The following is a 72,089-nucleotide window of genomic DNA, read 5'->3' on the forward strand; positions in this document are numbered from 1 at the left end:
TATTCGAGATGTTTCCTGTTTCTTAAGGTAGGATTGTATTGCTATAAACTTCCCTCTTAGAACTGCTTTTGCTGCATCCCATAGGCTTTGGGTCATCGTGTCTCCATTGTCATTTGTTCCCAGGTATTTTTTGATTTCCTCTTTGATTTCTTCAGTGGTCACTTCATTATTAAGTAGTGTATTGTTTAGCCTCCATGTGTTTGTATTTTTTACAGATCTTTTCCTGTAATTGATACCTAGTCTCATAGCATTGTGGTCGGAAAAGATACTTGATGCAATTTCAATTTTCTTAAATTTTCCAAGGCTTGACTTGTGACCCAAGATATGATCTATCCTGGAGAATGTTCCATGAGCACTTGAGAAAAATGTGTCTTCTGTTGTTTTTGGATGGAATGTCCTATAAATATCAATTACGACCATCTTGTTGAATGTATCATTTAAAGCTTGTGTTTCCTTATTTATTTTCATTTTGGATGATCTGTCCATGGGTGAAAGTGGGGTGTTAAAGTCCCCTACTATGAATGTGCTACTGTCAATTTCCCCTTTTATGGCTGTTAGTATTTGCCTTATGTATTGAGGTGCTCCTGTGTTGGGTGCATAAATATTTACAATTATTATATCTTCTTCTTGGATTGATCCCTTGATCATTATGTAGTGTCCTTCTTTGTCTCTTCCAGTAGTCTTTATTTTAAAGTCTATTTTGTCTGATGTGAGAATTGCTACTCCAGCTTTCTTTTGGTTTCCATTTGCATGGAATATCTTTTTCCATCTCCTTACTTTCAGTTTGTATGTGTCTCCAGGTCTGAAGTGGGTCTCTCGTAGAAAGCATATAGATGGGTCTTGTTTTTGTATCCATTCAGCCAATCTGTGTCTTTTGGTGGGAGCATTTAGTCCATTTACATTTAAGGTAATTATCAATATGTATGTTCCTATTCCCATTTTCTTAATTGCTTTGGGTTCGTTATTGTAGGTCTTTCCTTCTCTTGTGTTTCTTGCCTAGAGAAGTTCCTTTAGCATTTGTTGTAAAGCTGGTTTGGTGGTGTTGAACTCTCTCAGCTTTTGCTTGTCTGTAAAGGTTTTAATTTCTCCATCAAATCTGAATGAGATCCTTGCTGGGTAGAGTAATCTTGGTTGCAGGTTTTTCTCCTTCATCACTTAAAATATGTCCTGCCACTCCCTTCTGGCTTGTAGAGTTTCTGCTGAAAGATCAGCTGTTAACCTTATGGGGATTCCCTTGTGTGTTATTTGTTGTTTTTCCCTTGCTGCTTTTAATATGCTTTCTTTGTATTTAATTTTTGACAGTTTGATTAATATGTGTCTTGGCGTGTTTCTCCTTGGATTTATCCTGTATGGGACTCTCTGTGCTTCCTGGACTTGATTAACTATTTCCTTTCCCATATTCGGGAAGTTTTCAACTATAATCTCTTCAAATATTTTCTCAGTCCCTTTCTTTTTCTCTTCTTCTTCTGGAACCCCTATAATTCGAATGTTGGTGCGTTTAATGTTGTCCCAGAGGTCTCTGAGACTGTCCTCAGTTCTTTTCATTCTTTTTTCTTTATTCTGCTCTGCAGTAGTTATTTCCACTATTTTATCTTCCAGGTCACTTATCTGTTCTCCTGCCTCAGTTATTCTGCTATTGATCCCATCTAGAGTATTTTTAATTTCATTTATTGTGTTGTTCATCATTGCTTGTTTCATCTTTAGTTCTTCTAGGTCCTTGTTAAATGTTTCTTGCATTTTGTCCATTCTGTTTTCAAGATTTTGGATCATCTTTACTATCATTATTCTGAATTCTTTTTCAGGTAGACTGCCTATTTCCTCTTCATTTGTTAGGTCTGGTGGGTTTTTATCTTGCTCCTTCATCTGCAGTGTGTTTTTCTGTCTTCTCATTTTGCTTTTCTTACTGTGTTTGGGGTCTCCTTTTTGCAGGCTGCAGGTTCGTAGTTCCCGTTGTTTTTGGTGTCTGTCCCCAGTGGCTAAGGTTGGTTCAGTGGGTTGTGTAGGCTTCCTGGTGGAGGGGACTAGTACCTGTGTTCTGGTGGATGAGGCTGGATCTTGTCTCTCTGGTGGGCAGGTCCACATCTGGTGGTGTGTTTTGGGGTGTCTGTGGACTTACTATGATTTTAGGCAGCCTCTCTGCTAATGGGTGGGATTGTGTTCCTGTCTCGCTAGTTGTTTGCATAGGGTGTCCAGCACTGTAGCTTGCTGGTCGTTGAGTGAAGCTGGGTGCTGGTGTTGAGATGGAGATCTCTGGGAGATTTTCACCGTTTGATATTATGTGGAGCTGGGAGGTCTCTTGTGGACCAGTGTCCTGAAGAAGAAAGAAAAAAAGAAAGAGAGAGAGAGAGAGAGAGAGCGAGAGGGAGGGAGAGAGGGAGGGAGGAAGGAAAGAAAGAAAGAAAGAAGATAAAGTAAAATATAATAAAGTAAGATAAAATAAAATAATTAAAATAAAAAATAATTATTAAGAAAAAAATGTGTTTTTTTTAAAAGAAGAAAAAAAACGGATAGAACCCTAGGACAAATGGTGGAAGCAAAGCTATACAGACAAAATCTCACACAGAAGCATTCACATACACACTCACAAAAAGGAAAAGGGGAAAAAATAATAAATCTTGCTCTCAAAGTCCACCTCAGTTTGGGATGATTCGTTGTCTATTCATGTATTCCACAGATGCAGGGTACATCAAGTTGATTGTGGAGATTTAATCCGCTGCTTCTGAGGCTGCTGGGAGAGATTTCCCTTTCTCTTCTTGGTTCTCACAGCTCCCAGGGCTCAGCTTTGGATTTGGCCCCGCCTCTGCATGTAGGTCGCCGGAGGGCGTCTGTTCTTCGCTCAGACAGGACGGGGTTAAAGGAGCAGCTGCTTCGGGGACTCTGGCTCACTCAGGCCGGCGGGGGAGGGAGGGGCACAGAGTGCGGGCCGGGCTTGCGGCGGCAGAGGCCTGCGTGACGTTGCACCAGCTTGAGGCGCGCCGTGCGTTCTCCTGGGGAAGTTGTTCCTGGATCACGGGACCCTGGCAATGGCGGGCTGCACAGGCTCCCCGGAAGTGGGGTGTGGAGAGTGACCTGTGCTTGCACACGGGCTTCTTGGTGGCGGCAGCAGCAGCCTTAGCATCTCATGACCGTCTCTGGGGTCCGCGCTTTTAGCGCGGCTTGCGCCTGTCTCTGGAGCTCCTTTAAGCAGCGCTCTTAATCCCCTCTCCTCGCGCACCAGGAAACAAAGAGGGAAAGAAAAGTCTCTTGCCTCTTCGGCAGGTCCAGACTTTTCCCCGGACTCCCTCCCGGCTAGCCGTGGTGCACTAACCCCTTCAGGCTGTGTTCACGCCGCCAGCCCCAGTCCTCTCCCTGCGCTCTGACCGAAGCCCGAGCATCAGCTCCCAGCCCCGCCCGCCCCAGCGGGTGAGCAGACAAGCCTCTTGGGCTGGTGAGTGCCGGTCGGCTCTGATCCTCTGTGCGAGAATCGCTCCGCTTTGCCCTCCGCACACTGTTGCTGTGCTCTGCTCCGTGGCCCCAAAGCTCCCCCCCTGCCTCCCGCAGTCTCCGCCCGCGAAGGGGCTTCCTAGTGTGTGGAAACATTTCCTCCTTCACAGCTCCCTCCCACTGGTGTAGGTTCCGTCCCAATCCTTTTGTCTCTGTTTATTCTTTTTTCTTTCACCCTACCCAGGTACGTGGGGGAGTTTCTTGCCTTTTGGGAGGTCTGAGGTCTTCTGCCAGCGTTCAGTAGGTGTTCTTTAGGAGTTGTTCCACATGTAGATGTATTTCTGGTGTATCTGTGGGGAGGAAGGTGATCTCCGCGTCTTACTCTTCCGCCATCTTCCCCTCGTCCCCCAAGTCATGAGTTTTGTGTAAGAAGAGAGAAAACACCTTTTCTTATGAGAGTGCTTACTGGGTCCCAGCCTTTCACTAGTGAAGGCCATTCCCCGCCTCCCGAGGACCCCAGGTTTTCAAAGATTATCAATTTTAAGCTTTTATTTTAGTTGAAGTATAACTGATGTGGAATGCAACATCTGGATCTTAAGTATACTGTTCAGTGAGTTTTGACTACAACTTGAAAATATTAATTCACTTCCCACTTTTTTTACTCAAAGATATATAACATTGCCAGTCAGAATCTAGGATTATCACATTAAGGCAATCTTGCCAAAAGCAAGGACTCTTGACATTTTAGTTAACCTGTTTAGCCTGTGTGAGGCTCTTTGAAATACAGTGAAGAGCCCGGTGCGCCAAGGACCTCAAGTGTGTAAATAGGCTCAGTTGGTTATGGGAAGAGATGGCAGGAAGACCAGGACCGTCATTGGCCTTATGCCTAACACATTCTCAAAACCACTCGCCTAGCTGTCATCATTGATTTTCAGGAGCTGAGCTGGGAGAGGTGTGATCTTATTCTTCAGAATAAAAAAAAATAATAGTGATTCATAACAATTTTGAAATTAAGTGTGTGTGACAGGATATTTAATGTCATAAAGGAATTCTTGTTACATTTTAGGTGTGATCGTGATATGGTGATATTGTTTTAAAAATAGATCTGACCTTTTAGAGATATGTGCTGAAATAGTTACAAATGATAGGATATCTGGGATCTTTTGTTAAATAATTCTATGTGATGGTGGGGGTAAAACTTCAACAAGACTGGTCTGAAATGATCCTTGTTGAAGTTGCTACGTGGACACCCATTATTCTATTCTGTCCACTTTTATATGTGTTTAAAATTTTCATAATAAAAAATTTTAGAGGGAGGAAAAAATAAAATTAAGAATATCAGTCAGGGTTTAGCTGTATATTAACAGAGATCCTTCTATGTATGTTAAGCAAAAGGGATTGAATATGGGGAATTAAGGCCTGTAAAATTGTTAGGAAAGATGGCAGACCAGGCTTTAGGCTGGGTCTCTAGGAAGAATCGCCAGGAACACCACCACTCATCTGGCTTTAGGGGCAGCTCTTGTGCCTCCATCAGGAAGCCAGGAAGCCGGTTTCTCATTGTTGGAACATATGCTCCAGGAGCACGTCACTTAGGCTAAATCTGATGATCAGGAATTCATAGCCACAGTTGTTGGCTCCAGTGCTGTCTGTGGCACCTGCTAGAATTGTACCAGCAAAATGGGTGCCTGGACCCCACCACTTTGCTCTCTGATTGGTGGAATCTAAATCTTTTCTAGACCCCTAGCTGCAAAGGAATGTGGGAAATGTAGTTTGCACCTCTCTATCCTCTAGATACAGAACTGGACTAGAAAGACGTGGGAACAAATATTGAGTGGGCCAATCCATCACACAGTGTCTTAGCGATTGAAATTGTATTTTTGTTTATTTATCCCCAAAAGTAATTTTGGACAACGTTTGAGTTATAGTGTATTCTTTGGTTTGGTTTTCTCTCTACAATTTTTTAATCAGCTTTTGCTAAACCAATATAACCTCTTATTACTCAAGAACATGTACCTTGCTCCCTCTGCTGTAGCTAGATTCATCTGAGTGGGTGTTCTGTGCACATTTGGCCTCCATGTCTTTGCCTGTGCTGTTTCCAGTGCAAGGAATGCCTTCCCTGCCCCAGTCTAAATCCTACCTATTTTTAGACATAGTTCAAGTCCTAACTCTTTATAAAACCTTACCTCATTTCTGCAGGTTCCAATTTCCTTCCTCCCTCCCCCCACCTCCCTCCCTCCCTTCTTTCCTTCCTTACTTCCTTCTTTCCTTCCCTCCTTCCTTCCTGTATGTACATATGTATGTATGTATGTCTCTGAAATCTTTCTGGACTTATTCTTTGTTCTGTTGTACAGTTTGGTCTCTATCACGCAAATGTTTTATGATACACTGTCATTTTATATGGGAAGGTCTTGCTTGTTTCAGTAGGTTGTAAGCAACGTAAGAAAGACCAAACCAGTTTTCTCTGTGTATCCTCTCCTTTGATGCATATCACCATGAAGAGTAGAGAAGAAGTTTCTGTATTTTACATTGGTACTATTAGTAAAACGTACCAGTAAGCATGGCAAGATAATAATGCTTCTTAAGAATACCTCACAAGATTGCAGTGAAGGATCAGAAATATTCTATTTGTAACCTATTATAAATGTTGGGAGATAGTAATTGTGGTTGGGTTAGCATCAAGATCTTCACATGATGACCCCATTCGGTCTTTTAATTAACTGTATAGTCTGATAATTGCTTCAGTCTTTCAGTGAAACTATAATTCTTTTGTTTCTTAAACTCAACCTGCACTTCCTGTGTCTTTGTCATTGGCCGTGTTTTCCTTCATTGAAAAGTCTCAGCTCAGGGCCCATCTCCACCTGTCAGTCTCCTGTCTACCAGGCAGTGTGACTGTCTAGCAGTAGTAGGTTGGATGTCAATTTATGACACAGTCAAGCGGTTAAGGAGCATTTGCCGTAATGGTGTAGACCCGTGTTTATGGACATAACTCAGGATAGGAGACCACATCTTGTTAAGTGAAAAAATATGTTTTAAAAACTCTATGGTATGATTTCCATTTTTGTAAATGTATACATATTTTTAAAACATTTGTACTCATTCTTTTCATTTAACAGATATTTATCGAGTGCCTACTGTGTGCCAGGCACTATATCTATGTACGTAGAAAAATCCTTGAAGGTTATACTCCAATATATATACAGTGATCATCTCTGCTTGCTGAGATAACAGGTGACTTTTTTCTTTTTATTTGTTCTTTCTTTCATTTGCAAGCTTGTATTTTTGAATTTTTCTACAAAGGCCTGTATTATTTATTAACAAGGAACTAATATACTTTTAAAAAACACGTCTGTTTTTCAGAATACATACTATGTAATATTACATGAAAGACAGACTAAAAACAGTCTAAAATTCCAATGTTAAATAAAAAAGAGAGAGGAGAGAGAGAGCTAGAGAGGAAGAAAGAGAGGAGAGAGAACTAGAGAGGAAGAAAGAAAGGAAAAGAAAAAAAGAAGAAAAGAAGGGAGGAAGCATGTGAAACTCTAACAGTGACCCATTTTGGCTGGTGGGGTTTCTTGTACAATGTTCGCTCTAAAGATTCTACAGTGGGCATATATTAGCTTTAGAACCAGAAAATTTTTGTTTTCTTTTTCAAGAGCCAGTTCAAATGTGATTTTTCTGTGAAGCTGCCTCAGATCCTTTTCAGACTTTTAAAATCCTTTCATCACCTAGCACTCAATGTATACAATAAATTGAATGGATGGTACTTCCTAAGTGTGGCCTCAACCTTAGTGACAGATGTCACTAACTTTGTTAATTTTCCCCATTTTTCCAGTTTTTATTTTCAGGAGTAAGTTAGATTTCAGATAGGTTATTTCACAACAATAAAAATTTATCCTAAATTTAAAAAAAAAGAAAAAAGAAAAGGAGGTTACAATACAGAAAACACACAGAGAGACGAAAGACCATATGAGGACAGATCAAGAAGACAGCTATCTGTAAGCCAAGGAGAGAGGCCTCAGAAGAAATAAAACTTGCCATTAGCTTAATCTTGGACTTCTGGAACTGTGAAAAAATAAATTTCTCTTTAAGCCAAAGGCAAAAATGTATCCTATGTGATTAACTTAGAACTGGCATTTGCCTAATACTGACATAATTTTAGTGGCCAGAACTTACTCTGTTCTTTTTATTCTTTTCCTTTTTGGTCCATTGCACGTGTGTGTGTGTGTGTGTGTGTGTAGTATATATTTGTATTCACACACATATATTGATATGAAAGTTCACATTCAAACAGAAGACTCCAGATCTGTTGTTAGTCAACTTTTCCTCTCCTCAGAAATTTTTTGTCTAGTACCCTGTTTCCTACAAGTTTTTAGAGAGAAAAGGACTCCTTAACCCAGATTGGAAACGCCATCCACTGAGTGAACTTTTTTTTTCTTTTTTTTAAGATTTATTTTATTATTTATTTATTTATTTATTTATTTAATTAATTAATTTATTTCTTTGGCTGTGTCGGATCTTAGTTGCGGCACGCGGGATCTTTGTTGAGGCATGTGGGACTGTTCGTTGTGGTGCGCGGGCTCCTCTCTAGTTGTGGCGTGCAGGCTTTCTCTTCTCTAGTTGTGGGGCGCGGGTTCTAGAGCACGTGGGCTCTGTAGTTTGCGGCACGCAGGCTCTAGTTGAGGCACGCGAGCTCAGTAGTTGTAGCGCGCAGGCTTAGTTGCCCCGTGGCATGTGGGATCTTAGTTCCCTGACCAGGGATCGAACCCTGTCCCCTGCACTGTAAGGCGTATTCTTTACCACTGGACCACCAGGGAAGTCCCCACTGAGTGAACTTTCTAGCAGCCCTATGGTATCACTTCAGTGGCCTCTGAGGGAGTCATACAGGCAAGAGGGCGTGTGCCAAGACTCCTAGGGGTTACCCAGCCCAGTCCATTTGTGCAGCTTTCTTCACAGGGGGCCAGGGGGTGACAAGGGGGTTTAACCTTTCTGATGCACTTCAACTTTTGCAAAGTAAAGACAGGCTGTAAATGCTGCTGCTGTGTGAAGACACTAAAAGCAATTAGTCGTGGCCCAGGCTCCAGCACTACCACCCTAGCTGGAAGAACCAGCCCTGAGCTGCCAGGTTAGCCTTAGACCAGGAGTTCGGGGAGCTCCAATCTCCCATCCTGGCTTCCTGCTTTCCAGGAGAGGCCCTGCCCTGCAGGAAGGGTGAGGCTCCTGGAATCTGAGGTATTAGACAGTATTTATCTTGTGGAAGCTGTAAAGGATCCTGGAACCAGGGAAGATTCATTCTAGACAGGAGACGGTGTGAATGGAAAGGAGTAAGGTGGGCCCTAGCTGTGGGGAAGAGAAGAAGGAAATTCTTTTTTTTTTTTTTTTTTTTAACATCTTTATTGGAGTATAATTGCTTTACAATGGTGTGTTAGTTTCTGCTTTGTAACAAAGTGAATCAGCTATACATATACATATGTTCCCATATCTCTTCCCTCTTGCGTCTCCCTCCCACCCTCCCTATCCCACCCCTCTAGGTGGTCACAAAGCACCTAGCTGATCTCCCTGTGCTATGCAGCTGCTTCCCACTAGCTATCTGTTTTACATTTGGTAGTATATATATGTCCATGCCACTCAATCACTTTGTCCCAGCTTACCCTTACCCCTCCCCGTGTCCTCAAGTCCATTCTCTAGTAGGTCTGCGTCTTTATTCCCGTCTTGGCCCTAGGTTGAGAGGAAGGAAATTCTTAAAGAAGTATCATTCTAGGGTACTTTCTAGGGGTCCTGAAGATATTATCAGTTAGCAAAATGCTTCTTCGGATATACTAGGATGCTTAGATGGGCACATTGGAGCTTTGACTCTTAACTAGGTTACAGTTATCTTATGGAATTCCGGATCAGACAAAAATATCAAAACATCATCCAAGATGGAGCATCCATTCGAGGTTAAAAAAAAGATCTCGCTGACATTCTGCTTCATTCCGTGATCCCCATTGCCTCCCTGAGATTATCTTAGTGAGGCGCCTATACCATTACAGGCCTTACTTTTGAAGTTGCATTTACCTCTTAAAAGGGTTCCTGGACCCATTTCCAACGTGTGTGTGTTGTGTGTGTAGGCTTCCCCACACCCGCAATTGTCAACTCAATTCTGACACTGTCCACTGGTAGATAGAATGAGATTCTACAGGTCAAGGGCTCCATGCCACAAGGCTGCCCTTCACTTCAGACACCAGTCACAAGCCCAGGTTATATTGCCTTTGCTCCTGACTGACTGGCCATAGATTAGAGGTTCCCATGACCCCCTCCTTGGGTTCCATTAATTTGCCAGGACAGCTCACAGAACTCAGGAAAACCCATTTACTCACTAGGTGACCCATTTATTCCAAAAGATCTCAGAAGATACAAATCAACAGCCAGATGTAGAGATACACAGGGCGAGGTCCTCAACACAGGAGCTTCAGTCCTTGTGGAGCTGGGTGCCCAGTACGGGGTGGAGTTCTGGGTCCCTAGTATGGATATTCTTTGAACCTCCTCCTTTTTTTGCTTTTTATGGAGGCTTCATTACATAGGCATGATTGATGAACTCATTGGCCACTAGTGATTGATTCAAGATCTGGCCTGTCTCCTCTCCCCGGAAATCACGGGGTGGGGCTAAAAGTTCCAACCCTCTAATCACATGTTCGGCTCCACTGGCAACCAGCCCCCATCCGTAGGTGCTTTCCCAAAGTCACCTCATTAATATACCAAAAGACATTTATCCCCCTCAACACTTAGGAAATTCTAAGGGTTTGGGGACCTGTGAACCAGAAATAGGAACGAAGACCAAATATGTCTTCTTTATAATAAATCACAGTACCATACCTCTGTTGCCACCTGCTTTTTGATTTGTGATGTTGTGTGTCTGAAACTCTTTACCCCCTTATATATTATTGGTGACCACTTAGAAATTTAAATCACAGTCATCCATGTGGGAGGAAATGTGGACTCGGCAAGTCTTTCATTTCTGTGAGGAAATACAGTTTCAGGTGGATTAACCTAAATCCCCTGAGTATGAGTTTTTAATTCCCTAACTCCCTGACATGGAGTGATTTCACTGAAGAGACTGATTTAATCTCTTGCAGTTGATGGATAAACGGTTTGCTAAATTTCAAAACACAGATATGTCCTTTGCTCCTTGACCTCCAGGTTGGGTGGTTGATCCTGCATGATGCCATTTATTGAGGATTTGCATTTTTATTAAACTGGGATTGCTAAATCAGACGTGCTTTTGTGCCTGTTCAGTCTGTACCCAGCTATATGTGTGCCCTGTGGTCTGACACATTAAAATAACCTATTCGCTTTCCTTTTAAACACACTGCTTCATAAAAGGGCATCTCTCTTGCCTACAGATCACATGGCATTCCTATGAACGTGAGCATAAAGATTATGGGACATGACTCATTTTATAGTTAAAAATGGAGGAAGATTTATGAAAGACAGAAAATTTACAGCCTCTATAACTTGACGTACCAAGATTGCTTTAATGCTTTGAATAGCAAAATGTAAAAGTTATGTTATCAGCAAAGCATTTGTGTGTAATAGCTTATGCGTAATCAGTGGTGATATTCGTATGTTTAATTATTTTTCCTTGTGTTGTATTTTAGGGGTGTGAACCTTATATTTTTGCTGCTATCCATTTGTAAATACACTCAGAAAAGGAGGATTCGGACGACAGGTACTTTCTAAACATGATGCATTTCAAAAGTGGACTCGAATTAACTGAATTGCAAAACATGACAGTGCCCGAAGATGATAACATTAGCAATGATTCCAATGATTTCACCGAGGTAGAAAATGGTCAGATAAATAGGTGAGTATTTTTCCACGAACAGTTTCTCTCCAATGAAAGAAATGTCTCTAAAATATCATTCTGGTTTTCAGTTATTCTCTTGAATTATTCATTACTAAAGTTATGCTCCATTTGAAGATGTAATTTGAATTTCATATGTGACATCTGTTGGGCATCGTCTGCAACAGCAGATGAAGCAAATAGGAAAGTAATTTATTCATCCTTTCAAATCTTTCAATTGAGTCTAATAAAAATGTATAAATACATTGGACCACAACCAGCCCGAACTTTTCAAAAGCTCTGTGTTTATGAATCAGACCAACTGTTGGAATTTCACTGCGTGCCATATCTGAATGTGTACTACAGTCATCTGGCCTTGCACACATGTTAATCAAGGAATGGTCAAAGTCGCATTTGTCAATGTTCCCATGTTAAAATGACAAATACGTCACTACAAGCATCGTTTGTAATATGGATTTTAAGTAATAATAACACAGAGCCAAATGGCTCTATGAGAAATAGTAGATGAAACAGTTCATGAAACGGAGATATAGTACATGAAAGAGAAAGAAAAGAAGAGATACAGTGAGTGAGGGGAGGTAGGGGGCGGGTCGGAAGAATGCTGGCCTGGCAGCTCTCACCCTTAGCTGTGACCTCAGCAAGTCCTTCCAACCCTTGGGTCCTGTGTTTCTTAAGTTACAAGAGTAGGACCAAATATCTTTTTTTTTTTTTTAATGATTTGGGGCATTCTCTGACCTTCTGATTTTATCTTTTAATTATTTTAAAAAATGTATTTTATTGAAATATAGTTGACTTACATTGTGTTATTTTCTGGTGTATAGCAAAGTGATTCAGTTATCCATATATATATATATTCTTTTTCATATTCTTTTCCATTATGGTTTATCACAGGATATTGAATGTAGTTCCCTGTGCTATACAGTAGGACCTTGTTGTTTATCCATTCTATATATAATAGTTTGCATCTGCTAACCCCAAACTCTCAATCCATCCCTCCCACACCCCCTTCCCACTGGCAACCACAAGTCTGTTCTCTGTGTCTGTGAGTCTGTTTCTGTGTCGTAGATAAGTTCATTTGTGTCATATTTTAGATTCCACATGTAAGTGATATCGTATGGAATTTATCTTTCTCTTTCCGACTTACTTCACTTAGTGTGATAATCTCTCTAGGTCCATCCATGTTGCTGCAAATTCTGACCTTCTGATTTTACAGCCAGCTTATATGGATCCCTTAGCAGGAAGCTTTCCAGCTTGGGAGTTAGTTGTGAGGTTTGTTTGAAGCCTAAGGCCTCCTAAAAGGCTGGGAGGAGAGAGTGGAATATACGGGGACTACTTACTAGAACACCAGCCATGCTACGCTTGCGGGAGCGGGGTCAAAAGGAAATTGGGAGGAAGATGAAAACATTATGTCAGCTAACCAGGCATCTTCACAGAAATCATTTCTGATAATCTGCTCTGCATTCTGATACAATGTGTAATTGACTGGGCTGCCATCATTTACAGACACTCAGAAGTTTCAGCCCTGCCCCTCCTCCTTGTACTCTTCCTTATGTATTCTCAGAGGTTAAGTCTCCAACCCAAATACTTCCTCGTTGCCATCCAAGTATCATTCACCATGTGATACTTCTTATTGTTGAACTCAAGTTTGCTTCTTTCACCTTTTCCGTGTAATTTTTTTTTTTTTTCTTTTTTTGTGGTACGCGGGCCTCTCACTGTTGTGGCCTCTCCCATTGCGGAGCACAGGCTCCGGACGCGCAGCCTCAGCGGCCATGGCTCACGGGCCCAGCCGCTCCGCGGCATGTGGGATCTTCCCGGACCGGGGCACGAACCCGTGTCCCCTGCATCGGCAGGCGGACTCTCAACCACCTTTCTGTGTAATTATTAAGAATAACTACCATTTCTTGAGTGCCAGGTGTGATTACATATATTACCACTTATCCTTATAACATCATTCAATGTATTCTTTTGCAAATAAGGAAAATTTAAAAATTCAGTATACCATAAGAAAATGGAGGCTCAGAGAAATAAAATAACTTGCTCAAGGGCACACACAGGTCTGTCTGAAATCCCTGTCTTTCCTCTCTGTCCTGCCGCCTCTGATTAAACTGCTTGGGCGTGAATGAGAAAGATAGTCTCTACTGTCAATTAAACTCTGCTAAACTCTACCAGTGCTATTTTCTGCTCTGGGCCCCTGGGGTGTTCTGTAGTCACTGCTGACCTGCAGTTAACGGTGGTGGATGGGATTCCAGCTATTTCACAATTAGCACATTTTAGGTTTATAACAAAGCTTCATTCCCAAAGCAGTGTAAACCTTGAGGACCTTAAAATGAGAGTCTTTTATAATATTCAGCTTAAGATCTGAACTTGATATTTAAAAGTTTTACTAAGAAAAAGTATTGTTTGGGAGGTGATAACCTCTTGCGGTAGGGGGAGGCACCCCTTCTCGCCCCTTGGGGTGCCTGCCAGGGGAGCTCACTTCCCCAGAGACCATGACTAAGACATGGACTGTACAGCCTCCTGTTTTTTGGAATTTGGTTCCACTGTCACGTGTGGTGTGATGCGTTTATTGCTTTATTTTATCTCTCCTCTTTCATTGACATGGTTTATGAATTTTCCTTCATTTCTGGCTCTAGAACAATGAAAATTTAAAAACAACATATTACAGCATGAAGCCAAAAAGGTAAATAAAAATCAAAGAAGACACCCACACACACACACACACACACCCCCGTGATTTCTGCAAAGCTACACCTAATACTTCTGACTCTTCTGTTAGCTTTTTCACATTGGTGGGAGGAAGGTAAGCCCAATTATATGAATCTAGGAAAACCATCTCCCAAAACAGTGAACTTCTAGGTAACAGTGCCTTTTTTTAGGAAGCTAGAGAAAATGTTGAAAACAAATGTTGACTTCTCATTAGCTGGCATATAACTGATAGCTTTGCCTGGAAACTCCCTACTAGGATACCTTAAGAATCATTTTATTAAGTTTAGTTAAAAATAGAGTAGAGGGGCTTCCCTGGTGGCGCAGTGGTTGAGAGTCCGCCTGCCGATTCAGGAGACACGGGTTCGTGCCCCGGTCCGGGAAGATCCCACATGCCGCGGAGCGGCTGGGCCCGTGAGCCATGGCCGCTGAGCCTACGCGTCCGGAGCCTGTGCTCCGCAACGGGAGAGGCCACAGCAGTGAGAGGCCCGCGTACCACAAAAAAGAAAAAAAATAGAGTAGAGCCATTTGGGCATTAGGACACCTGCTCTTATTCCAGTTCAGTTGTCTTATTTCATGCCCTAATTTGTGGGTTGTAGTCACAGAAACCTATACCTGGAACAGCAAAGCCTTTTTTTTTTTTTTTTTAACATCTTTGTTGGAGTGTAATTGCTTTACAAAGCAAAGCCTTTTGAAATGTCCACTGGGCCAGTACTGCTGACATTTAATGTGCATGTGAAACACCTGGAAACCTTGTCAACATGCAGGTTCTGACTCAGTAGCTCTGGTACCGGGCCTGAGATTCTAATTTCTCACAAGCTTCCAGGTGATGCCCTTACAGCTGGTCCATGGACCACATTTTGAGTAATGAGCTCTAGACATTCTTCTAGACGTGGGCTTCTTGAGAGAAGGACCCATCTTAATCATTTCTATATCTCTTGTACCTTGTAATGATATGGTAATAGTGCCTGGAGCAGGGCAGGCATTACAAAGTATTTGTTAAATGAAAGAAAGAGACAGAGACAGACAGAGAGAGCAGTTAAGTGCATGGTTTGGATTTCAACTTATATTGAATCCTGGCTCCATCCATAGGTCTTGTGTGATCTTGTACTTTAAGCCTTAGTTCCATCCCTGTAACACAGGGATAAAAATAATACCTGACCTCCTGGGATTGTTGGGGAATATTAAATGCGATGCTGTTTGTAGGTTAAGGACTCAGGCTGTACCGTCAGCCCGCTTAGGTTCAAATCCTGGCTCGGCAATTTAGTTATAATGTAACTTTGGTCAAGTTACTTAATTTTTCCAAAATGGAGCTAAAAATAGTACTAATCACATGCAATTATTGTGAAAAGAGATGAGAAAACTCATGTAAAGCACTTGACACGGTGTCTGGCAAGAGTAAGTCTTTTAGTACGAGGCAAGTCTCTAACAGTAAACGTGCAACCCTCTTTCTTTGGCAAGCACTTCTTTCTTCTGCACCCAAGGACTAATAATACCGTTTTAGGTTTGGGATGATTGTTGGTTATAGTTATCTTAAAGTCGTTGAAATATTAATAGATTATCCTAGCTGTAGCCAGGCAAATATTCACATATTTTAATATTTATCTACTGTTGCCCTAATCTCCATGAATAGTTATTGTTGTTATGACCCAGGAAGCTTCTAACAAAATTTGAGAGTCTTTCATTAAGGTATTTCTTAATGAGGAACTCTTGTCACTACACCTTACATCAGCCTTTTTTTTTCCTTGGTCCCCGTATGTCTTCCGGAGTTCATGAACTACATTTGTATCATCGGGAGGACCCTTGAAAAGTTACCCCTTCTCTTCTGCTAATGTCTTTTCTATACCTTAGGGAAGAAGATACCATGACTTCTTCGCATATTCAGTTTTCATTTCAGAAAATTCTTCCCTGGCTTTAATTGCTCCTGCTACAACGAAAATCTGTTTTCTCCTATTTTGGGTAGAGTTTATCCACCAGATAAGGCTTTTCTCACCTCTCAGTCTTCTCTTTAAATGCCTATTTCTTTAATTCTTTCATGTTTTCCAGTCTCTCAGTTACATGCTTCTTTCCTCCTTTTCTCTTTTCCTTTTTTATAGACTGTTAGTTTCAGGGAAAGAGCTAGGAAAGGTCATTTAAGTTCAACCACTCATCTCTTTTGTGTTATAAATCTTCCAATGGAACACTATAACCTAGTAAGAACCTGATTGGTAGAGATTAAAATAGGAAGATTATCTTCCCATTGTACAACCCATCCTTAACTGGATTGTTGTTGATTGATTTTTGGCTTCAAATAACTGCTGTATATTGCTTGTCTCCCTTCACACTACCTCAGTGTAACGCCTCCATCCTTTTTAAGGCTTTGTCTGTTGAAGGTCAGCATGACAGCCACTGTAGATTTTTGTTTTGTTTTGTTCACAGAACAATTGGCTACCTAAGAGTTGATCAGATTCTGCTTTATGGGTACAGAACGACCCACTGAAAATGCTTTTTTAATCATACTTTCATCATTCCCAAGACCTCATGTCAAAGGCACCTTCTCCAATAGTGCATTTTTAAGTCAATAAAGAGGTCTTTGCCAGAGGGCAGTGCTTTTTAACGTGAAATTGCATTTTTAAGATGGTGAGACAACAGAAACTTGTGGTAAGCTGCTTGACCTAGTTATTATAAATGGACTTTTCCATTACAAAAAAAAAAGTTTGGTTTTATTTTGTTTTAAAAAAAAGTTTGCAGAAATACAAAGCAAAGATCGAAAGGCAGAAGAAAAAGTTGAAATACCGTAAAGAGAATACAGAGGCTTTATCTGAGTACTCTGTTCTTACTGAGCGAGATTTCCCTGCAGCCTAAGCTACTCCCTAGTTCCTCAATGGAAGAGGCGCATTTGGTTTACGGAGGGTTCCTCTGAGTTGCTAACACATGGGCAGGTACATAGAAGGAGGAGCTAAGGGAGTGAGAACATGACACCACCACTCTGGATGCCAGATGAGCTTAGTGCCACAGTCTGTGCTACAGAAAAATCGTAAATAGATCAGAGTCCGAAAACTGCGTTCAAACCAGAACATCAGCAGACTCATGGAGGCTGAGGGTTGTGAACGGGCAGGAAGGCGTTGGCAGAGAGGAGGATGGAGGGTCTCTTGAGGGGAGGGTGGATTCCTAGCGGTACTTGTTTCTCAGCCTCTATTCTCAGAATGCCCTGGTCTTATCTTGATCCTCACCGCCTCTTGGGAAGACCATTTGGAAGAGCAGGGGGAGCTAAGACTGAACAGTGAGGCAAAATCAAATTCAGCAGTACCTGGAATTTGCAGGGCGAGCAGTTTGGACTCGAAACTTTTTCAGTGGGAGCACCAGTGAAGATTTTGGGGAAAACCTATCAAGTCTTGCTGTAGAAAGTAGACAGAAAGAGGCAGAATCGGGAAGCACTCAAAGCACTACGTGTTTTAATGTGCTTTTTCATGGTTACTAATCACAACAGCTCTGCAGGTCACTTGCATTATTCTCATCCTGCAGACGCGCTGCCGCAGAGAGCTGGCAAGCATGCAGGGGCCTCTTCTTCCTCCCCTTCCGTTGCAGTGTTTGACCCTGTTGAATGCCCCTGCATCCAGGTGCCTTTGATCCGGTTCTTCTCTATCAGTCTTCTGCCGCAAGTCTGGGGAGCATTGGCAGGCCAGGAACTTAGATCTGCCATAATAGGAGGTTTACTGGTGTTTGGTTTAGTTTATTTGAAAACGTTCGGGGCTTTCCCCTTAATTTAAAAACGATGGAGATTCTCTTTGAAAAGCAAGTCTCTCTGCAAGAAAGGCAAACAGGGGACCTTCTGGATAATGATTCGGTAGACTTGAGTTGATTGTTAAAATTAGCCTGATTGTATACAGTCTTTTATTTAACAGCCACACTAAATATGAGTCAATTTCAGTTTGGGAAGTCCAGCACCCCCATTTCCTTGGGCCGCCTGGGTGAAAAGGAAGGCTGCTCTCCCGGTCCCTCTCCAGCCAGATCTGTAAACCTCAGTTCTTGGGAAAGATTTAAAATGTTAAGGGCAAAAGAAGAGCCAAGGTTAGAGAACTGCCAGATGGGTCTCCAAAGACACAGCTTTCATTATGTCATTCTCTTGCTAAGAGCCTGCAATGCTGTTTCTCAGGCCTCGGCCCTTTAGTTTCCTCGGGCTAATCCCACCCAGTAATGGTTTTTCCTTCTCTGGCTTCCTTATCTCATCTCCATTTTGCATGGCCTGATGTTCCTATTCTGGTGTTAGCTGGTCTGGTCTCTCCTCAGCTGGAATGTCAGGCCCTGGGTTTAAGGAGACCAAGGTTTTCTTCGCTTCCTTTTCATCTCTGACAGTCACTGGACAGGTCCTAGGCAAAGGCAGATGCGGAAGGAAATAAACCGCAGGCTGCGCTGCTCATACCAGGTGGTGGCCTCAGGGCAAGTTCATAGTATCTATGTTGCCTGGCTTTGGTTTCTCCTGGCGAAAGAATGCAGACCCGAAGAATATGGATTAAAGATGTAAACGGTAGACAAATAAAACCAACATTAATGATATATATCTTTCATTAAAACATGGTTTATGGTGAAATATAGCCTCATTAGAAAAAAGCATCATATGAGGGCTTCCCTGGTGGCGCAGTGGTTGAGAGTCCGCCTGCCGATGCAGGGGACACGGGTTCGTGCCCCGGTCCGGGAGGATCCCACATGCCGCGGAGCGGCTGGGCCCGTGAGCCATGGCCACTGAGCCTGCGCGTCCGGAGCCTGTGCTCCGCAACGGGAGAGGCCACAACAGTGAGAGGCCCGCGTACCGCAAAAAAAAAAAAAAGCATATGAAAATATAATGTATAGTTTAAAGATATATGCCTCTTTAAGATAGTCCAATTCAAGTGGCTTTATATTTATTAGTGGAAAACGCACTGATTATTTCTTACTTAGACCAGATAATAAAATTTCCAGAAGGAGAGCCGAAAAGCACCCCTAACATGTCTTAACTAATACATGTAGCAGTTTGCTTATGAATAGACTTTTCTTTGACAATAGCACTTAAAGTTCTGATATTAATCCCGAATGTATTTGCTGGTCCTTAGAGCATTCTGAATTCCTCCTTCTGTATATTTGTGTATACTGTACTCCATTCACCCTGTCTGAATCTTTCCCACGTGTTGCTCTTCCTCTGTGCCTGGAGCTGTACTGATGTTTTACATGTACTCTCATTTAATTCTCCCAGTAACACTATGAGATAATATAATAGCGTCGTTCCCGTTTCACAGATCAGGAAACTGGGGTAGCATACTCAGGCCCTCAGAGCAAGTGAGAATTTGAACTCACGTTCTGAATCCCATGCTTGCTTTAAGCCCTACTAGCTCTGCCTCTAACCATGGACCATATGCCCTGCTTCCTCCACCATAACTTCCTGTGGGCTACTGCTGCATCACTTATTACACACCCCCATATCTCCCACATTGCCTGGTCTAGTGACTTGCATATAAGCAGGTGCTGAAAGAATGTGTGATGGGAAAAGAGTTGTTTTCCTTTTTGCTGGGGGGAGGGAATTCCTATGTAATAACTTTGTGCTCCAGGAATGTGAGCTCAGAAGGAATCCTGCCTCCAATATTCTTTTAAATGCCAGCTTTATAGTATTCTTGACATCATCTAATTTTCCATTAGAGAACAATCTAGAGAACAATCTGTAGTACTCTTGACATCATCTAATTTTCCATTAGAGAACAATTTGCATTGCATATAATGTTTTAATTTATTAGTATTAAAATGATTCAAAATCTATAGCTCTTTTTGACTTATGGTTGTCTTTCATTTCCTCTCAAGATGAGCACCTGCTGTTTGCATTGTTTTGTGCTAAGTAGAGTGAGGGATATAAAAAGGAATGAGGCAAGGTGTCTGCCCTTGGAGCACGTTTAGTTTATTTGGTAAAACAAGAATGTGGACAACGAACACTGGCAAAAAAAAAACCAAACCAAAACAAAAATGAGGTAGGGAGAGTGGTTGAATAGGACTATAAACTCTTAAGTAACTGGTTGATAACTTTTTATGTGTGATGTTTTGGTAAGTAATAAATCATTTAGTCATGATGTTAAATTTTCAAGTCATTATCATGAAATTAAATCATAATACGTCTCTTTACAGCAAGTTTATTTCCGATCGTGAAAGTAGAAGGAGTCTCACGAACAGCCATTTGGAAAAAAAGAAATGTGATGACTATGTAAGTGTCATTATAATAAAGTTTGCTTATTTTTTAAAATTACATAAATTGTGACAGATGTTCAGTTCATCCAGCGTAGTACCAAAAACATAGCTATTTATTCACCGGGTTATTCCTCGGAGCCTATGTATTTTCTCCTGAAACCCATTTTTAAAAAGTAACTAGACCACTAAGAAAGGATTCCTCGAACTTCATTTCCCTGTTGGTTCCTGATAGTGCTTTCTTTAAAGGCTTTGGCGTGATGATCTGTCTTGAGGACTCTTTTGCTTAATGTGTCTCTGTTCAGATTCCAGGAACAACCTCCTTGGGCATGTCTGTTTTTAACCTAAGCAACGCCATTATGGGCAGTGGGATTTTGGGACTCGCCTTCGCCCTGGCAAATACCGGAATCCTACTTTTTCTGTGAGTGTTGACACTGCCGTACCTTTCATTTAAAAAACTGTATTTTCTGTATGTTTCTGTTCATACACAGAAGACATTGGAAATATTTCGAAATAGTTCTTATTTCTTTCTGTGTTTTACTAACTTGGCTAAGTTACAGTGCATCCTTCTATATTGTTTGTTTTGAATGATTTTCCAGGAAGCACCTCATGTTTATAAGAAAGTAAAAGGAGAAAATCTTTTCATTAATCAAAAATACCAAAATAAGCACTGGCAAAAAGGATAAAAGATTTGAAAATAGCACTTTTTGTATTTTTGGACTCTAGACTTGTCACTTTAAATCTCAGCTATCAATAAATGGTGAAAATATTGAGGTGTTCAATCCATCCAGTCACCACTTTGGTATTGGATAGCTGTAGAACACGTACTATATCCAAAGGTAACTGCAAATTCGTTTGTAAGAAATATTCAAGAAGCATAGACGTTTTCAGTGTTTTAGAGATGAGAAATTATTCTGTACTTTCCCCCTGAGATTCAGTGAAAAGAAAACGGGCAATTTTCTCCTGAAATAAGTTCATCTCAAACTGTTGAATGAGATTTTCTGCAAATGTACACAGGGCTTAATTTCAGTTGGAATGAGATGAAGACAGATCATACAATTTATACCAGGAAAATTCCCACCCAGCCTGATTTCTCAGACCTCAAAGGAGTAACAAGTGGTGCTTTCACCCCCTGACGACACTCACGCTCTTTGCTGGGCTTGCCCAGTAGTCCTCATTGCCAGATCCATCATTTCCTTGGAAGCAGTGACCAAGATGTCTTCTAATCCTGCAAGTTGTGTTTATTCCTTTAAAAAGACTTAGAAGACTGTGATGGAAGTGCATTGCTACCCATTCCACTACTCAAGCATCAGAAATGCCCATCCAGGCTGCACCATATTGGTCCACAGCACTAGGGATTAATATTCATACTTTTGTGTGTAAACCCACTAGAGGTATCCATCCTAGAATCAGAACAACTCTGTGTAGGACAGTGAATCTAATACATTACCTTCCTCTTGTCAACCTAACCAGTAAACCCAACTGTAGCCTCCTTGCTTTATTGCCCCGGCTGGATCTTTCTAGGTGGTCTTTCTGTTTACGTATGTCATGAGCCAAGTGGCAGGTTTTAGGGTAAAATGACAGGAGTTGGATAAAATATTTCTGTGGTGATACTTTTTTTGTATATGTGAAATTCTGACCCTGTGACGATACCATAGATGGAGTTTGAGTAGCTACACTTGTGAAATTCAGTGCATTGACATGAAACATCTGACTGCTAATCTCAACTCCTCTTCTGAATTGGCTGTATAGTCCAGCAAGTTACTTAGCTATTCTGAGCTTCAATTCCCTACCCTGTGAAACAAGGAAATTGCACTAGAAAAATCTCAGAACTCTGTTAACCTCCAAAACCCTATGGCCTGTGACAATGTTCAGTCATTCCAAAGCCGGAAATATGTTTGGTTTGGACATGTGTTTTACACTGATTGCTTTCTTTTTAATTATTGTAATATATCAAGTAGTTATATGTTAACATAGGATAAAGAGTCATTTCTTTGGTGATGATAACAAGAACAACTCTTGTGGCTCTTACTCTATGCCAGAAACTGCTCAGAGTGTTTTTGTTTTGTTTTGTTTTGTTTTTTTGCGGTACACGGGCCTCTCACTGTTGTGGCCTCTCCCATTGCGGAGCACAGGCTCCGGACGCGCAGGCTCAGCGGCCACGGCTCACGGCCCAGCCGCTCCGCAGCATGTGGGATCTTCCCGGACCGGGGCACGAACCCGCACCCCCTGCATCGGCAGGCGGACTCCCAACCACTGCGCCACCAGGGAAGCCCTCTTCATCTTTTTTATGTAGCCAGGGCTTTTGTTTTTGTCTTTTCTGGACACTTGCCAAATCTCTTTGTTCCCAGTGTTTCTCAATGCTGTGTCTTGCTGTGTGCCTTTTTTCCTCCATTGTGTCAGGCAGCTGGTACATCTTTTCTTTTAGAAATTCATGGTCTTCAGTTCTGGGACATTTTCTTACATTGTTGTGTTGATGAATTCCTTCCTTCTCTTTCTCTTTTCTCTCTTTCTGGAACTGTTACCAAGATTTTGGACCTTCTGGACTAGCCCTCTAACTCTTTATTCTTTCCTTTATTTTCATTTCTAAAGTTTTTCACTATACTCTCTGGAATATGCCACCAATTTTTTTCCAACTCTTTACTGAATGTTTTATTTCTCTTATTATTTTTTTATTTACAGGGGCTTTTAAACTTTCTTTGAATGTTCCCTTTTTATATTATTTTGTTTCTGTTTTACAATTCCATTGTTTTCTCTGACGATTCTAGTAATGGTTTTTCTCTGTTATGGAAAATTTCAGACATCAAGTAGAGAGTCTAAAATATCCCTGTATTCCCTTCATCTCATGACCATGCTTGTTTAGTCAGCCCCTCACCCAGATTGTCTTGAAGCAAATCCCAGCCATCACATCGTTTCATCTGTAAATATTTCAGTGTACTTCTCTAATATATAAGGACTGTAAAAACATAACCATGATATGCCATACCCAGAAAATTAACCACAGTTCCTTATATCATCAAATACCCAAACAATATTTAAATTGCTCTGCTTACCTTATTTTTCAAAAGCAATTGGATTGTTTAAATCAGTACTCAAATAAGGTCCATATACTACAATTGGTTGTTATGTGGTTTAAGTCTCTTTCACTCTATAGGTTCCCCCATATTCTGTTGTTCTTTTCTGCACAGTTTATTTGTTGAAGAAACTGGACCATTTGTCGTATTGTGTTTCCCATAATCTGAGTTCTGCTGATTGTATCCCTGTGATGCAAGTTGATTTTTCTGTTTGTTTTGGACTCTTTCATTTTAGAATTTTTCCTTAGATGTCAGGTTGCCCTTCTCTGTCTGCTGTATTCAAGAATTGCAGGGGGTGGACTGGAACAAGGCTAATTGGAGCCTGGTACACATGAGTGGGGTTTGTCGGAAATAGCTTCACTAGAGGTGCTGTCAGTAGCCCTTTCCTTGGGGAACCAGCCGTGTCAGTTTCTTCTTGGCTGTTCAGATCACCCAGGGAAGATCTTCCAGTCACCTGCCTGTAGGGTCTGGGCACTGCTGCCATCTTTATGGGAACCAAGTTGGGGGAAAGGGCTTGGGTGAATATCTCTGTGCACGTGTCCACCCAATCCTAGTTTTCATTACAGAACCCCTCCCTCACAAGTTGTGCTGAGTCCCTCACTCGGAGACTTACATTTTATACTTTTCAGAGAATATATTTTCTGTATATTTATTTATCTTTTGCCAAGATGGGAGAGGAGCAGTCACTCTGCTTTACAGAGTAGGTGCCTGGTCTGGGGAATCTAGCTATTTCTTGAAAGAAGTTCAACAGATCCTCTTTATTTTAGTTCATCCTGTCCATTGTTCCCTACTTCCAGTAATGCCACCAGGGCCTTTTGGGAATTCTGTGGTGTAAATTGGATTGGTCTTGGCTTTCTCCACTGCCAATTTAAGACTCAGCTCTGTCCACTTTCCAGCTTCTGAATTTTTGTTACTATCGTCTCTTCTCTCCTGTTCTTACTATCCTAGCAGTTTTATGCCTTAAGAAATCGCTTTACTGGATTATTGGGACCAGGGGAGCAGGAGTAAATTCTTGTTTTCAACCTACCATTCCTGGAATTTGGTTGATTTTTAGTTATACTGGTTCAGGGATAAGTGATCTCTTATCTCATGACTCCTCAGTTTCTGATTGAGACAAAGAATTGGGTAAAGGTGACTTTTAGAGTTGCCGGAAGATTTCCTCTGGGTAAAACTCTCATAGGTTGTTTGGTTCTTTGCAAGACGCATGAATAGCAAGCACAACACACCAAACCTTCAGGTTAAAGCTCATGAAGGTAGTTGTATAGAGACCCCAACTTACAAGTTTTTCACAGAATGCAGAGCTCTCCTACCTCAGAACAAGGGCTCACTCTGTGTTATAAAACCAGCTGTTCCCACAACTGCTCACGCCAAGAAGCAGTTGGCAGGAAGAAGACAATTCATCTGGTACAGGGCCCCGTTCCAGACTCATATTGGCCAAGGCAGAGAAAGAGCCCAAGGCTGTCCAGGCTTCTTTAGAAAAGCAGCTGGGAAGGCTCCTCTGTGTCTCACTGAGGCTGGGTGCTGGGCTCTTCATTGGAGTCATCTGGAAACTTGCTGGGGTGATTTCTTTTTGCTGGATGAGTTTGGGGCTCATTTTTGGGGCCTGACTATGATGGCTGTCATTCCTGTTTAACACACGTCTGATTCAGTTCGATTCAGTGAATTCAGCCCTATTATGAGAATGCTGTGAGGTTTTGTGTTATCCTAAATCCTGAGGCCTTATAATTGCATCGGAGGAACCGGAAGTATGCTAGTGGTGAATCTCAGTGGACAGTTGTTCTAAAGGTATATGTTCTCTGTTGGCAGTAAAATGGGGCTGTTCCCTGAGGCAGCAGTTTGGGGATGTGCTGAGGCACGGGTAAGGGTAAAATGCACCTATTGAATTGAGTTTTCCTGAGTGGGATCCAAGGGAAAGGCAAAGGGTGCTGAAGAAATCTCTTTCCCCTGCGTCCTCCTCTTCTATTGCTACTCTTTTCCCACAGCTTCCCCATAACTCCATCATAGCAAAAGTGGGAATTAAAAGTAAATATTGGGCTTCCCTGGTGGCGCAGTGGTTGAGAGTCCGCCTGCCGATGCAGGGGACACGGGTTCGTGCCCCGGTCCGGGAAGTTCCCACATGCCGCGGAGCGGCTGGGCCCGTGAGCCATGGCCGCTGAGCCTGCGCGTCCGGAGCCTGTGCTCCGCAACGGGAGAGGCCACGGCGGTGAGAGGCCCGCGTACCGCAAAAAAAAAAAAAAAAAAGTAAATATTAGCACAGAAGAATGATGGCTTTTGTTTTGTTTATTTCACATTACCATCTCCCCAAATAGGAAAGTTACATTTTCTAAAGATTCCTATTAAACGCATACATGTTATAGAGAATTGATCTCTGAAGAGCATGTGACCTCCTCACTGTGCTAGGTAAATGAGAGGTTTATTACACCGTATGGAATCTGATAAAGTAATAGATGCTTTATATTTTCCCATAACTTCTTAGCATGTATCATTATTATTTATTATTATTTTAATCATGTAACCTTTAAGGTTAAAACCATGAGAGTGTAATTCATGACATTGCTGGGAGCTCAAAGAGATGTCATAGTTTATCATAAACACTGAGTTTGTAAACAATCTGTTTGAAATGATCATTGTGAAACAGCGTTACAGTCTGAATGAAACAATCGTTTAAATTTTATTTTGGTTGATTATAATTCCTGCCTTTTTCTGGTGTCTTGCATTGTCTTTCTCACTGGGGTAGTGGTTGTGAGAATAAAAAAGATAATGTATCTAAAAGCACACTTTGAAAAGTGGCACGCAAGAAGACATTTATTAGTTAGTACAACCCTATAGGGCTGCTATAAGAAACTGAGTGAGCGTGTGTGTGTGTGTGTGTGTGTGTGTGTGTGTGTGAGAGAGAGAGAGAGAGAGAGAGAGAGAGAGAGAGAGAGGGAGAGAGAGAGGGAGAGAGAGAGGGAGAGAGAGGGAGAGAGAGAGAGAGAGACGGAGATGGAGAGAGTACCAGCAGTGCCTGGTACATAGTAACACTATGTACTAAGTGTTTGTTAAAGTATTAATTAGGTAGTTACCAAACAATAGTTAACATTTATTGAATGGTAACTATGTATACCATGTTATCTCATCTAATCCCCACCAGCAACACTATGAAGTAAATGTTAGCCCCATTTTACAGATGAAGTAACTGAGGCTTAATAACAACTTAGAAAATAGGGGAGCCAGGGTTCCATGTTCCATCCAGGATTTCTTGAGTCTAGAACCTGAGTGATCTAAGACACTATACTGCCTTTTAGTGATGCCTTCAGAAGCCAAACTTACATTATTAATGTACTTCTTGAGACAAATTTTATTCTTATCAATGGATACTTGCAAGTTAATCCTTTAGCTCTTTAAAATCACCTTGTAAAATCAGTCAGTGTTCCTGAACTATTTTACGACTGTTCCACCAAGAACCGTCACCTTTATTGTAATGAAAATAGTTCAGCAATACCAAGGGTACGAAATTGTGTATCAGGGGTGGCCGTGTTCCTGGTCACAGCAAGTACGATACATGCCTCTAGTATATTGTGAAACCAGTAAACTTTTTGAACTGCTTCATGTTTGTCATATCTGTGCCTGACTTTGCCTCATGTGCTGTTTAAGATTTCCCACTGCCCTTGAACTTAATTCCTTCCAGGGCTTTAACTAAACTTTTTGTAATTAAGAATTGAAAACCAAGAAATAGCAAAGTCAAATAACACCAAGTTCGTTATTAGGGAATTGGTTAAACAACCATAGTAGTTCCATAAAATGGAATGTTAGACTACTATTTAAAGGAGTAAGATAGACTTACATGTACTGGTATTGAAAAATTAAAAACAAACTGAATATTGGGTGGAAGTGAGGATGGGGGTAGGTTGCGTAATATGTGCGTATATTACACAGACTGTTTGGGAGGGTAAACAAGACAACTGTTGACAGTGGCTACCTCTGGAGGGTGACACGCGGTCTGGGGGTGGAGTGGGAGTGGAAAGTTTATACCCTTTAAAGTATCTTTCTACCATGTGCTTTAGGGGAAGAAACTAGTTGAGAAAACTGTTTTTTAGAGAACTTCAAATCACTGCGATAAGATTTTTCCTCTTTCTCTTTCCTGCAAAAAACTTGAGAAAAAAATATTTTCGGTGTCACTATTTAGACCACAAGAGCTAAAATGAGCAATCAGTACAGTGCCACCTGCTCCAAACTGCACTTTCACCACACTTGCCTGCAGACTGCCTTTGCATCAGCTACACCAGCCTCCCTCTCTTCTGTAGGGGCCGCCGGCACCGTGCCCATCACCTCGGCCCTTCTGCCACCCCCCTCCCATGCCGTCCCTGTGCTTCTGAATCCTGCCGGTCCCGTGAGACCCAGGTCCGATGCCATCTCCAAAAGTGTTTCTCTGATCCTCCCAGGTGGAAGGAAAGATCTCCCTTCCTTCTCTTTTTGGTGTAGCCTTTATCTTTCTAATAGCAGGTATTACTTCCATTATTTAGGCGTATATATTTTTGTTCCCTATTGAACACTGAGCCCTACAAGGGCACGATTAACGTCTTCCTTGTCTCTCTCCCCACGACAGGATCTAGAACAGTGGTTGCCTATAGCTGATTCTCAATAAAGTTTCCCTGAAATGAAAGAATATGTAAAAATTAGCATAGTCTTACAAGGCTTTAGGGCAAACAGTGGCTCTCATAATTTTGCAAACTTAGCAGAGGGAAAACATCAACTCTGAGGTTTAGTTCACCTTCAGATTTAAAGTAGGCTCTGGAGATGTAATGAAACTTAAAGAAGTTTAGGAAGGGACTCACCACCCATTTATTACTTTCCTGGGAATGCCTCCTTCATTTGAAAATTCAAAATGGTTAGAGACTGTTAAGGAATACTGTACGAGGTTAGCGCTGCATTGCTAAAAGGGCGTTTGTTGCTAAATTGCTGTTTGCAAAAAGGACAGTAATTGTCATTGTCAGTTTATAGCAATTACCTTCACTTTGTGGTGGATTGTTTGTTCCAGGTGTAGGTGAATTCTTCTCCCTCTCAGTATTTACCTTTGTGACCATTATCACTTACCATTATCCTGCCACCAAAAAGATGCAACATTGTATTGTCTACAATCACAGTGTTTACAAACAAATCAGTAAATAGCCATGCCGGTAAAGATAAAAATATAAAATGAGGACTCTATAAACGAAGATCAGACTACCAGGTGCCTTCTCTCTTTAAATTCTGTGTTTTACAATTCAGCCTGCATAAGGGGTAGGCAGAAACGGAATTAGAACAGACCCATCAACACATTGCCCTAAGTCCTGTTCAGATATTATAGTTATTTGATCGTTACTATCGTGTCACAAAAATGAGCTTCTTGTTCCTTCAAGAGGTTTGCAGTCTCAGATAACTGCCTCAGCATAGCTCTCTGGAGTTTCTAAATCATTTTCAGCAAATTCTACCAAATTGGAGTGAGATTGCAGTGTACCTTTGCAAATACTCTGTATGTTCTCGAACTGTCATTGCTCTGTTACTTTCCATATATTCCCAAAAGTTTGAATCACACCCACCAAGGTGATAATTTTGCTTTTAGCAGTAACAAAGATGGTTTGTGTGATATCTCTCAAGTCATTCCTGGTAAATGTTGTCTTCTCTGTGGGCCCCTAAGCAGGCAATTCTTTGCCTCCTAAGGAAAGACCAAATTGGATTTTGTGATATCAAAACAGGGCGATGAAGAGGAAGTCAATAGGAAACGCTGCTCTTCTGATGATCCGAGGAGGTCCCTGGGTGGAGGCACACTCACCTTACGTCTTACGTCAGTCACTTACTTGTTTTCAAAATTCTTTGAGTTATAGTCTCCGTTCCTTAGAAATGATTTGAAGAGAAAGTTGTTGTCCTTCAGCTGGCAGCAAAAATCATTGGCATCAGAGTCTCTTGTTTGGGAACAATAATACTGGAAGGGGAGCAATGCACATTCAGGCTTGCCAGCATTAGAAATACATGTAGAAAGGACAGCGGCAGTGCCATTGAACTCTATTGAAATTCACTGGATGAAGAACTTTTCAGAAATGGGCAAATAGGAAAGGGGGAAGGGGTGTTGTGCTGAAAATGAGTGCCTGTTTTGTAAACAGAGTTGGCAAGTGTAGGCGATGGGTCCCACCCACTGTTTTTAGAAGTTGAGCAGTTATGCTTAGTTGATGAGTCATCTGATATGTGTCTGATAAGGGGGGTTCCAAGAAATCGATTCTCTTGGCCCCAGAGACGTAGGAGTGTGGTGTGTGTGTGGTGTGTGTGTGTGTGTGTGTGCGAGTGTGCGAGAGCGTGTACACTGAGCTCACTCAGTCCTGCCTGTGCTGTGTTGCATCGGGTGCCCCGGCACTACCCAAGGACAGCAGCGTGGCCCCCGTTTTGGGGCCCCGTGTTTTTCTTAGTCTGCAAGAGGCAACTTAACTAAACGGTCTAAGGTTTTAACAGTACTGTTCACGGCCATGATGTGTAGAATGCCTTTAACATTTACTCTTCCGGGTTACAGTAGGACAGATGTGTACCTGCACAGTTGATCCAAATTAGTCCAGAAGTTTGGATTTCCCAGAGTAGCTTGAACTTTTCTTACTCACAGAGTGGTAGTTGGTTTAGTAGATTAGAAAACTGCCCTGATGTGGGCCAGTTAGTTTTGCTTTGTTCCGTGGCCACACGCTTCACCTTTCATCAGGCACATGGTATTAATGATCTACATCTGTATCAGGGTCGGCAGACTACAGCCCAAAAACCAAAGCCACCTGCAGCCTCTGTTGGTATGGCTTTTACTTTTTTAAAGGGTTAAAAAAAGAAGATAGGGGCTTCCCTGGTGGCGCAGTGGTTGGGAGTCCGCCTGCCGATGCAGGGGACGCGGGTTCGTGCCCCGGTCCGGGAAGATCCCACATGCCGCGGAGGGGCTGGGCACGTGGGCCATGGCCACTGAGCCTGCGCGTCTGGAGCCTGTGCTCCGCAACGGGAGAGGCCACAGCAGTGAGAGGCCCGCGAACCGCAAAAAAAAAGATAGTTATAAAGTATACATTGTTTCGTGGAATCTTTATAACAACCCTATTTATCATCCCCATTTTACAGATAAAGAAGCTAAGATTCACAGAGGCTGAGTAACTTGCCCAGGATGACACCAGTTGGGTGTGGGATGGGGGAAGGGAGGGCAACGAAGGTGTATTCCTCTTAACCCTCCCATCTCTCCTTAAATGTGCGTTGTTACCATGGAAACAGAGTTGCAAAGTGTGAATGGAGCCCGTAATCCATCATTCCTACTGGAATGGAAGTCCAAAATGCCCACCAAGTACAGCATGTTCCTTTACCGAATGGTTATATGGAATTTTTGTCACTCAGGAGTCACAACTTTAGAGTGTGATAAAGGGGGCATCGTTTTGAAAGGTAAGGATCTAGGTTTGAGGAGAAGAGAAACCAGTGATCCTTGTGGAATGGAAGAAGAGGAAGGAAACCGTGTCTAGAGTTATAAATGGAGTGCCCACAAAACCGATAGCCTTCTACCAAGGACTGTAGGTAAAAACAGGAAGTGGTGGTGGCATCTGGTTTTCTTTCTTGCTGGTACAACTTCCTCATTTAAACTCAGCCCTCCTCCTAACTTTCTTAACTTCTCAAAGCATCAACTAAACTGATAAATTCTATTTCTCTCCGCAAATCTCTTTTAAACACTTCTTTCTCTTTAGGATTGTATTAGATATTATTTGGTTTGGTCACCAGCGATGCATATTCCTTTCCTCAGACAAAACAAAATATCTAATCAATAGTGAGGCTAGTTTAAGAGAAACTTTGCAGCACAGAAGTTCGATTTGCCTACACGGAAAGAAATGGAATTGTACAAATAATTGATCCTCACCTGTTCCCTGCCCAGGCTTTAAAAACCATCCCTTTCATTCTCTAGTTCAATTTGTAAATATTACAAATAATCACATGCTACTAGATCCTAGTGTGCTGGTCCTCTGACCCTCAGAATGTTGAAATTTAATTAGGATGTAGTGACTAAGAAGTCTACTTTGGGTCTGAATAATTAGATGTTTCTGCTCCTTTCCATAAGCATTTCTTGAGCTCCTTAAATGAAATAGGGACTATATTAATTAGCTTGGGGCTTAAACAAATGCACACACCCCAAAAAGGGTTTGGAATAATAATACTTTTCATTTGAAAGTTTCCTTTATTTTTCATTTTAATAGTGTTATTGCAAAAGTAAGATAATCATTAAAGACCGTTTTGAAAATGCATAAAATAAAGTATCAAGAAATCACCCAAAGTCTTACTGTTAAAACAAGCTCTGTTAACATTTTGGTATATTTTACTCTAAGTTTTTTGTCTTCTGCTTGGGTCTTGCTTTTTACACTGGCATCCTTCCGTGCACATTTGACTTTGGCAGACAACAGAGCACGGTGGGTAAGGACTCGAGTCAGATTAGCAGGGTTTGAGGGCTCTGATGCTCACTTTGTGACCTTGGACAAAATACTCAACCTCTCTGAACTTCAGTTTCCTTATCTGTAAGGTAGACAGTAATAGTACTACTTATAAGTGAAATATTGCAAAGTACTTAGTGTGGGCCCAACCTAGTGAATACGCTTAAATTTATAATTAGTGGTGATCAATAAAGTGTTTTATTAATTATACTGAATTCTCATTGAAGTAAATGAAAGCTCTAGGTGTACATTTGTATGTAAAATATAATTTTGAATTTGTCAAAATATTTATAACTTCCCCATGAATTAGAGTCTCAGAACAGCTTGTCCCGCCTCCTAATTTTCAGACGTGTCTTCTTCCATCTAAGCTCTTGTTAAATAAACTTTCTCTGTGTGCCCTTTCCTCTCCACGTAAGCCTCTCCCACTGGCACCCCACAGGAACAAGGCTGCACCACCTACCTGCACGTACCTTCCAAACACCCTGCTTCGGACTGCAGCCTCCTCTACTTCCCTCCAAGGGCTCCCCCTTGGATACTCCCACTGTGCCTGGCCTTAAATGTCATTGAGGACCTCTGTACTTCCTTCCCTGTCCAGCTTAGATGCCACGGTCCTTCACTTAAACCCCTTCAGGTCTTCCCCACACCTGAAATTCCCTTCCTCCACTGGTGCTCTGTCACACTGGCCCGGAAAAGCCCTGAATCTGAGCTCTCTCATCGTACAGGTGGGTGACACTTTAACTTCATCCTCGGTGAGCTCTCCAGCCCTTCCCTCATCCCCCACTGGCACTCTCTTCAACAGTGTTTTTAAATCTTTATTCACTTCATAGAGATATTTCTCATAGGAAGAATGGGGGTGGAATGGAAGAGCAGCAGAGTGAGCGGAGATCAGAGGTGAATGAGAAAGTGGGGAGGAAAGTGCAGCAGGGCAGAGACAGCCTGGAAATGTGGAAGAAAGGAAGGAGGTAGAAGAGAGCTTGGGAGAGACCCGCACCCCAGGGAAGGACTGGAGAAAGATGATTGGCCAGAAAACAGAATGTTTCCTGCCATTGGTCCAATTCCCTTGTCCTGGGGTTTTACATTTTCTTGTAGATGATGAGCATCTATGTCTGTGAGTTAAGGAGTGAGGGGCTGTGGTTTGCTGGGAGATGATGTTAGATAAAAGCAGGACAAGCAACAAAGACCACTTTTCGTCCAGCAGGGTAGTTTTTATGTGGGCTCTTCTAATCATGAGGATGGTAAAAGTTTTATATTTTTTAATCAAATAATTCATTTATTCATCAAATATTTATTGGTACATTTTATGTGCCAGACACCCTCCCAGGCACTGAGGATATCAAAGAATATAGAAGCAAAGGTACTTGCGTGATTAAATAACATTAGAACGTTAGGATACTTTTCAATTCAAGAAGGATTTTGTGGGCACCAAGGGGCGGAGCATGGGTGCTCCGGCCCTGCCTCGGGTGCCAGCACGCATCTGCAGAGCCCTATGGCTCAGAGACACCCGCGAGCACAGGCTGAGCATGGTGGGAGCGGCGGCCACGTGAAGCCTCATCGTAGAGATGCTGCTGAGACCAGCCTGTCCTAAATGACTTGGTCTGTCTTGGTCTCAGAGAAAAACACCAGCTTGTCAGTCGGTTCTTGGGCAGGGGATCTCCAGAACTCAAAGGAAGGTTGTGTAATTTTCTGGTGAGAAAAAGAAGAGGAACTACAGTAACAATTCACGTAGTAATTGCTTACTTGGATGGAGTGCCTCCCATGTGATAAGAATGAATTGCTCATCCCTCCTTTCTAGCTCTTTCTTCTTTGATTTTTTTTAAATTCATTAATTTATTTATGGCCGAGTTGGGTCTTTGTTGCTGCGTGCGGGCTTTCTCTAGTTGCGGTGAGCGTGGGTTACTCTTCGTTGTGGTGCACAGGCTTCTCATTGCGGTGGCTTCTCTTGAATCGGAACACCGGCTCTAGGCGCGTGGGCTTCAGTAGTTGTGGCACGTGGGCCCAGTAGTTGTGGCTTGCAGGCTCTAGAGTGCAGGCTCAGTAGTTGTGGCGCACGGGCTTCGTTCCTCTGCGGCATGGGGGATCTTCCCGGACCAGGGCTCAAACCCATGCCCCCCGCATTGGCAGGCGGATTCTTAACCACTGCGCCACCAGGGAAGCCCTCTTCTTTGATCTTGACCCTCTCGCAGTTTCTGCCTTCTCAGATGAACAGCTCCTACTAGCTTGGAATGTTATTAATGAATTCTTCCCCTTGGACCTTCTCCCAGGAGGATGCAGTGGCCCTGTGTTCCTAGAGGAGCACCACTCACCAGCGTAGACCTGACTCATCCCTGCTGTGGGCTCCGGGGCCACTGGAGCTCTGCTGAGATGCCTGTGCCCACCCTTGGTTACCGATGTTCCATTTTCTTCTCAAAGCAGAACTAAAAAGAGACAAGAAATTAACAGAAGCCTGGCTTTTTCCTAAGAACCTGCAGAAAGAGCTGTGCCCTAAGGTTGGGAGTGCAGGTGGAGGACAGATATGCTAAAAGTAGGCCCCAGATCCACTTTGCTAGGCCCAGCTCAGCTCCTTGTTTGGGCTGAACTGACCACAAAAAGGAAGATTATAGCTGTGCTCTTAGGATTTGGGATGGAGGGCTTGGCCTAGGGATTCACAGGGTTTCAGCCTATCTCAACCAGGTGTCAGGGTCTCCCAAACGATCTCAGGCCTTGCCCTTGTGGCTCCACCCATGGCACCCTGTCAACCAAGACCATTTATTTGGAAAACCCAGCCCCTCCCAGTTAGACGTTGACCCCATTGCTCCTTGCTGAGTTGTATTGTTGATTTGTAGTTCAGGGGTACAAAATCAGTTGGTAATTAAACTGTTACTTGAAGTCACCAGCCTGAAATGCAGTCAGCTGGTGAGAAATAAAACAAGCATCTCTGGACATTACTTAAAAAAAAAAAAAAAAACTTTTATACTTTCAGCCACGTTTAGAAGAGGAAGGATTATATAGTGTGGTGAGCCTCGGGTCCCTTTTGGAAGGAAAGACATGGCAGTGTGGGGAAGAGTGTGGAGTTGAAAATACTTAAAAAAATATATATCCTGGTGAGGTAAGTAATGCTCTACTACCCTTAGGAAGTCGACCAAAGGAAGCAGACAGGACTCGCTCTCACACTGAGCGCCAGTCAGGGACTCACAGGAATGGTAATGGTTCCGCTGTAAATGCTTCCCTTCAGTGCAGTCTCACCTGGACAGCGGTGGGATCCGTGTCGCAGGTATTCACGCTGAATACCTGCAGGCGGCATGGCGGGCAGTGTGGTGGTGCTGGTTCGGAGGTTGTGAGAAACAGAAACACTGAGATGGATATGCGGGGGGGACCAGAGCTGGCTGCCTCCCATCCCGCCTGCTCCAAGCCGGTCCACGGACCGGCAGCATCAACACTGCCTGCGAGCTCGGGAGGAATACAGAACCTCAGGTCCCATCCCAGACCTACAGAATGACAATCTTCATTTTAACAAGATCCTAAGGAGATACGTATATACACATTGAAATTTGAGAATAGCTGCTTTGAACTCTGGCAAAGGAGAGGACAGGAGGAGTCATGCTGGGAGGGTTGGTAAGGGTTCTCTCTTTTTTGAGAGGAGCGGGTCCTGGAAGAGCTGAAAGCCCTCACCTGCGTGGCAGCCTTGAACACCCCCATCTGAGCTATTTCTGGATCCGCAGCAGTGACGGCTGCTTCATCTTCACCTCTTTCAAGGACTCTGACGCTCGGTTGAAGGATGTCGTATGATTTCTCGTTATATAGCTGGGCTGTTAAAAGATAGTCTCATCGCCCTTAAAGTGCTGGGAGGTTCGGTTTTTTTCTTTTTTTTTTGAGATATAATTTATAAAATTTCCCCATTTAAAGGATAAGATTTGATGAGTTTACCCAAATAGAGTTGTGGAATCACCACCACAACCGTGGCATAGAACATTTCAGTCTCCTTAAGTGTGTTGGTTCCATTTATTGTCACAGCTTTCCATTTCATTAGCATAAAATACTTTAAAAAATGAAATTTTCAATAACATTGTCCATATAATCTTTGGGTAAATTATAGAAGAACAGGAATCATAGTCCTATCAATATGATTCAAAACGATGACAGATAAATGTTTTTAAGATAGATGTTTAGATGTTCGTTGTTTTAATGTGTGAGTCAAAATTTTCTTGCAGCAAATAGAGTAAAAATATCTAGGAATATTTAAGAAATCATGGAGGGACTTCCCTGGTGGCACAGTGGTTAACAATCTGCCTGCCAATGCAGGGGACACGGGTTCGAGCCCTGGTCCGGGAAGATCCCACATGCCGCGGAGCAGCTAAGCCCGTGGACCACAACTACTGAGCCTGCGTTCTAGAGCCTTCGAGCCACAACTACTGAAGCCCGTGCACCTAGAGCACATGCTCTACAACAGGAGAAGCCACTGCAGTGAGAAGCCCTCACACCGCAACAAAGAGTAGCCTCCACTCACTGCAACTAGAGAAAGCCCGCACGCAGCAATGAAGACCCAAACTCAGCCAAAAACAAATAAATAATTTTTTTAAAAAAGCATATGAATTAAAAAAGAAAAATCATGGCGTATTGCCAGAGGACTGGAAATGGGCCAATTTCATCCCAGCTTTCAAAAGTAGTAAAAAGTGTATCCCAAACATTATTCTAGAGCAGATTATTAAATAGCTTATTTACATGCAATTACTGCAGAAAACACTGCTCCCTGGGGGCAAATAAGGTTTTCCTCAATAGTCGTGCTCACCTAACTTCATCTTTTGAGATAAGAGTGAACTGGTATAATAAGAACCTGCTGTATAAATAAATTAATTTAATTAAAGTTAAAAATTCAAAAAAAAAAATTCTTTTTCAGAAAATAAAAGAAAGAGTGAACTGGTAGGTCACCAAACTGGCTTAAGCAGAGTGTACCTTGATTTTAGCAAGATATTTGGCATCTCACGTGGCTTACAAATGAGATTCTAATCTTTGTAAATTCACTTATACTTAGCCAAGAGTCCGCTGTGTGCTATGTTTGGTATTGGAAGTAAACAGGTAAGTAGGACAGGCCATGACTGTGGATTAAACCATCGTGGCCTGTCCTACAGTCTAGTGGTGAAGAAACATAATAAAGCAATAGAACAAAAAGATACCTCTGGCTGCTGGATGGAGGATGGATCAGAGGGGTCAAGAAAAGGGAAACAGGTTATCACAGTTGCCCAGAAATTAAAGATGACAGTGGCTTGGATTAGAGTAGTGGCTGTGGAGATGGAAAAAAAAGCGTATGGATTTGGGATATATTTTAGAGGCGGAAATGATAGGACATTTGCTAGTGAATTAGAGATGAGCAATGAGTGAGTAGATGAGAAGTCAGGGATGACCTCCAGGTGTCTGGCTGGAGCAGTTGGCCGGACAGTGGGCCATTTTCCAGATGGGCTTGTTCCGTTCAGAAAGAACCAGTGACTTGGATGAAGGCAGACTCAAGATAGGAAGCTGGATGAGGTAGTTGATACATAAGTAAAAAGGATAACAATTTTAAAAATATCACAAGACTGGAACGATAAAAGGTAATGAAAATAAGTGCAGAGCCTTATACTTGGCTTAAAAAAAAAAAAAAGAAGTGCACAGGATGGAACCAGGAAGACTGGCCTAACAGCAGTTCCCCCAGAAGCTCAACAAGAATGAAAAGTGTGACTTGCTTCCATAAAAATGAAAAACAAAATAGTTTGCCTTAAAAGAAGCAGGATGACTCCTGGGCATATACCCAGAGAAAACCGTAATTCAAAAAGACACATGCAGGACTTCCCTGGTGGCGCAGTGGTTGAGAGTCTGCCTGCCGATGCAGGGGACACGGGTTCGTGCCCCGGTCCGGGAGGATCCCACATGCCGTGGAGCTCCTGGGCCTGTGAGCCATGGCCGCTGAGCCTGCGCATCCGGAGCCTATTCTCCGCAACGGGAGAGGCCACAACAGTGAGAGGCCCGCGTACCGCAAAAAAAAAAAAAAAAAAAAAAAAAACACATGCACCCCAATGTTCACTGCAGCACTATTTACAGTAGCCAGGTCACGGAAGCAACCTAAATGCGCATCGACAGACGAATGGATAAAGAAGATATGATACATATATACAATGGAATATTACTCAGCCATAAAAAGGAACGAAATTGGGTCATTTGTAGAGACGTGGATGGACATAGAGGCTGTCATACAGAGTGAAATAAGTCAGAAAGAGAAAAATAAATATCGTATATTAACGCATATATGTGGAATCTAGAAAAATGGTACAGATGAACCAGTTCGCAAGGCAGAAATAGAGACACAGATGTAGAGAACAAACATATGGACACCAAGTGGGGAAAGCAGGAGTAGGGGAGTGGGGTGGAATGAATTGGGAGATTGGGATTGACATATATACACTAATATGTATAAAATAGAAAACTAATAACTAATAGATAACTAACCTGCTGTATAAAAAAATTAAAGCAAAAAAAAAAAAGACATACAGATGGCCAAGAGGCACATGAAAAGATGCTCAACATTACTAATAAAAAGCATTAAAAAAAGAAAAAGCAGGATGTCCAACTCAAATTAATAATCTTACTGTGCTTTGCACGGTCTGGATCAAAACTAATGTGAGAGCATTGTGCTTGGCTCACAGCCGTTAAAAAGGATGGATGAGAAACTGGACCACGACTGAGCTGTAAACAGCTGAACACTCCATCACAGGATGAACAGCTGAAAGTACTGGAGAAGTTAAAGTCAAAGAGCACCATCTTAAAATGAGCACCGTCAGATGGACCTTTAGGTGGAGGAGGGGTTAGATTTCAAGTAGATTCAAGTAGGTCCAGAGGGTAAAATAAGGACCCAAGATAAACATAGCAGCAGAAGTTTCAGCTCAGCCTCAGTTCCAGTGCACAGCACTTTCCAGAAGCAGGATGGGTTGCATATGTGTCCCCTGACAGAAGACTTTGCAGACCTGGATGCCTATGTGTTGGCACAGAGCATAGAGGTTTCCCATCCTGCCTGAAAAGCTGGGCAGGGTAGTCTCTGAAGGTCTCTCCCCAGTCCAGGAGCCTAGAATTCTGTTTCCTAACCAGCCTCTTTCTTCTCAGGGGACACAAAATCTATTGGAATGTCCCTGCACCACGTTTTTCAAAGTATCGCTGACACATGAGGTTTCTCAAAATCCCTGAACACGTTCTTCGCGACACTATCTCTCCCGCCACTGCTTCCCCAGGGCCCGTGTTCAGTCATATGTTCTAGGTCCCCTTCTCTTCAAGGCTGAACATCAGTCTGTACTATTAATACCTTGACAACTCAGTTGCCTGTTGTTGAGGTTTGGTTCCCATTGAAACATGCCTTTTTCAGTGAGCAGCTTTTGCCCCAACCATATGGAAACTTGGTCAATGGTTAGCTGTGTGAAAGCTTACATGATACCCAGATGAAATGGAAAAAATGAAGCACTTCTGTTCCTCTTAGCACAGGAATACCAGCTTATGTTTCTCCTCCAGGAAACCAAACTATATGTACAAATATTTACTTGTGTAAATAGGGGCACAGTCATGCTCAAGATAGAAGAAATGTTCAAATAAGTCCTTAGTCTCACGAGTCATTCTCTCTGCTCTTTCTTTCAGATGTCAGCTCCGACTGGATCCTCTTAAACTATTCTAGGATCTGTGATAACCAATTCGATATTTTATTGCTTCTTTCTAAGAATCTAAATAGGGAGATATACTTTTCTAAATTTTAATTCCATTAATGCTAGATTCTGTTATAGGCTAAAGCAGTGATAAGAATTTTACATACAGAAGTTGCCTTTTAGTGACCTGATAGAAAAAGGTTTTTGCTTTATATTAGTTTTCAGTCTTGGAAGGGAAGGTCTATATGTTGGGAGGGATGGAGAAAAGGGTCTCCAGGGATTGGCCGTCAGACTTACTATGGGTCGTTTGGCCGGGGGTGCGGTGTGATGTCTCTCAGACATGAGAGCAAGGGGCTTGTCATCGCTGTGGAAGGATCTCATTTTGCTGTTGTTAAGTTTGGGGAAGAAGATAGGTGAGCTCCCTGCTAAAATCTTCCCTGATCAACACTTTTCTCCCACTTGGAAAAGAAAAAGAGGTGAAACGAGTTTATGAAGAAATCCTTTCTCTTTTGCCGAAGGCCACAGGCCAGCTGAGCATCATCTACAGAGAAGTCCACCCAAAAGAATGGCTCAGAGCCGTATGTGCAAGCACATGTGGTCCCAGAGCTACCAGCTGGGGGAACAGATGTTTCCGTAGAATGTTTCTTTTGCTACTGAGGACCCAGTTCTCCCTGGCTGAGGGCCTTTGGTTACCCATTAGGTAGATGTTAGTAATTATCCCTCCTACAACGTACATATTTTGAAAGATCATACTCTTTACTCATTAGCCTGGGGCCCAGTGGTAATATGTCCTCTCCTCCCCAGGTCAGTCCCAGGAGAGCCAATTCAGCAGAGGACAGGGTCACTTCAGAAGAGCCCATGGCTAATCCTCAAATTGCATCCATTCTATCCCCAGTTGGTAGCCCAGGATCTTCTGTGCCACAGAAATCCCCTGTGGCCTGTCACAGGCGCTTGTGGAAGTTGCCACTTAGGGTTCAGTATCAACATGAGTGAACTCTGAGTGAAACTCAAGGCTTGCTTCCTTAACATAAATATTATCTTATAAGATGAAGGAAAAATCATACCACAGATGTGTCCTGTCTCTTACTCTCCGGCAGAGCATAGCAAATCATGTTCCGTTACAGATCTCAAAACTGCTGGATTGCTTAATAAATGCTAGCTCTCAGTTTTTCGTGTCCCTTAACCAGAATAGGTAATAAGGGACTTACCCTCTTATTCACCCTCTTACTCAGGGATCTGAGTCAATATATGTCCGAATGTACGTCTTTACAATCATATCTTAACCTAAATTCCCCTTTATTAGCCGGTCAGTTGGACTTTCACCTGAAGTGTTAGGTTTTCCATTCTTCCTCCCATAGATTTTCCATTCTTTCTCCCAGTGTTTGTTTTACTTCTGCCGAGCCCTGTCACTCTTTTATGGTTTCTGGCCAGTCTCTGGCAGTCCCTCTCCTCTGCCCTTGGCTGTCTGTCCTCCCCCGTTTATTTCCGCATGGTTGAAACAGAGGAGAAACAAAATGCCGTGAGAGACGAGAAAGCTAAGAAGCAGTGTTTCTGCCTGGGGCAAGGGAAGGTACCTGAGGAGGTGACATCTGAGCAGTGGTTCAGCAGGTGTGCGGAGTGGGGGAAGGGCTGGGAAGAGGCCCACGCAGAGAGAATTGCACAAGGGGCCAAGCACCGCTCAGCAGTACTTGCTAGAAAAAGAATTGCCTTCATTACTCAAACATGGAATCAATTGCAGTAATGCATTGTTCCTGGGACATATTTCCCTACATCAGGAAGTGAGCGGTCTTATCTAGGGGACTGGAATTTAGTTCTTTAAATAAATAAGCTTTGTTTGCAATTCTTAGGTCTGTTTTAACCAAATGATTCAGAAACAATCTATACCATCTCCCACATCATTCTAACTGTGCTTTTTCTCGAGGAAGGTTTGATAATGAGTCAGATGTACTAAAACAAAAACATGAGTTTGTCGTTCAACAAAGTCTTTTCATTCCGCTTGGTTGTCAAACTTTTCCCATCCGTTAAGAGAGGGAAACTTATTATTATTTTAAGAGGAACTGGGTGCAAAAAAAAAGTGAATTATCTCAGTGGTCTAATGTATAGATTCAAAGATAGCCATAAAGTAATTAGGTGAAAAGAACCTAGACACTGTTTGGCCTTCTGTTATAGGCGACGGATGGGAGACATCAAGCAAGGTGCCCACAGTCACGTGGTCCTGGACCTAAGGGTCACTGCGAGCCTTTCCCTCAACATCCCCACTCACCCCACTCCCACCCTCACGCCCCTCTCTCACGCTTCCTCACGGGGGTGTCACAGCAAGTGTACCATAGACCACAAAAGCTTTCTTTCACAATGTTGTTTTAAAGTGGCCTCAACTGAAATGATCCCAGAAAGCTATTTCTGTTTACGCTTAGGATTACAAAGCATTTGAATTCTTGGAGTTACATTCTCATGAGGAGTTCTTTACTTGGTAGAACGTTTTCATTGAGGATGTTAAGGAGGGTGTGACTAATAGGTTCCAGTATCTGGATCCTGTCAATGAATAGCGTTAACCGTATAACATCTAAATCAGCCTTGGCCTTTCTGTTGGTTTGGCCAAAAAGTTTATTCGGGTTTTTCCGTAACGTGTTATGCAAAACCTGAACGAACTTTTTGGCCAAACCCAATGCAGTATGAGGTCAGGGTCTGTGTTCTTTATAGTTATCACAAGACTTATTTTCTTTGCCTTAGGGTACTTTTGACTTCAGTAACACTGCTGTCTATATATTCAATCAACCTTCTGTTGATCTGTTCAAAGGAAACAGGTAAGCTGATAGCACGTCTAGTTTTGTAAAGCCAGGGTAATTGATTCTCATGGTGATACGGTGAACAAATGATACACTCCCTGTTCAGCAACTTGATTATTAAAGAAAAACAGTACTTTGACCTGTCGTCACTGGAAGACCTGTAGAAGAATTTACCTGGAGAAGTAGATAGAGCAACATATAAGTTAACTTGTTATCAACAATGAGCAAATAACATTGCCATTTAGAGAGAACCCTCAATTACACCTGCTTTTCTAGTTTAAGATGACTTCATTTTAAAGGCCTCGGCTTTTTCCTTAGGTCTTTATAAAATTAGACCAAGGATCCCATGTTTTTATATCATAGCCTCCAAGGTTTCAAAAGGAAACAGAGCTTTCATTCCGTTTCGTGCATATTCCAAGGAGAAAACGTGATTCCCAGTGCAATGCGGGAATGAGCGTGCTGTGAAAAGACTTCAGGTTCTCTGGGCAGTGTAATACCTGAAGTGTTTATTTTCTGTTCCTGGGACACTGGATTATGTTTGTAATACTTTGACTTTTACTTTAGCTAAAACCACATTGGCCGACTATTACTGTATGTAGATGACTCCGTTTAACTGGAACGTTTTCTAATAAACTGCAGGTCTAACCGTTGTCTAGTTTAAACACCAGTCTTATGAGAGAATAAACAAAAGTTTAATTGTAGTCTGACTCATATTGCTTCCTGTGAACCTTTTGAAAAACGTGAGCTGAACTGTTACAAAGAAATATAAACCCATCTTCTTAAATGAATGGTTTAACATTTTAGTATTTATTGAGATGAGCTGGTTGAACACTTTCGAATTTTGCTATGGCCAGATTATTCTCTTGACAGAGTTGTCTGCGTCCCTCTTTTGTGAGCTGCAAATCCCTGAACTAAATTTTATCAAAGGTCAGAATTCCGACATTGTGGTTATTACGTGTTTCTAAGCTTGTTACTGTATTTAGGACCCATGAGGCATTGTTGGAATATTACTAAGATAATTCCTTGTTAGCCTGATCAGTTCAGGTAATTCATTCGAAAGGAACTTTTCTTCCCAAGCATCAGGATTTTTATTTTTAAATCAAATTTTTATTTTAATGATACACACCAGACCTGAGAATAAGATCAGAGTGGGAACTTCTGCCCCAGTAACGTAGGGAGACTTTTGAGACAGTAAAACAAATAAGTCTTATGACCTCATCGTTTATTTACAGTGCTTTTGTAGCCAACCTGAAAAAGAAAAAATCGTGGTCATGTCTGACATTTAAAAATGTCAAGGGGTTGTTTTGTAATGAGAATGCCTTAACCCTTGCAAAGCCAAGAAGGCTATTTGTGTGATTTTTGATAAAGACACAATAACTTGGGGAATCGTCCATAGAATGATGAAATCTTGGCTATTTTGAACATAGGGAACTCTGTCATTTCTTCTGTTCTCAACTGTGGTTTTTAAACAGGCTGCATGGTTTATGAAAAGCTGGGAGAACAGGTCTTTGGCACCACAGGGAAACTTGTCATCTTTGGAGCCACCTCCCTACAGAACACTGGAGGTAAAAAGATCGTGTTTTTCTATACATTAATGTTGTGAACATTATTATTTCTTTCTAATCCTGGTGGTTGGGTGGCCACATGAATTTTAACATAATTCAAGAGTATCGTTCTCATTGCTAAAATGGCGCTTGGGAAGTCCAGCAGACGCAGTAGTCGCTTAACAACCAAGGATACTGGGACAGTGTCTACAGCTGTCTTTGTGTCTTATTGAAGGTTAGTCTAGGAACAGGCTGGTGACCTTTTGTATAGCTTGCAACGTGAGCCTCAGTATCCTCTTTCTAAAAATGTTCTCATTTTCCTCTAGCAATGCTGAGCTACCTCTTCATAGTAAAAAATGAACTACCCTCTGCCATAAAGTTTCTAATGGGAAAGGAAGAGACATTTTCGTAAGTTATAGACCGTTGTTTGTGAGATAACTAAAATGCTTTTAATTGAAATGTGGGCTAACCAACGTTTTTGTTTTATGAAGACTGCAGAAACAAAGTTTCCCCTAGGCTGTTTTTTCTTGGTTTGTTGTTTCTGGGGGCATATAAATGAAGGAAGCAGGCAGAGCCATTTGAATCTGAGCATTTAAAAGGTAGAGGCATCGGTCATGCTGTAAACGCTAGGTGCTGCAACTTCCCAAGAGCTTGAAATCTACATCCAGTTTCTATGAAGTAGAACAGATGTGGAGTATTTTTGAGGCAGAAGTGGAACAAGCAAGATTAAGACCGGAGTCTCTTCCTTAAAGAAGGGACAGAGCATTTGGGGAGCAGAACTGACGCGAGCCAGCCTCATTAAAGATGCAGCTAACCTTGGAAAATGTTGCAGCTGTGTTTAGTACATCCTGTGTTTTGACTACCTCTTGTTTAACAGTTCTTGTCAGTCTTAGTTTCTCTGTTTTCTTTCAAGGGAGAATCGTAGAAACCAGAGTTCCTAGTGTTCTTTCATCAGGATTCAAGGTCAAATACAAGGGATTAGGGAGAAAGCAATGGCTACCTGTGGTGACTTGTTTTTCGATGATATTAGCCAAGCAAAACAGAAAGGAACTTTCTCTTTAAATAATTGATAAGAGAAGTTGTAATCTGACAGAACGTAATGTGTGCATTCAGCTTTGAAACGATGTAAATAATTCAGAGGAAAGGCATGCTTAGCCAGTGGGAGTGAGGGGGGAAGCAGTATCTCTTCTTCTGTTGCCTGGGGAGAGAGATGATAGTAAGTGACTAGTGGTTGGGTCAAAGTGGTTGGATAAAACCTGAATAATGATAAAAGTTAATGGTAAACATTGGTAATAGTTAACAAAGTTTAAATACTGTGAATTTTTATGTGTGAGGAAAGAAAAGTCACTTTCTAAGAAAATGTGACCCAACTGCTTACATGCCTTTCAGAGCCTGGTACGTGGATGGCCGCCTTCTGGTGGTGGTAGTTACCTTTGGCATAATTCTCCCTCTGTGTCTCTTGAAGAACTTAGGTAAGAGCTTGCTTTTCTCATAGTCTCTACAATACCCAGGTGAATCAGAAACCTAATAAAAACGAACAACTTTGCCCTCTGCTTTCACTTGTAGGGTAAAGATTAAATGAGTGATAAATTACAAGTATTAATCAGGCTTGACTTTAACATGGGATAAAAACACTGGTTGGTATGTGACTTCCTAAGCAATCCCTCTACTAAGTCGTGGAGGGAAGAAGGGAGGTCCTGGGACCAGCAACAGACAGTGCTCTGTCCAAAAGCACAAAGTCCAGGAAATGGAATTCTCCTCATACAAGGTCTTACATACTCTGATTATTTAGATGAGCAGAATTTCACATCTGATATCAAAACAGAAAGTTACTTATATTTTTACTCCAAAGTATTATGAATCACTCTTAAAATTATCAGAGTCTAACCAGTCTCAATTATTTGCTTCATTGAAGGGAGAGAGAGAAGCAAAAAGTCAAAAGTGGTAGATAATCACTAAGTCATATACATTTGGTTTTGACATTTTTGTGTGTGTGTATTTGGAGACCAGGGTCCCTGATGTTATGGACATTTCGTGTGTGGAATAATGCAGCCAGACTGCCGTCCAGTCCAGAGCCTCTGAAATGCATTTCCTTTAATTCTGGGCTCATTCAAGGCAGACATTTAACGTTCTTCCCAAAATGATTGCTAACCATAGTTTTTTGTTTTGTATGAAAAATGCCAAACCTCTGTAGCTGTTCTGTGAGACCTATAAGTAGATTGTTTTTTAAGCTACTTAATTATCTGGTTTCTGAGTCTGTGTTTAAGCTTTTCTGTGTATATACATGTAGCTCTTTTCAGTGCTAGTGGAGAAGGGCTCTTCTCCCCCAGGGGTGAGAATAGTGCAGCCCCCAGAGACCACTGAACTCTGCCTTGCTGGAGATTATGGTGCTTGGAGATCTACCACGCATTCCAAGGGGAGCAAGGTGGAGATCCTCAGGTGTTCAGTTTCTCCCTAGAAAGCACTTCCTCTCCACTGCTTCTATACAATATGTGCATAATCAAGAATTACTGAATGGTTCAAGGAGTAAATGGGATTTGGCCATAGGAATCCATCCGAGTACAGCAACAGAGACCTATGGCCAAATTTGGGAAGGTCTTTTCCCCTGGATTCTGGGAATCTGTGTTCTCTATCTAGTGTGTCAGGAAGAACTGGAATCAAAACACATAATGCTATAATGTTTTAATTTCAAGTCACCATTTTTGCCAAGTAAGGTAGCACTATCAAATAATCTTGTATTAATACTAGCATGTATGAATACTAGTGGAACCCCAAACTATGCTTGAAAGAATGCATTGAAAGAGGTGACGGATGAAATCATAATAATTCTTTAAACTTTTTTTTTTAGGCTATCTTGGCTATACTAGTGGATTTTCCTTGAGCTGTATGGTTTTTTTCCTAATTGTGGTAAGTGCTGATTGAAATGGTTGGCTTGGTTTTGCTGTAGTATGATGCTATGTAATAATTATGCATTATTTGACTTTATGTGATAACGTCTGATTGTTTCTCCTTTATTTTTTAATACTAGGTTATATACAAGAAATTTCAAATTCCCTGCATTGTTACAGAGCTAAATTCAACAATAAGTGCTAATTCAACAAATGCTGACATGTGTACGCCAAAATATGTTACCTTCAATTCAAAGGTAAGTTTCTTATCCTTTAAATATAAAAATGAGTGTTTCTACTAAGGGCATTTGTATTTCTCAGACTTCTTTTGGTTAAACTGTCTTTGATGTGTTTGTTCTCAAAAGAACACTGTATCACTGCTTCCCACTGCCACAATCCATTTAGGGACCTTGGAGAAATATACAAATTGTATATTTCATTCTCCCTTTTACCCAGTTTATGTGTAGGACAGCCTTAAGTATTCCCTGTGAAAACCTCTTTCTGGATAATTGTCTCAGCTCTGTTATTCCTTGTAGATCTTTAAAAACAGATTAATAACTAACACACTTAGCCCACTGCTTCTTATCTTGTGGTGACAGAAAGGAACACCTCAGACTTCCCCAGCAAGTACAGTTGAAATACAGACGCCACCACAAATTGGCACTTAAGGAACCTTCATGTGACATATTGGAAATGATGGACTAGGGAACCAGTCAGGCTTGGATTTGAATCCTCAAGCAAATTATCAACCCCATTTGTAAAATAACTGTTCTATTCTGTATCTTACAGGGTTTTGTTAGAATGTGCCTGGTACAGTGCTTGGGCAAAATTAGAGCATGAGAAATGTTACTTTTCCCTCCTTCTCTGCCAACTTCTTTTTGCATAAGAAGTTACTATATTGAATTTGGGAGTTTTAAAAAACCTTATCTAAGAAAACGAATTTAGCTCGTTCTCTCTCTCTCGCTGTCTTTTAACTCTCAAGGATACAGCCAAAGCAGTGAAGTGATTTTCTTTTTAGAAAGTAACTTTCTTTTTAGATGCCGTATTTAAATCTGATTGATGCGCCCTGTATAGTGCAAAGAGCAGTAAAACGGAGGTGGAAGTTCTGGGCGTGTTGCCTAGCCTGTCTTGGAGGGAGTCAGGAGAACAGCACTGGTCTGCCTCAGGGTTGCTGTGGGGATTCAGTGAAATAATATAGGAAAGTGCTATGTAACCGGCTAGCGCCACATAAGTACGGGGTGACGCAGTGCCTGGAGGTTGTAAAATACACTATGGGTGAGCCCAGCTCTAGAACCCCTCTCTGCCAAGTGCCTAATGTCTCAAGCTAGATAAGCTCTCTTAGAGAAGCTGCACCTATTTCGATACCAAAGCTCTCCTAATAACCAAATAATCCAGGGATTCTGAAGGGCTGTCAGATGAAAAGACGGCTCAGAAAGACTGGAGCTGTACAATTTTTATGGTAAAAATGCCTTTCCGTAACATTTATATTTTTTCTTTCAAATAGACCGTGTACGCTTTACCAACAATTGCATTCGCATTTGTCTGCCACCCGTCTGTCCTGCCAATTTACAGCGAGCTTAAAGAGTAAGAGATGTGTTTAATTTTTTTGCAAACTGAGTCATTTTAGGGCCCCTCATTAATAGGCAAGTACTGTATTTAAAATAAATGGACTCGTATGATGAACCCCCGCTGACTCATCACCCAGCTTCAACATTTACTTTCTGCCATTCTCAAGCAAGAAAAATCACAAACCTACAGTGTATTTTGGCCGTAAATGTATAAAGTGGCTTACTCTATGGGCTTTTTCTTGTTAATTTGGTTTTTCAAATTCTATATTACTCAAGAGAGTTCACGTATTTGTGTTGCTTTATGTTACTTATGATTATTTTGCAAGTGGATAATAATAATCTTCATACCCATCTGTGAGCCACTAAATACACTGCATCTGATTTGCCTTTTGGTTTACTTGGAAAAGGCTGGTAAATCAGGCAGGAAGAAATTAATGTTAAGACCACAAACTGGACAAAAGAATATTGTTGTTCATTTCAAACTATTACAATGATTATATGGATTTGTTTTTGACTGCTGTTAGAGAAAACGAAAGCCCTGCTTAGAAATTCCCTCATGGGTTCTCTTTTTAGCCTATTGTTATCAAACTTTCCACATAAAAATAGTCATCATGGCATAGTGTCTTTTTTTTGAGGTAACTGATTTACAGCTTATATAGGTTTCACGTGTACAACCTAATATTTCTCCTTCAGTATACATCACATCCTGCTCACCACCAAAAATTTAGTTTCCATCCATCACCATACAGTTGATCCCCTTTACGCATTTTGTCCTCCCCCAGCCCCTTCCCCTCTGGTAACCACTACTCTATTCTCTGTAGCTACCTCCTTGGTTAGTTTTATTCCTAGGTATTTTATTCTTTTTGTTGCAACTGTAAATGGATTGTTTTCTTAATTTCTCTTTCTGCTAGCTCATCTTTAGCATACAGAAACATGGCAGATTTTTGTATGTTGACTTTGTACCCTGCAACTTTACTGTACTTGTTTATTATTTCTAATAGTTTTTTGGTGGAGTCTTCAGGGTTTTCAATATATAAAATCGTGTCACCTGCAAATAGGGACAGCTTTCCAATTTGGATGCCTTTTATTTCGTGTTCTTCCCTAATTGCTTTGGCTAGGACTTTCGATACTAGGTTGAATAAGAGTGGTGAGAGTGGGCACACTTGTCCTCTTCCTCATTTTAGAGAGATAACTTCCAGTTTTTCATCATTGAGAATGATGTTAGCTGTGGGTTTGTCATATATGGCCTTTATTATGTTGAGGTAGGTTCCTTCTGTACCCACTTCATTGAGTTTTTATCGTAAGTGGGTGTTTTGTTAATGTGGTACATATATCACATTGATTGATTTGAGAATGTTGAACTATCCTTGCATCCCTGGAATAAATTCCACTTGATCACAGTGTATGATCCTTTTGATGTATTGTTGTATTCAGTTTGCTAGTATTTTGTTGAGGATTTTTTGCATCTATGTTCATCAGAGATATTGGCCAGCAATTTTTTTGTGTGTCGTCTTTGTCTGGTTTTGGTATCATGGTGATGTTGACCTCATAAAATGTTAGGAGGCATTCCCTCCTCTTCAAAATTTTGGAAGAGTTTGAGAAGGATAGGTATTAAATCTTCTTTAAATGTTTGGTAGAATTCACCAGGGAAGCCCTCTGGTCCTGGAGACTTGTTTTTTGGGAGGTTTTTGATTACTGTTTCAATCTCTGTACTAGTGATCAGTCTATTCAGATTTTCTATTTCTTTATGACTCAGTCTTGGAAGGTTATATGATTCTAAACATTTGTCCATTTCTTCTAGGTTGCCCAATTTGTTGGCATATAGCTTTCATAATATTCTCTTGTAATCCTTTGTATTTCTGTGGTATCCATTGTTATTTATCCTCTTTTGTTTCTGATTTTATTTATCAGGGCCTTCTGTCTTTTTTTCTAAGTGAGTCTAGCTAAAGGCTTGTCACTTTTCTTCATCTTTTCAAAGAATCGGCTCTTAGTTTCATCGATCTTTTCTATTGTCTTTTTAGTTTCTATTTCATTTATTTCCACTCTGATCTTTGTTTCCTTCCTTTGGACTTTGTTTGTTCTTCTTTTTCTAGTTCCTCTAGGTGTCAGGTTAGATTGTTTATTTGAGATTTTTCTTGTTTCTTGAAGTAGGCATCATGGTATAGTCTTAAACTCAGAAAGATATACAATATAGCTATCTGTTTCCATTTTGAAACAAAAATAAAGATGATGTTATTTAGCATTGAATTCACTCATTATTCTTCCTCTTTCATATTTAATTGATATATGAGTAAACTTTGAAGTATCGGTGTTTACATCTACCTATCTATGTGTTCATCAGGCTTACTTTATGACCTTATATTTAGGGTGTTTAAATACGTCTTTGGCATCTTTTAAATTTAATAGTTCAGCTTTTAGTTTGTAATTTCCTCACATGGGTACTTCTCAATTTTTCTCGTTTTCCATACTCCCTTTTATGACACACTCAAATGTTGTGACTGTTGGTGGTCTACTGTTGGGTACAAGTCTTGTGGATTAATTGTTTGGGCAGTTAAAGAAACTTAGAGGTTCATGCAAACTCCCAGAGTAAACTTGACCTAAGAGAGAAAGAGAGAGCCCTTCATTATCCCAGCTGTGAGCTCTTAGGCACTCATTGCTCTGGAGACAAACAGGCTTCCCTGGGGCTATTCAGTGGGAAAACCGGAACTTAAATAGCAGCTTTAGCAACTGAACACCGAGGTCAAGTTGTAGCTCTGCCCCGAGGTGAGAGAACAGCTTTGGAATTTATCCTGCCTTTTTCCTGTGCATGCTGAGTATAGAGATAGTATCAAGCAAATGTTAAAAAATACTCTTTGCTCTACAGATGAGAACTCGATATTCTTTCAAAAGAATGGGGAAGAACATTCAAGGGATTGTTCATTACGTGGCTGTCTCTCTCACAATACCCATTCGGTGTAAAAGAAGTTGTTATAAACTGGCATATTTGCTGGGGGTAATTTCAGGTGGTCAGCTCAGCCCCAGCCTGATAGAAAGTTAAGTTCTATTCTTCAGTGTTAACACTGGTGCTTACATTCAGTAATGTGGTTTTTAATTTTTCAAATTCCTTTATCTTTGTTTTTAGTCGATCACAGAAAAAGATGCAGATGGTCTCAAATATCTCCTTTTTCGCCATGTTTGTTATGTATTTCTTGACTGCCATTTTTGGCTACTTGACATTCTATGGTAAGTACCTTCTGTCCGTACATAAATATAGATATTAGTAAGTAAATTAGTAAAAATCGATATCAAAATAACTTTTAATATGATAGCCCAAAAAGCGACAAATCTGTCCATTGACTTGGCTGATCTTTTCTTCTACTTAAAGCAAATGGCAGTCGTTCCTCTACATATTCATGCAGACTGCACAACAGAATAATTACGGAAACAGTATACTGTAATTTTTTCTCCTAATACTGTCCTTAAAAGAAATTGCATTTTATAAGCACGCCACCTTTACCGAAGAAAGTTTAAAACTATAATCAGAGAAGGCTTTCCTAATTGCTGTTGAGAACTGGGTCAGATTCCATTAATAGAAAAGAGAGACAGATTTTGAAAGTGAGAAAGAGTAGAGTGCTACACTCATGACACTCTGCATTAATTAAAAATAAAGCACCTGGGGCTTCCCTGGTGGCGCAGTGGTTGAGAGTCCGCCTGCCGATGCAGGGGACGCGGGTTTGTGCCCCGGTCCGGGAAGATCTCACGTGCCGCGGAGCGGCTGGGCCCGTGAGCCATGGCCGCTGAGCCTGCACGTCCGGAGCCTGTGCTCCGCGACGGGAGAGGCCACAACAGTGAGAGGCCCGCGTACCGCAAAAAAATAATAAATAAATAAAAATAAAGCACCTGATCCTTCAGCTACACGTGGAGCCTTGCAACGATTTGAAGCAGTGACATAGAAAGTTAAAAGAAATGAAATCTGAAAAAGAACAAGGTTTCATTTGTAACTTTTATTGATCCTGTATGAATAGTTTACCTTCTTTTACTACTTCTTCATCCTCTTCTATTCCAATCATCCTGCAGCTTTATTTAACATCTTTCATTATCATTATAATTTGGGGCCTAATATAAATTTAAATACATAAATTTCACATTCTCTATTAAATAATATTTCTTGGGGGCATTTTTTCATAAACACAAATGTCTCAAAATTTAAACACATTTAGAGATGATCAGTTCATCCTAGAGAGGAAGGGAAGCACCAAGTCCTAACCACTGAACCGCCAGGGAATTCCCTTATTAACATTCTCACAAGCGATAGAGAATAGCATTGTCTAGTGAGTCCATAAATACCACATTTAATTTCTGCATAAAGATGGTGTTCTTAAGTTTCCTGCAGAGTTGTAGGGATTAGGGTGGGTAAAGGGAGGGGGAGAGAGAGAGAGAGTGCCTGAGGTTAGCTGAATGGTCTCACTGCAACCTTGTTTAAGCTATGATTTTTCTTGGCAAATCCATTTTTTTCCCACATAGAATAGAATACCAAACCCTTTCATACTCTTAGGTCAAAGAAAAACCTCAGCTATTTTTAGACGGCTATGAATTTTGAATCAAGGAAGTTAGAACTAAGGAGATTTTTATTATATCCTAGGGCCCTTTTTCTAAAATTGAGACCAATCTCTGGCCCTGACTAGAATTGGAATTCCACACCCTGAACCTTGAGAAGGGAGGGAAACTATCTTTCGTCAAAGGAGTGAGCATTTTCCAGTTGGAGATAAGATGGCAGAGTAGAAGGACCTTGAGCTCACCTCTTCTCACGAGCATCCCCAAATCACAACTAACTGCTCAAAAGTCATTGATAAAAAAGACACGAGTGAGCATTCTTGCTGTCAGTCGCTGCCATTCTAGCTTTGGTTCTCTTTGAAATGACACTTCCTAAAGTTCAGAGTTGAGAAACAGTTCAAAGTGGCGTATAAGCTAAGTACTTTTTTTATGAGGAAAACATACCTGGAAGAGAAGGATGATGAACTTCACCATGGTGAAGTTCCATGGGTACCTCTGCCGCTCGGACATTGAGTTATAAGAGGAGAGTTTGAGAGTGGCCCCGTGGGGCCTGCAGTCCACTTAGCGAGAGTGAAGCTGTTCTGTGTTGTTTGATGAGTGGCACCAAGTCGGGGAGAATCTAGATGAAGAAGGGCTTTGTGCTTCAACCGTATGGTACTTCTACCCCCAACTTACTCTTGGGTTTAGTGTGGTGTAAGTTAAGCTCCCCACTTGGTGTAACTTCTTCTAGTGATTACTGTACATTCCTTTTTGCTACAGGTACGTGTGGACAGGTGGCGCCCATCTCACACAGGGGATTTTTCTTTTCAACTTTATAAATTGTGAATAGACACTTCGATACCCAGAACATTGCTTTCCTTGCCCTTTAGTTTACAGATTCTTTGTGGCTCAGAAAACCCGTCATTCCGTGATGTGCCTTTGTCTTGTTTTAACACCCTCTTACGTTTCCCTCGTTTTAGAAAATGTGCATTCGGACCTCCTCCACAAGTATCAGAGTAAAGATGACATCCTCATCCTGACCGTGCGGCTGGCTGTCATTGTCGCCGTCATCCTCACGGTGCCGGTGTTATTTTTCACGGTGAGTAAAAGGCCTCAGTGCAACCTGAGAAAAGCTGAGGTCTCCTTGCAGAGCAAGCCTGCTGCAGGGAACTCTCCTGCATCATAGAAACTGCATCAAGAAAGGATCCCAAAGCTCTTTGCAAAAAAAGTGGGATCAGTGAGTTAGGGTAACCTTCTGATGGAATGAATCTTCGTTCTAATTTATCTGTCCCTCTTCTTTACAGAGAAATGTAGATAGACTGTTTGAATCCCAGTCATCCATGACAGGGGAATATAGAAGAACCGTAAAAGAACACTCAGTCATAGATAAAACAGAAACTATCCCCCTGTTTTATTCGTAAAGAAAAAGACTTCCCATCTTAAGTCAAGCCCCCCCGCTTCCCAAACTGTTAAAGCTATCTATAAACTCACTAGGTGTGACAAAACATGTCCCAAATGCCTGTGCACCAATCTTTCAGTCACTGCCGAGAAATGTGAAAGGCAGCGTGCTGTGGGCATTACGGAATTTTTTGTTTTCTTTCCCTGCAGGTTCGTTCTTCTTTATTTGAACTGGCTAAGAAAACAAAGTTTAATTTATGTCGTCATGTCTTGGTGACCTTCATACTGCTGGTTATTATCAACTTGTTGGTGATCTTCATACCCTCCATGAAGGATATTTTTGGAGTCGTAGGTACGGCTTTCTGACTTTCTGCTTATTCTATTTACAATAGCTGTTTAGAAACCTGAAGTTTCACGATAACAACCTCAAACTTTGTTTTTCCTTACTTTTCAGGAGTTACGTCTGCTAATATGCTTATTTTCATCCTTCCTTCGTCTCTTTATTTAAAAATCACAAGCCAAGATGGAGATAAAGGAGCTCAACAAATTTGGGTACGTCTCATGCCAGCCACTCTCATTTTTCTGATTAGTTTTTCGCTGAACTATATCAAATACATAGTCCATCTCCACCAACTAATACTACTTTTAGGGATCTCAAAAGTAGGCAGCAGTCCTAGTGTTTGCCCATTTGGGAAATTTAAAATATCAGAATTTTCTCCATTCCCTCAAAATATTTTCAGGTTTTGCTCTTTTGTGCCTTATTTTGCTCTGCGAGGGCAGGGCCAACTGAAAGATTAGACGTTTATCGTCCTGTGTCTCTGTAGGGTAATGCCTTGTCTTTAGCAAGACCTGAAGTGGAAAGGGGCTCAAAGATTTTATGCAGTCTGCTGTTTCGGTACAATTCCTAGTCCTGTAACTCCGTGCTACAGCCCAGGGAACCTGCAATGCCTTAATTTAAATGGCTGAGTTAGCGTAAAGAGTCTTTTTTATGATTTGACAGAAATGCTTTGGAGCAGCAGACCTGGATTCAGAAACTACCTTTCTATATTGGGATTCTTGTTTCCAGGTCTGGTGAAGTTCAAGGGCATCTTGAAGGTGGTGCACTTGGAGACAGTGAGGGAAGCAGGGGTGAAGTGGCTGCTACATGAGTACCTTCTGGAGCACCATTATGTTTGGCTTCGGAGAAGGCTTCTCAGCCGCCCTCCCAGATAGTGTAAGCACTCCGATCCACATGTTACCTGAGTCAACAGACCCGGATGAGAGACATAGGCATGGGGGATCATCGCTGTGCATTTAGGAGAAGCAGCGTTGATGCTGGTAGAGCATCTGCTTCCCCAGCAGGTTTATCCCTAAAGCCATAAACCCTCAGTCCTTCTAGATCCGACCAGTGGGGACTTCATGAGGACACAGAGGAAGAGCAGTCACTCTGACACAGCAGTAACGTAAACTAAGATTAAGTTTGACAGTGATGGAGACCTATTGCCCGTGAATTCTCTGGGCCTCTCCAACCCTGCTCCCGTTTCAAAACTGCTAGGAGGATCTACCAAATAGCATTAGACGAGGGATCCAGTCCATGTGGGGACCCAGTGGGAGTTACACCAGACCGGTGATGGTGAGCCTGTGTGCAACCCTCCCCTTCCCCTTCCCTTACCTCTGTCTCCCCATCCAGACTCTAGTCCAGCCCCCCTGGCTCTCATGTTGCTTCATCCTTCTCCCTGAATTTCAGCTCTCACTGGAAACTCTCAAGGCCAAGCAGTTTACAATCTCGAGTTCTCCAGATTCTAGAGTTAGGAACCTGCCCCCTGTGGCCTTCATCAACCCTTGAAATAACTTCGTTTTGGACACCCATTTCCTATGTTCACTCGATCAAATCTACTTTTCTTTTTGATATCCTTTTAACACCTTTTCAAACAGAAATGTCTGCCCGCCAGCGATAACCTAGGTTGGTTGGTAAAGAGTAATGAAATGACCTGTATGTTTTCTAAGCCCATTCTTTTTTTCGGTTGTCGTCTTAGTCTGAAAGAAGCTGTGAGGATACCGTCAGCTGTAGAACAGATTCACTCTGAGGTGACTCCGAAGTCAAAGGACAGAATGCAGAGGATGGTTCTGATAGCTGGTTTTTCTTAGTTTCCCATCCCTGGAGAATCAGATGCATACAGTTTTAGAAAGATTCTCACAGTTCGGCAATAGTTGTAACAAACTCCAGATACAGAGGGACTCAAAAAGAGCGGGAAAAGCAGATCTGTTTTTTCCCTGGTATGTGTGGGAAATGTTTGCTTCCCTGAAAATAACCGTTGCCTTTCTGTCACTCCAGGCTGCCCTTTTCTTGGGTCTGGGGGTGGTGTTTTCCCTGGTCAGCATTCCCTTGGTTATCTACGACTGGGCCTGCTCATCAGGTGGTGATGAGGGCCACTGAGACCAGATGGAGAAGGAAACGGTCAAGTTACCACTCATCAGCAAGCCCTCACCGTCGCATCCTTTGCAAGTTTACCGAAGCAAACAGAAATTTACAAGATACACAATGGAATAACACTTTGGTAACAAAACAGAGACCTGTTTCTATCATGGTTCATGTCCCTCCAAGATCGGGGATCAATTTTAAGGATTATGGATTTCTTTTGTTCCAAATTGCACGCAATCATATTTTCCAGTACTTTTCACAATCGGTTATTTTTCACTCTCCTGTTTTCTGTGATGTCATCGTCTCTTAGAACTTGGAAGACATGATCACACGTTTATTTATTACACATCCAGATCCTGACATAATTTTCCTACTGATGTTCAGCTTATAATATCTGTACCTTTTTAGAAAAGAAAAGAATCTTGAATTGTATATATTTATTTTGCTTTACAGAAAAAAAATGGTTTCGTAAATAATTTGCCTATTTTGGTTAACATAGCACATAGGGATATCATATGAGAGTCACAGGGGCACACCCTTGCTGGATCAGAGGGTGCCCAATATTTGAGGCAGCTCTGATCACCTGGCAGCCGAGCTTCTGCAGCCCATGGCCTCGCTGGCACTGCATCCCACTCTGTGCAGAGATATTCTCTGGCGACTGTTCTCAGCTGGGAAGGGGATGGGAATGATTCTTACCTTGGTAAACATACTAACCTACACATCTGGGTAATCTAGCAAATGAAGTTTTGTTTCCCCCTTGATGATTTCTGTCAGAGTTACTCTAAGCTGCGTCAATTTCTATTGGGGAAGACCCATGATACCTTTGTAACAAATTGAGAAGCAAGAGTCCTACAAAAAGATTGTCCAAAATGCCTAAGGAAATAGTCCTCGGGTGCAGGTAGCCTTCAGCCCTGCGTCGGTATTGTTGAAGGGGGAAAAGCATTTTCTTAAATTACAAACCCAGCAGCTTTTACTCATGTCCACCAGCTTTTTGCACAGAGAATCACGTGTATCTAACCAAGGATGATCTAGGATAAGTAACTCCTGTTTTATATTGGGTACCTTAGGGGGGTCTTTAAAAGACTTGTTTTATATCTATAAATTTAGGTTATTACAAATATAAGATTTTTGTACCTTAAATAAGCCTCATTCCTATTTCTTCTCCATTAACCATCCATCCAGTCTTGAAAAAAGAAAACGAGCCCTCAGAGATGGTCTTTGAGAAGAACACGTGATGAAATCACTGTGTACCTTTCTTCCCCCAGATGGGGACTTTGGTGTCTGTGCTCTCTCTCTTCTCGCCCCTAGTCAAGGGTGGGCCGTTACTGCCCGCCTGACGTGAACCACACAGGAGGACAGAGTTGCCTCACACTCTTACCCCAGCCCCTCTCCTAAAGCAAGTGAAGGAAACTACAGAGAGGCTGAAAAAAGAAGAGAGTTTGGGACAAGGTAGCTTGGAAAGGCGTGGGAGACAGTATAGAAACCCAGCACCGCATTCCGCCTGAGCTGGGCCATCACCTATGATTGGATTGTCCGTATCACACGGTGAGAAGTGTGTGTACCCTGTGAGCTGGTCACTTGAAACAGGACTTGTGTTTTATCTGCATCCTAGTTGAATTCCACAGACACGTAAGTTCACCAAGCACAGATTTCTTTTCCAGAGGTAAGTGGCCTCTGACCGCAGACTCTTGGCAGAGTTTCCAGGCACTTAGCTCTGGGCTCTGTTCCTCCCTCACGGAGACCCCCAGAGGCCTCCACACTTACCGGGAGTAACACGGAAATGTCCCCTTCCCTTTACAGACTAATGTCCCATAGAGAGCGCAGGCATCAGAGCGCTTTCTCGTGATCCTCTTGGGGGAAAAGGAGAAGTTATTTCCTGCATTTCTTAGTGGGATCATCATAGCTTTTACCATTATGCTCCAGAATTACATGCACATTAGGTCAGAGTTCAGGTGTTGAGATATGAGTACCTACCTATGTATGACTTCCTAACCTAGTAAAATCCACAGCCCTCTCTGTCCTTCTCAGCGGTGTCTTCCATGTTAGATGAGCAGGAGAGAAACTCAACAAAACAAGTTGGCTGGCCCTTTGAGCTGTCCAGGGCACCAAATAATGACATAGCCAGAGAGTGGATGACCCTCCATTAAATAAACTACAAATGTAGCCTGCAAGCTATATTATGCTGCTTTCTATTTTCGTCATTAATTTATAACAATTCATTTTATGCCCACAGAGTCCATTTAGAAGGTAATCATTAGCTCTTGGGATGTGTAGTGATATTTTTGGTTGTCTGGATTTTACGTGTCAGGACAAGGGATTTTTATTATTATTTAAAATATACTTATTTAGAGGAGGCACATTGCTGTGAATGTCTGTGATACTACAGGTTTTTTAAACCTTCTTTGTAATGTTTATCTAAGTTTATTGTTGACTGAATATAGTAGACCCTACTGTAATTTGTCAAATATCATGGACTAATTACATCATTTGTGTGGGATTAGCTGTAAAGTGTACCTGCCCTTATTCTTCTTATTCAGAACAGTGAACCGGTAGCCAAAAATACGTGTACCACAGATGTTAGGTAGAATTTAAATAACACAGTCAAGTGCTGTAGAAGCTTTTCTGCTAAATGAGTAGACTAACGAATAGTATACCTTAGCCTTTGGGAGCAGCACGTTTTCCTTTGGTAGATAGGATCTCAGCGCTAGTGAACAGTGCCAGCTTCGTACTTTGGATCATGAACTGTTCTCTGGTTATAATAACACAGCACACTGTAAATCCCTAGTTTCCTTCATGTTACTTACTGGAAGTGGGGTTGCAAAGTATATACAGGAAAGAAGTCCAGTCTTGTTAACCACGGGCAGCCCCCAGTTTGTAAGCAGACCAGTTGTAAAACTGTCAGTTGTTTGCAACCTGGAATGCGTTTTCCTTTAGAAACCAGGTTATACATGATGGCTAGGCCGCCCCCAGACCAGCTAGAGAAAACGATCTAAGCCCATAGTTTAGCTGAAATAGGATAATATAACAAGATTGCTAAAGAACCTACACAGTAAATATAATATTGTTTCTAGGGGGTATTTGTTCAGAGTTGCCAAGAATCCCTCACTCGTTGTTACTGGAATCTGGATTGCCCACTCCAGTCACACACCACCAATTAGAGGTGCCCAGAGTGGCCTGAAGGTAGGTCTCCAGCAAAGGAGGGGGACCAAGTTCAGGGCCACCAGAGACCTCGTGGTAGGAGGAGGGTTACGGAGGATGAAGGGTCCTCCTGTGGGCCGTAAACCGCCAGGGACGTTCTCCGCTGCTACCCTTTCTTTTCTCTGGGGTCTCAGGCGTGGCCTGCCTGTTTCTATTTGTAGGACCTCTTACTCCTGGAGTTCGTCTCCTTCCCTCCCGCTACCAAAAAGGATGCCACGGCATATCTTCTCCCACATGCCAGTCATAGAAGCCAGCACACAGCACTTTTAATGGGTTTAGTGCTAGTAAACCATAGTTTAACTGCCCAGTAATCAAATGGGGGTAAAAAAGCTCTCTACACACTTTTCCTTTTTTACATTTGCAGACCCTGTTGAGACGGGCATCCGTGGGTCATGGCCGTGGGGCTTGGGGTGGACAAAGGGCTGTGGTAAGGTGTCACGGTATTTCAGAGGACACCTCAGACAGTTACCCCAGAATTGGCTTCTTTCTGGAGTTGGCGTCAAGCCTCCAAGCCAGTGGTTCTCAAAGTGGGGAATCCCCAGACCAGAAGCATCAGCATCACCTGGGAACTCATTGGAATGCACATTCTCAGGCCCCACCCCAGACCCAGTAAAATCAGAAACTCTCAGGGTGGAGGCCCAGCAAAGCATGTTGTAAAAAGCCCTGCCGGGGAGCCAGTTTGTCTCTCCTTTTCCTCTTCATTAGTCCTGCCCATAATTCTCTGAGGGTGGTTCCTAGGACTCACGGACAAGAAGTGGGAAGCAGGACTTAGGGAGGGGAGGAAGGGGCCTCGTCTCAGCCCCCTTCCCACTGGAAATGCTGGTACAGGTGCACCTTTGTAAGCGGGGCTCGCGCAGCCTGACACACCGTAAGGTTACAGTTACGGCAGCTGTGAAGAAATAAAAGTGAGGCGTTTGGGCTTTGGGTGGTTTGGTTTTTTTTTTCTTTTTTGAAAGACATTAAATGATATACCGTTTGTAAATGCAACCTCAGAGGAAATACGGAATTCGTGTCAGGAGTAAGTTCTCCAGAATGTTTGGATTCAGCGTATGGCGATCAAGCCCGTCCTTCCTTTAAAGTGAATTCTCTGCCGAAAGTGCCGCACTGCGGGAGGGGCTACGAACCGCTCCGAAAAGATGAGCGCTCAGCTCGGTTTCAGCGGCTCAGAGTGCTGGACAGCACGTTTTGTTGGGGTGGGCGTGGGGCAGAGGTCAGTGAAATGATCAGATCCATGATTTTATGCCTTAGTGCAAAAGCCATCAATCAGTTCCCCTCTTTATCAGTGTAAGTGGCACGAGGCTTAGAAAGGGTGTAAACTTTAAGAATGTTTAATTCCTCCGTTCCAGTTCACAGTAAACTTCTAGCCCCTTTCAAAATAAAGACGATTGAGACTGCATCATTTAACGATGTTAATGAATGTTTCCTTAGAGATGGCAGATCTGAGAATCTTTTAGCAGAATACACTTCCTCTAAAATACACACGGTGAATTATTTATAGTTATCTAAGGCTTTCAGGTACAAATTGGGGATGGCGTGGCTGACAACTGAAAAATACCACTAAATCTTAAAGGGAAAGTTCTTGAAAAACATGTAAAATTCACAAGGCTCAGATCTTCTTTAGGATTTTCTTGGAGGAAGGACTGTGAAACTGGGCCCATGTGCATGCAGGCTTGAATTTGTGCTTTTAAAAGGAAGAATCTATGCAGTTGAGGCTTATTGTAAGAAATACTTCATTTGTATGTAAATATATTGTAAATAAATAGGAGGCTGTATATTTTTGCAGTTGTTGATCCACATTGAAATAGAAGTCACTAGTGTCTGCATATCAAGAATGTTTTCATAGATATTAGCGGTTTTGTTTGGGAATTAGAAAAATTTACATTCTCTCCCAGGTAACATAGTTCTGTCAATGTAAACTTGGAACCTACAAGTCTTACTTAATTGTTTAGAGAGAGAAATGTCTGAGAAATAGTTTCGTTGATTTCTTATACTGGTGTTATGATCAGTTATTTCAAAGCTAGTCCTCTGAGATACAAATAAGGAACATTTTAGACCCAAATTATTGCCATATAGAAATAGATGTACCCAAAGTAACGAGTTGTTTCTTCATAATGCTGTTTCACCGTTAACACTACACAGCATTTATGAAAACAGAAGTTAGGGAGGAGAACGGTTTTGGGGTTTTTTTTTTTTTCAAAATTGAATTGCTGCATTTCCCAAACTTTGGGATCTCTGAAAGGGGGGAAAGACCTGAATATTAGCTATGAGCACAAATATGAAAGAAAGAAAAAAAAACCTATTATTTTATCAAGCTTTTGCAAGTCTTGCATGATTGCCTTTTCTTTTCAGTGTCAACGCCAACGTAGACTGTGTTAAGTCACTTTTTCCCAAAACACTTGAATCTTGATCGTTGGTATGTAATCCGCTCACTAGAGTTCAGTGTATTTTAGACTTCATCTAAGTCCAGTGCGTGTAGCACACCACTGTTTTATTAATGTAAAAACCTTGTAAATGAATTTCAGATGGATGATTTAAGTGAGTCACAAGTCACAAAACTTTGCCATTCATGGTTGATCAAACACATATTTCACCCCCCCCCCCAGGATGTAGTGTAAATAAAGACATGTAAGAAGTTCTGTTCTATAACTGCTCTGTTAACATAGTTTTTAAACATTAAAAATGTGGAATAAAAGTATTTATGAATTTTTGTCTTCATTCTTCTGGGGTGCAGTACTAAAGAGGGAGGTATTTAGGTACTTACGCACTATTTGGGATTGTTGGAGACGGATTTGACACGTTTGTCAGTGTTCTGGGACACCGAGAGTTCATGGAAGATTATATTCAGGTGCCCAAACTTTAAAAATTACTTCCGACAGAAATCTATCTGATCTGAAGCACATTACATCTTTTCCATCCTTCGTTATCAGAGTAGGCTGAGCGTAATATTTTCTTCTTAAACTCAGGTTCATCTCTATGAATATCAGTTTCTGTGCCATCTTGTGGGAGGGACTCTAGTCTTCCTCTACCCACACTGCAACCACCCATAAAACAGGAAATCCTATCGACACTTCCGTTTCTCCAGGAACTATTGAAGGGAAATCTCCTGCAGCCTCATTTCCATGTCCATCACTGGCTCCTCCCCATGATCTTAGGAAAGTTTTATCAGACCAAGATGGCAGGATGACCATAGTCTGGTATCCAAGTTCCTCTGTGGACAGGGTTAGTGCATGAACGACCTGGGCCTTCATGGTATGACTGGCTGTGAGGCTGCTCTCGACTCTCCCTGGGCTGCCCAGGAGACAGCCCGTTCTGCAGGGCCACCTTGGTGCCCGTGTGGATCTCATGGTGGAAATTTGGGGCCTAGGAGTCCAGGCTGTGGACACCAATCTGACTTCTTTAGCAAGAAGGCTGATACTTTTATCCTTATGTGCCTCCTGTTTCTATTTCTTAATTCATCAAAATCCCAGGGACGGGCTTCCCTGGTGGCGCAGTGGTTGAGAGTCCGCCTGCCGATGCAGGGGACACGGGTTCGTGCCCCGGTCCGGGAAGATCCCACATACCGCGGAGCGGCTGGGCCCGTGAGCTATGGCCGCTGAGCCTGCGCGTCCGGAGCCTGTGCTCTGCGGTGGGAGGGGCCACAGCAGTGAGGGGCCCGCGTAACGCCAAAAAAAAAAAAAAAAACCCAGGGACAAATGGTGTGTGTCGTCATCACTTTCCAACCCAAGCAGTTGTAAAAGTGCATACGTGCAAAAGGCTTGAGAATATGAGCAGGTTTTGTTATAAATCAGAAGGTCTGGTCCTGCTGTGGTTTTGATGGTTCTGACTTCCACTGCAGTTCCATGCGTGTCTGCTAATACTGTTCTCTTCTGCCCTATTTTACACATAATTGTCTGGGTCTGCGTTATTCTACCCCACCAAAATGGAATAAACTATGGACTTACTGATTACTTTGCAACTCAGAAAACCTGCTCGCTTACCTTCTAGATTTATAATTCGGTTCTGTCGGGTTAGCCCAGTCTGGAAGGGGTTGATGAGGCCCAAATAACGGAGCCAATTTTTGGTATGCCAATGCTTTATCTTTCATTAGTTTAAATTTTAGACTAATCGAAATTGGCAGGACACTCTGTTCTTTGGTAGGGTTACTGCAACATCATAATAACCTGCCAAATTATCAAAATGTATTATAAAGCAGTAACACTTAAAACAGATTTATACTGAAATAAATAGATCATAATAGAGAACACAAATAACATGAGAAAAGTGGCCTTTCAAATTAATGAGGAAAATACGGGTTACTCAATAAATGGTGGAAAGATGACTAGCTTTTTGAAGATGATAAAGCTATATCCTTGTATTGCCCCTTATATCTAAAAAAAGCTCATATATATTAAAGACTTTAAAACACACAGGTAAATATGTCTATTTTTTTACAAATGTAGAAATACGACTCATACAAAGTGTGTCAAAATATTTATCTAGTTCATTATTTTTTGTTTTGTTTTAAATTTATTTATTTTTTTGTCTGCATTGGGTCTTAGTTGCTGCGCGCGGGCTTTCTCTAGTTGCGGTGAGACGGGGCTACTCTTCATTGCAGTGCATGGGCTTCTCATTGCGGTGGCTTGTCTTGTTGCACAGCACAGGCTCTAGGCGCACGGGCTTCAGTAGTTGTGGCTCACGGGCTGTAGAACGCAGGCTCAGTAGTTGTGGCGCACGGGCTTAGTTGCTTCGCGGCATGTGGGATCTTCCCGGCCCAGGGCTCAAACCCGTGTCCCCTGCATTGGCAGGTGGGTTCTTAACCACTACGCCACCAGGGAAGCCCTAGTTCGTTATTAATAAAGGAACAATTAAGATGTTTTAAAATGGTTCAAAGGAGAATTCAAAGAACACACACATATATGAGCAATCAGGGATGCTGAAATGAATTTAACTAATAGATGAAAAACTGGCCTTCTCCACAGAGGGAAATCAATTACATCTCCATCAGACAGAATTCATTTGCTTCTCTGGGCAATAATCATTTCTGTCTCTATCAGTTTTCTACAATTTACCGGGTTATAAAATAGCTCAAAGGCAAAAAAAAAAAAGAAAGCAATATTCATTTAGAATCAGATAACTCAGAAGGGACGACTAGTATTACATAGGTAGTAAACCCAATAATTTTTTTGCTCCTTTCAAATTTTCAAATGCTTTCCAATTTTCCTAATAACTTTCTGCTTTTTGACCATAAAAGTCTCAAAGGTTATTCTTGGTTATTAAAAACAAAAGGCTGGCCTCATTAGGTTTGGCCTGATAATTTGCATAGGTGCAGCAGGTGTTAATTAACCACACAGGCTTTCTTGGGTTTGCTTTGCAAATCCGGAGACATGCAATATTGAACAGCTAATTGGAGCACAGAATTGCACTTTTAAAAGTCTCTGTTATTTGCCAGCTCAAGGCTAGGAAAGCAAGCCCAAGAAACCCCACCGTATTTCACCTGTGCTGTCTAGAAATTTGGATGAATTCCTCTCCATTTGAGTTCCCCCCAAATTTGCTAAGGATCCTGCCCTTCCAGGAAGTGCCCTTTCTTACCATCTCTAAGGATGGTACTAGGCCAGCGTTCCTGGGATGGTTTTATAGGCATTGGCTTTATAAGTAAAATCAACCTTTGTTCCTTAGAGGTGTTTGATTAAATGAGTATCATTCACAAACATGATATTACAAGGAATTGATACACAATTTTTCCAACTATATACTGGTAGAAAGGAAACTATGCAAATAACTCTATTGCTGTGAAAAAGTAAAGGAACTCAGAGCTTTTTAATTTGGAGGCAGAGGGAAGCTGAATGAGTTTACCTTCACTTTACAAAAGCAGAGTCCACTGAGTTGTAGATTAAAGACGGCTTAAGAAGAAAGAGAAATGGCCTCCTTATATATCCAGAAAATAAGAGTATTAAAACAGCCTCAACACAACCACAGTAAGATTGCCCTCATCATCTCCTTCCATTCCTTGTAATTTTGCTCTGCTGGATCTTGGGTTAATGCTCTGCTTTCATAAAGTTGTCTGCTTCTGGACTAAAAGCGGTCGTGTAAATCCACACTCATTCCACAGGTACAGCTTGAAAGTTGTCTAAGTAATGTCAGCTCAGAAGCTCGTACCCAGGAGTCTATTCTTTGAAGTGTTTAATAGTTTAATGCACTTGGCACACTCCTTTTCCACGAATCGCTGGGCCTGTGTGTCTTTGCTAAAGAGCCAGATTTGGGCCTGTAGCTTATAACAGGGCCTCAGGCAAGTTTCAAGGAGAAATAGAAGAGGCTATTTGATAATGAGATGGAAAGGCTGTGGTTCATTTACTAGGTAACTAATGGTTTCCACTCTATCATAGGTATCCTTCCAGGTAACCTTGAAGAGCTGTGTAGTATTCCACTGAAAGGGCACCCAGTAATCATTTTTACTTATTTCAAAGCCTTTCACAGTTTTCCTATCACTGTCTGTATATCTGTATCTCATATATATAATATCTTAGAGAGGGGAAGGCCTTTCTTCGTACAAAAATACAGAAGTCACAAAGGAAGTAATTGATCTATAAAATTGTGCAACTCCCTATGACTTACAAAAGTGCCAAAGGGCAAAAAACCCAAAAGTCCAAATGAGAGACAAAACTAACATTTGCTACACATGGGTTGCAACTGGTATGACCTGACTCTCAAATTTGAGGTCGAAATTATTCAAAGTATTCCCTTGGTCATATTACCAGGTTGCCCCATGTCTCTTTCTTGATACTCCCTCCCCTCCAAATTGTCCAAGAACCCTCGAGGCATTTGGCTCCAGAAGTGCTTGCTTCCAAACTCCAGGCAAAAGAGAAACTTACTGGTGAATTTAATCAGTTCATAGCAGGCTTCCTTCCCACTGCAGTGCAGCTTCTGTTGCTACCACACGGTGTCACTGTTGAACACTGGCTCTGAACAGTTTGTTAATCTGTGTCTACTGTTAACAGCGGTGCCCTCACAGGTCCACAACTCCACCAGGGCTGAAGCCACCATGGAGGAAGGGCAACTAATCCACACAGTGCTATGGAGACTGCCACCTTGGGAACCCAAGCAAGGTAGAGCTGTTTGCCACAAGCTTGTTCCCAACTCACGCCCTCCAGGCTGTCTGGCTTAGGCAGGGCTCCAAATATAGCTGCACACTGTATCAGAGCCAACGCTCACCCCTTCCCCCACCCATGGGCACTGAAACCTGATATTGATGCCAGGTCTTCACTCCGGATGTCCCTCATGGTGAGTTTCCCTTTGGGGAATCAATGGGAGAGGTGCTAAAAGTAGTAAAACTCAAAACAGAATGTATTGGGTAGGAGAATTAATACTATCTTTGTGGTGCCTCTGCAAATTTGCCTGACTCTTTCCAACAGTCATTGTTTCAATACGCCAAGCGATGTTTGGCTTTGGACAGTCACATTAAACCACAAAAATGTTTCTGGTACAGTCTTCCCTTGAGGAAATGCCTGTCTGTTTGACTCCTACTTAGAACTTAATAGAGGCCATTCCACTGACTTTCTTGTTCGAAAGTTACTAAACTGTATTCACAAAGAAGCATCTAGAAGCATCTTAAAGTTCTGCCTACCCAGTCCTTGGCTACATAGCATAAAGCTCATCTCCTTAACTAGTCAAAAGCTTTTAAAAATCACTAAGAAAAATATTTAAATCCCAACGGAAAAATGGGCCACAAAAATGTAAAAAAATGCAAGAAAGAGAAATAAACACTTGAAACGATGTTCAATCTAATCATCTAACTCATAAGTAAATAAATCTAATGTAGAACATTTATATACCTTTTAAAATTTTACTTTCATATCAGAAATGATTAAAACTGTTGCTATTATAGTTCTGGTAAGGATGTAAGAAACAGCCAGTTTCATATGCAGCTGGTGAGAGTATAAACTGTTGCAATTTTTTTGGCAATATCTATTAATATTGTAAATGCTCTTCACTTTTGCCCATCGATTCCATGCCTGTGAACTTTTCTAACCCACAAGAAGTAACAGAAATAAATGAACAACATACTGCCAGATTCTCATCATGTCTCTTCATCTCAATTCATATCCCTGTCTCTCTTTTTTTACTGTTTCTTCTGTCCTTTGGGCTGTTTCTTCATCTCTTCTCTTTTCTTAATGAACTCTTGAACAGTCCTTATGTCAACACCAACCCCCCAAGTAAACCCAGCCCCAATCCCTATTTTCCATATTCAGGCTCCCAGTTAGCCCAGCTTCAATCACAGATAGAAATTAGAGACATTTCTCCATCTTATGCATCAGAACATTTTAACTGGTAGATTCTTGTTCAACGACAGCTTGGTTCTTCACAGCTAGTTCCAAAATGGTGATGGGTCGGTTTTATATATTTTATGAATTTAAGACAGCTTTAAAAAAGAAACATGCCAGAGTATTTCTTCAGGCCAATTCCATCATAATCTCTAGTGGCACAGCCAGAGATATTTTAAAAATTATCCAAAACTTAGAAATAAGACAGGGAGAAGACACAATATTGAACTGGGACATTATTTAGCAGTGCCACCCATGGATTATTTAATCATCTAGAGGAAGTACTTCTGTTTGATATGCTGTGTACTACTGACTAAAGTCCCAGATTTTGTGATAAATCTGTAAGTTGTAATATTACAACATACATAATTACATATTGTAATAGTTAAATGTAATGTGTAATTATATATTTATATATGTAATTTGTAATATGTATTGATAATTGCATAATTACATATGAAATATGTAATATTTATATACAATATGTAAATATTACAAATTATAATTTTTAAATATCACACATTTAATGTTAATTTATAGATTTTTGTCTGTTAGAGATGCAAATGATTTCTTCCCAGTAGAAATATAACCTCAAAAGCTGTGTATTTAATTTAGCAAACTTATTCTATCATTCCTTTTTAAATGCTGATAAAAAACCAATTCCTCAAAATGCCCTTTAAACTGGTTTTACTAACTTAGTTCAGATTGGCTGTGTATTACCTTCAGCTTATTATTTTTATTAAGAAAATTCTAGGATGTGAAATTCCTATCACTTTTTTGATATTTTATGTTGCCATATTCGCTGTTCCCCTAAGCAAAGATAATTTTTTATCTTTGATTCTCAGCCTCTTATTCATAATATGAACACTCTGGACACAAATTAATTTTTGATACATTTTGTGGGCAAAATTTTTGATGCTTTTTTTTTTTGCAGACAAATACTACAAGTCCAATTTTTAAACATATTATGCAGAGCAAACAAAACACATCTGAGAGCAGGATGGGTCCCTGGCCACTAGCTGGTACCTTTTTCCTTAGGCAGTTGGAAACACACTAGGTCTGTATGACAAAAATAAACTCAAAATGGATTAAAGACCTAAATGTAAAGCCAGACACCATAAAACTCTTAGAGGAAAACATAGGCAGAACACTCTTTGATATAAATCGCAGCAATATCTTTTTTTGACCCACCTCCCAGAGTAATGAGAATAAAAACAAAAATAAACAAATGGGACCTAATTAAACTTAAAAGCTTTTGCACAGCAAAGGAAACCATAAACAAGATGAAAAGACAACCCTCAGAATGGGAGAAAATATTTGCCAATGAAGCAACTGACAAAGGATTAATCTCCAAAATATACAAATAGCCCATACAGCTCAATATTAAAAAAGCAAACAACCCAATCAAAAAATGGGCAGAAGACCTAAATAGACATTTCTCCAGAGACATACAGATGGCCAACAAACACATGGAAAGATGCTCAACATCACTAATTATTAGAGAAATGCAAATCAAAACTACAATGAGGTATCACCTCACTCTGTTCAGAATGGCCATCATCAAAATATCTTCAAACAATAAATGCTGGAGAGGGTGTGGAGAAAAGGGAACCCTCGTGCATTGTTGGTGAGAATGTAAATTGATGCAGCCACTCTGGAGAACAGTGTGGAGATTCCTTAAAAAACTAAAAATAGAACTACCATATGACCCAGCAATCCCACTACCGGCCATATACCCTGAGAAAACCATAATTTAAAAAGATACATGCACCCCAAAGTTCATTTACAATAGCCAGGTCATGGAAGCAACCTAAATGTCCATCAACAGAGGAATGGATAAAGAAGATATAGTACATATATACAATGGAATATTACTCAGCCATAGAAAGGAACAAAATTAGGTCATTTGTAGAGACATGGATGGACCTAGAGACTGTCATACAGAGTGAAGTAAGTCAAAAAGAAAAACAAATATCGTATATTAACGCATATATGTGGAATCTGAAAAAACTGGTATAGACGATCTTATTTACAAAGAAGAAATAGAGACACAGACATAGAGAACAAATGAGTGGATACCAAGGGGGAAGGGGGGGATGGGATGAATTGGGAGATTGGGATTGACATATATACATTATTGATACTACATATAAAATAGATAACTAATGAGAACCTACTGTATAGCACAGGGAACTCTACTCAGTGCTCTGTGGTGACCTAAATGAGAAGGAAATCCAAAAAGAGGGGATATATGTATACATATAGCTGATTCACTTTGCTGTACAGTATAGATTAGCACAATACTGTAAAGCAACTATACTCCAATTAAAAAAAAAAAAAAAACCTAGGTCTGTACGACTGGCTCAAGGCTTGGAAATTGGGCATCAGAGGAAGTAGTATGTACTGTCCCTACTTGTTGAAAAGATGGCTCTTCTAAGTTGTTTAGAAGCAGTCTTTTCCACCTGGGGAAGCAGCTTACCTGCTTACCTGGGGAAGCACTTTTCAAACATGGAAGTTTATATTTGTAGTAAAGGTGTATTTTCCTGTTGAAAAGCGTGATGGTTTGGAAGAGCACGAAGGAAAGTGTGAAATCTACTTTTCATTCGTAGTTTTCGAAGACCCCTTTGGCAAACAATGTCCTTACTCCCGGATCTTGTCTCTTAGAGATTTTCGGTGGAGCCCACTCTGTGATCCATATGCCTAAGAATTTATCATTGCTCCACTTCACACAGCACGTGACCAGTGACTGACAGGGGTGACGTATAACAGCTTGGTAAGCTTGCGGGATGAGATGCGTGGCGTAGAGGTGTGCAATTTTCCTTCAGACACTCGTGATCTGATCCTGCACAATTCCTTGCCTGGCTCCTTCCCTTCCCAGGCCCACTCCCTGACCCCCTGAGGGTTCTTCATAGGAACACTTCTTAATAAAGCACTTTTACACAAATTCTGTCTCAGAATTTGCTTCTGGGGAGCTCGACCTTCAACACTAAGTTTGCCTCAGGCCACGCTGTGTAAAATAAATGATCTGAGCTTCTAGAGCTTCCTGACAAATCACAGTCCTGGGGGTCTTGTTTTGTTTTTTGTTCTTTGTGTGGGAGGGGCATCAGGCCCTAGCTAAATCCTGGGGACATTTTCCCCTCACTCAAAATCAAAACACAATACTCCTGGAATAAAATGTCCTTATTGATTTTCCAAGGTTTCTTTTCTTTGAATAGGGTAGCCACAAAACAAACCGCACGGAAAAGCACATTTTGTCAGCAGGGTCCAAGCAAATGAGGACAGGATTTCCAAGCACTCTCAAAAATTCCACTCAGTTGCCCGCTCAGACTTCTCTGGAAACTCTCCAGGCCACGTCCTCTTTTCAAATAATGCTCTCAGGGGACACACTGCGGTGTTTCCGTGTGTTACGCGGAGTGAATGGCAAATACTGTACTACCTTCAAACTGAAATGGCCAACTAAATATTCTTCAAGTCATAGGTTCATAAATCCTATCATTGTCACTGTTCAGAATCCTCCAATGGCTTCCCATATTACTCTCAGAAAAAGCTAAAGTCCTTCTCTACATGATCTTCTCATGATCTTTTTGTCCCTCCACCTTCACCCCAATCTGGCCTTCTTGTTCCTTAAACATATCAAGCATGTTCTGACCTCAGGGCCTTTGCACTTGCTGTTCCTTCTGTTATTGCACTCTTCCCATAGTTATCCACATGGCAGTTATCCTCTTTGCCTTCAGGTCTCTTCTGAAGTGTCACCTTATCCCTCAGACATTCTCTGACCATTCTATTAAAAAAAATAGCAACTCACCTAACACTCATAGGCTCACTCCCTATATCCCTTATCTTACTTTGATTTTGTTGGTAGAACTCTTGTCTCCAACTGAAATGCTTTACTTTGCTTGTTTATTTGTTTATGATCTGTCTATCCCTATCTGGAATGTAATTCCATGAGGTGAGGGTCTATGTCCATTTTGTTCACTGCTGTATCCCCAGCAATTGGAACAGGGTAGGTGTTCAATAAATATGTGTTGAATGAGTGAATGAATAAATGAATGTGTTTACATTAAGTCATTTTCTTCCTTAAACTGTAATAATCAGATGCAGCGTTCAATATCATGTTCCCAGATTTGTTTTCCTCCCCCTTTACAAATTTTTTTTAACTTAATTTAAAATATTTTTCATTATAGGTATTTTAAAAATTA

General features: G+C 41.5%; 1 protein-coding gene across 1 annotated transcript; it reads left to right on the forward strand.

Moving 5' to 3' along the window:
- Positions 1 to 11,141: 11,141 nt before the first annotated feature.
- On the forward strand, positions 11,142 to 56,410 carry SLC38A1 (solute carrier family 38 member 1). Its single transcript, XM_065886968.1, has 15 exons — positions 11,142 to 11,263; positions 20,093 to 20,168; positions 20,455 to 20,570; positions 42,029 to 42,102; positions 43,557 to 43,649; positions 43,955 to 44,036; positions 45,018 to 45,100; positions 46,477 to 46,535; positions 46,657 to 46,773; positions 48,021 to 48,100; positions 51,206 to 51,306; positions 53,577 to 53,695; positions 54,205 to 54,346; positions 54,449 to 54,546; positions 56,309 to 56,410. Exons 1-15 carry the CDS (start codon positions 11,142 to 11,144, stop codon positions 56,408 to 56,410), a joined length of 1,464 nt encoding a protein of 487 aa, XP_065743040.1.
- The last annotated feature ends 15,679 nt before the right edge of the window (positions 56,411 to 72,089 follow it).

Source organism: Phocoena phocoena, chromosome 11 (genome assembly GCF_963924675.1).
Source record: "Phocoena phocoena chromosome 11, mPhoPho1.1, whole genome shotgun sequence".
In the NCBI taxonomy this organism is placed as follows: domain Eukaryota; kingdom Metazoa; phylum Chordata; class Mammalia; order Artiodactyla; family Phocoenidae; genus Phocoena; species Phocoena phocoena.

What these genes read in the sequence shown, in the direction of transcription:
- SLC38A1 (XM_065886968.1), top strand. Translation starts at nt 11,142, where the DNA reads ATGATGCATTTCAAAAGTGGACTCGAATTAACTGAATTGCAAAACATG. An exon ending in CTCCCTACAGAACACTGGAG is followed by an intron (nt 43,650 to 43,954) that starts GTAAAAAGATCG and finishes ATTTTCCTCTAG; the next exon opens with CAATGCTGAGCTACCTCTTC. An exon ending in TGGCTACTTGACATTCTATG is followed by an intron (nt 51,307 to 53,576) that starts GTAAGTACCTTC and finishes CCCTCGTTTTAG; the next exon opens with AAAATGTGCATTCGGACCTC.